Source organism: Antennarius striatus, chromosome 8, assembly GCF_040054535.1.
Source record: "Antennarius striatus isolate MH-2024 chromosome 8, ASM4005453v1, whole genome shotgun sequence".
NCBI classification, from domain to species: Eukaryota; Metazoa; Chordata; class Actinopteri; order Lophiiformes; family Antennariidae; genus Antennarius; species Antennarius striatus.
In genome coordinates, this window is record NC_090783.1 from 9,957,732 (window position 1) to 10,028,538 (window position 70,807).

At 43.5% G+C, this 70,807-nt stretch overlaps 4 protein-coding genes across 6 annotated transcripts in view; 2 read left to right on the forward strand and 2 right to left on the reverse strand.

Annotated features, from left to right (window-relative positions):
* Positions 1–11,540: 11,540 nt before the first annotated feature.
* LOC137600414 (small integral membrane protein 26-like) lies at positions 11,541–13,076 on the reverse strand. The gene is made up of 2 exons (XM_068322031.1): positions 12,869–13,076; positions 11,541–12,425 (listed from the first exon to the last, which is right to left on the reverse strand). The coding sequence occupies exons 1-2, from the start codon at positions 12,990–12,992 to the stop codon at positions 12,238–12,240; spliced, it is 312 nt and encodes a 103-aa protein (XP_068178132.1). The 5' UTR covers positions 12,993–13,076; the 3' UTR covers positions 11,541–12,237.
* Positions 13,077–14,098: 1,022 nt separating this feature from the next.
* Positions 14,099–47,472, forward strand: LOC137600725 (FERM and PDZ domain-containing protein 1). Of its 2 annotated transcripts, none has more exons than XM_068322495.1 (16): positions 14,099–14,333; positions 21,104–21,214; positions 29,387–29,509; positions 29,757–29,920; positions 31,244–31,346; positions 31,635–31,680; positions 32,450–32,554; positions 33,810–33,905; positions 34,080–34,205; positions 34,334–34,453; positions 38,400–38,536; positions 38,687–38,906; positions 38,992–39,174; positions 39,857–40,001; positions 40,126–41,430; positions 42,345–47,472. In XM_068322495.1, exons 3-16 carry the CDS (start codon positions 29,391–29,393, stop codon positions 45,722–45,724), a joined length of 6,249 nt encoding a protein of 2,082 aa, XP_068178596.1. In that variant the 5' UTR covers positions 14,099–14,333; positions 21,104–21,214; positions 29,387–29,390; the 3' UTR covers positions 45,725–47,472. The 2 variants fall into 2 exon arrangements, with proteins under 2 accessions (XP_068178596.1, XP_068178597.1); XM_068322496.1 differs by having other exon boundaries at positions 14,104–14,203.
* A 1,909-nt stretch (positions 47,473–49,381) lies between these two features.
* On the forward strand, positions 49,382–58,044 carry LOC137600839 (multidrug and toxin extrusion protein 1-like). Of its 2 annotated transcripts, XM_068322690.1 has the most exons (16): positions 49,382–49,640; positions 51,781–51,882; positions 52,318–52,386; positions 52,606–52,754; positions 53,002–53,044; positions 53,162–53,206; positions 53,297–53,394; positions 54,597–54,694; positions 55,390–55,571; positions 55,673–55,781; positions 55,903–55,978; positions 56,463–56,532; positions 56,622–56,754; positions 56,835–56,929; positions 57,016–57,076; positions 57,158–58,043. In XM_068322690.1, the coding sequence occupies exons 1-16, from the start codon at positions 49,464–49,466 to the stop codon at positions 57,373–57,375; spliced, it is 1,725 nt and encodes a 574-aa protein (XP_068178791.1). In that variant the 5' UTR covers positions 49,382–49,463; the 3' UTR covers positions 57,376–58,043. The 2 variants fall into 2 exon arrangements, with proteins under 2 accessions (XP_068178791.1, XP_068178792.1); XM_068322691.1 differs by lacking the exon at positions 52,318–52,386 and having other exon boundaries at positions 57,158–58,044.
* Positions 58,045–66,020: 7,976 nt separating this feature from the next.
* Positions 66,021–70,807, reverse strand: part of LOC137600180 (multidrug and toxin extrusion protein 1-like) — a 10,064-nt gene continuing 5,277 nt past the window's right edge. Inside the window, exons 9-16 of the mRNA XM_068321646.1 lie at positions 70,219–70,400; positions 70,019–70,127; positions 69,031–69,106; positions 67,918–67,987; positions 67,714–67,846; positions 67,526–67,620; positions 67,382–67,445; positions 66,021–67,304 (exon numbers count right to left, since the gene is read on the reverse strand). Of these exons, the coding sequence (XP_068177747.1) occupies positions 67,096–67,304; positions 67,382–67,445; positions 67,526–67,620; positions 67,714–67,846; positions 67,918–67,987; positions 69,031–69,106; positions 70,019–70,127; positions 70,219–70,400 (938 nt within the window). The 3' untranslated portion in view covers positions 66,021–67,095. The remainder of the gene's footprint in view (positions 67,305–67,381; positions 67,446–67,525; positions 67,621–67,713; positions 67,847–67,917; positions 67,988–69,030; positions 69,107–70,018; positions 70,128–70,218; positions 70,401–70,807) is intronic.

Genomic DNA, 70,807 nt, shown 5'->3' on the forward strand with positions numbered 1-70,807 from the left:
CCTGAGTGCTTTGACTCCACATAAAACTGTTCAATCACAGGGAACCATGTTCAGCTAAAAAGCCCCTCATGAGATCATTACCGAGGATGAACAAACAGGCGCTAATGAAAATGCCGTAGCACTTTCCTGGTGTGGAAGACGTGGGGGAGGAAAGTTGGAATTCGAGCAGCTCTAGTTTGAGATTTGCGTCTTCTTCCTGTCGCCACACCAATGGGTTACAGAGGCTTCCAAGATGATTACCTGCAGAGAAATATTTCAGCCGGAAGAATGAGCAAATTTCATGGATTTATTCAACGTGTGGATATTGGTAAAGGTTAGGTATGGGTTGGAACGATGTCGCAGGGATGACCGGAGAAAAAAAGCTTGGGTGACATCATTGATGTTTGTGCACACCAGTAGTTTTGACTAATACAGTAGTAGTAGAAATGCACTTCTTCACAAATGAGCCTCCACAACTCCAGAACAACACGAAATTCCTCTTGGGAACATGAAACTCAAAATGGTCCTATCAACAGTTCCTCCTGTTGGCGCATAGCTTTACCTTCATGATGCAATCCATCAAGCAGGAACAGAAACAAAGGACTGCCATATGCAAAGTGATACTACCCTGATTGAAGGCCAACCCCCCATAAAGCATCTACTTGTTCCCACAATACAAGACTATTTTTATTAGCCAATAGCATATTTAAACATTGACCCAACAGATCCCAGCTACAGTCCGGCTTTGGTCACACTCAAACCAAACGGAAGTGAGTCATAAATCAATAATCCCTGCCTGTCCAAATGGCTGCTTGGGACCTACCTTCACTACTAGAGTTCTAATTTTACCCTGCATGTTCTTAGTTTCTTAAAACAAGGATTACACAAGGATGCCTTTCATCTTTCCCACCAACATTAGGCTGGTTCAAAAATAACGGAAGAACAAACAGGATCAGAAATTATTGTAAGTCAGCTCTCAGTTGTTCCAGACAGGTGATGAAGAATTTCGCAAAGCTTGACCAACATGACAAGTCTGGAACACTTAGGGACAAACATATGTCACTGAACGTGTCACTGATGGATTAAGCAGCTATGCTGTCTGCCGACCGCATGTGTGAGCGAAGTGGGACCACATGAAACGGCAGCAGAAACCGAATCACAGGTCTGCCAGTAAAGAGTTGCTGGTCGGCGGACAGGGTGCCCTGTTTCAGAGCTGCATGCACCGATGAAAAGCTTAGGAACATTAAAGGGGTTGACCACCTGTCCCAGTCCTCTCTCTCAGGCCTGAATGGGACCACAGGGAGATCCTCTTCCTGCAGCACACCACCTGCTACCGCTACCTCTGCTTTCATGTTGGGCAACTCTTTAAAGATCCAACAATGGCACTTTGTAGCAGCGCCCAGTCCAGCATGGAGGCTACTTGCAAAACCGTGTCACGCTATGCTGTGACTTAAAATACAAAAACAGACAAAGTCTACACAAACAAATTTGTAAGTTTTTGCTTTATTCCAGGTAATCAGCTTTAGTGAGTTATTTAGCTTTGGTTAAAGTGTTCCTTGTTTGGTGAGAAATAAAACAAATGGAGACAAGAATCTGTTGCATTAGTGCAGATTCCAGATTTTGATGTTTGAAATGTATTGTGTATGTACTGTATGTATGGAACTGATTTCCCAGTTATAACTGGTAATGGGAAAAAGCTGCAACCATTCTGAGTCATTAAGAATAATTTGTTAGCAAATATCTTACAAATCCAGAGATAGAGAGCACCATTACCGTTCATTTAAATTTCCATGCTGTGAGTCTAATTCGTCGGTTTGGTCTCCGTCAACTTGGAGGAAATTATCTGGCCCTTTAGTTCCCTGGTGAGTCGCTAATTTAGTCTGCCTGCAGTTTGGTGCTTTTTTTCCTAATAATACCAACATTTGGGAACTGTAAAACCAAACTCATGTTCTGGAAGACTCTGGAAGCTTCTACAGCGCTGGTAGGGACTGTATTGTCAAGCTGCTGTCGTGTTTCTAACCACAAGTTATAGTCTGTATATTGCTAATATGAAATTATTTATTGAATCCACTTTAAACCTCCAGAAATCAGAAGGAAAGACCAACACCAGTTCTAATGCTATAATGTTCGCTCTAGCAGCAGGTATATTTCAGACCCCAGAGTTACGAAGGGGCTTCTGAACACAGATGCATCTGCTGAAGCTTGGTGTGCGTGTAGTTTGAGATGTAAAATGAAAATAAAATGCCAACTCCAGATATTAGAAGTTGGTTTTGTAGTAAAAGAAGAAGAAAAAAACCTTGAAGACTGTTCCACACAAAGATCAGCCTCCCTCTCTGTCTCATTCTGCCTCTCTGTGCTCAAGGCAAATCTTTTTATCTTTAGTAACCCACCCAGACACCCATCCATGACACTTAGGAGTCAGTTTAACTCCAATGGAATAATAAAGACCAGAGGTTGGATCTGCTCACTCCAGTAGAAGGAAATTATAGTAATGACAAGCTGCATAGATTATATAAGATGTCTGGTGCCTCGGCGTATGCCCTTTGATGGAAGTTTATCAAACCCAACGCAGTACTTAGCATGAAAACTGAGAAGCAGAAAAGAGTTTGATGCCGAGCTCCACTCGGCGCTAAATTGAATGAAAAAGAGTCGCATCAAAAGCCTCTTTAAGCAGCGGGTTGTTTTATTCCTCTCAAATAAAAAACAAACTGTCATCATTAAACTTAGCCGCAGCTTCTTTTATCTCAGTTCTGGATGAAGAAAAAAAACTTTGATCTGTCCCCCATTCCTCTCACTGTCATGTAGGTCAATGTCAGCAAATCAGATGTGACACATATCAGGAAAAGAAGTGCTGAGCTGCAGCCAGACGCCGTCCGGCCATCTGGAAGCGTTGGCTCGCGCCGAAAGACACCACCACATGACTCCATTACTCATGCATTACTATAATACTAGTGATATTTGTAAAATACTGTGTGTGTGTGTGTGTGTGAGTGTGTGTGTGTGTGTGTGCGTGCGTGCGTGCGTGCGTGCGTGCGTGTGTGTGTGTGCGTGCGTGCGTGCGTGTGCGTGTGTGTGTGTGTGTGTTTGTGTCTGTAAGCACCTCCACAGCGATGCATTGTGAAATCAAACACGGATGTGGTCAGAGCAGTCTGCTGTCTTGCATCAATTCATTATGGTGTAACTTCTCATTGCTTTTTGCAGGCACTGTTTGGAGAAGAAGAAGATTTTTTTATTTTTTTTGTAAAAACACTTTAATCGCACTCAAACATTTTACAATTTTTCATTAGATGAAAGTGCTAAAATGCTTCAAAAATACTAAAAACCAATAAAAAGAAATACAATTTAAAAATCAGTCCATTATATCAGGAAATTTGCAAGAGTGAGTTGATCATCAACTAAAGTGCATTGGACATTTTTGTAACACCAGATGTTCCTAAAGTTATTCAGGTCTTTTTTCATGTTATAGAAACCAAATTCTAGTTTAAAGCGACATCTGATGTTACAGCAAAAAACAGTAGCTGCTTCTTGAACAGTATTGTTTTCAATTCTCCTCTTTCTGATCACGTAAATTGCGAGTTTTGCCTCTCCAGAGATAAAATTTAAAATCTGCCACTATGTTTGATTCGATTTATTGTACCCAGCACCGTAGATGAATTTCCTGATACTAAAATTTTCACTGAACAGATTAAACACATTCGTTAAGAGAGTGAAGAGCACTGCAAGTCTCCCACACTCACTGAAAGCATGAAAGACTGTCTCACTAAGGGGACAGAAGGGACACTGGCTGGACAGGGTTAAAAACAGAGATAAAAGCATTGGAACCGACAGCACCATGTAAAATCCTCCACTGGAGGTCGGCTGTTTTTTTCTTGAGGGGAGGTTTGTACAGAAGTCTCCACTGTGGGTCAGGCTCATTTCCCGTCATCCTGTTGGCCCATGTAGTGGGTGCTCTGTTACACAGGCCTTTCTTGTTGATTACTTTTACACAGTATTTATACAGTATTTTTTTGTTGGCTGTGTGCAGGCTGATTTGTCGTTCATCTCCGAGGACAGGACCCTCCAGCTCACATTTCCAAAACAAGTAACATAAGCAAAAAATATGTGAATTAAACCAACCACTGACTGAACACAAGTTCTTCACTCAACGCGGAACATAAGACACTTTTGACACACCATTGGTTTGTAAAAATGTCTAAATCATTCATAGCTATTAAATAGTTAAAATCAATTCTGATTCTTGCTTGACATTCTTCTTAAGACAGCTTCTGCATTGCAGTTAGACGAACCCTCAACTTTTTTCCTTTTCCTCAGATAAATCGCCATCTTTGCTTGGCCCAGAAAAAAGTTTAGAATCTCCTTTTTTTGACTCTTCCTGCGTTTCAAACCACTAATACCTGTTTGTCAAACACGACTGAATGAGAGGTTTATTCTCTCTAAAAAAAGGAATAGATTGTCGAGTCTCTGACAGTCTAGGAAGCAGTAAAACCTGGTAAGTCTCCAGGCCTAGATGACCTGCCCATTGAGTTCTACAAAGAATTCTGGCAGGTGATTGGTGAGGACCTGCTCTCCGTCCTCAGGGAAAACATAACGACAAGTTAGCTGCCCCTCAGCTGTAGGAGGGCACTCCTCGCGCTCCTGCTAAAAAAAAGGAAACTTGCAAGATATCAGGAACTGGCAGCCGGCGTCCCTCCTCTGCACAGACTACAAGCTCCTCTCCAAGGTCTTGGCCAACAGGCCACTAAAAGTGATGGAGCAGGTTCGTGTTGACAAGACTTGGTGTGTACAGGGCAGGCTAATCACGGATAACGTACATTTAATTTGTAATGTTTTCGACCTGTCAAGTTAATTGGGCACAGGACTTGGTCTTATTGGTTTAAAAAATAAGAATTTCTATAGACGAAGAAAAGGCTTTTGGTAGAGTTGAACATTCGTACTTGTGGCACACTTCACAAGGTTTCGGTTTCAACTCTAACTTTATCGGCAACATTCAGACCCTGTATGGTGACAAGATTAACGGTGGCTTGAGTGCTCCTTTTAAGGTCCAAAGGGGCGTGAGACAGGGCTGCGCCCTGTCAGGGATGCGCAGAACATAAGATGCATAGGATGCTCTGGCACTGGAGCCTTTTTTAAACCAGCTGAGAGCAGGCCTCTGATTTTCATTTTCCTGGTTCTTCTTGTAGTTTTAAGATGTCTGCATATGCTGGTGATATTGTTGTTGATGTAAGCTTTTTGGAACGCACTGTACAGCTTTTTATTGAGATCTCCACTGTCAAAGTCAACTGGGGGAAGAGCAGGGCTCTAATGGTGGGAGGTGGGCTGGACGAGATCAGACTCCCGTGTAGACTCCAATGGAAAAGAAATGGGTTGAAGTGCCTTGGTGTGTATCTGGGAGACCAGACTATTATGGAAAAGAACTCAGAAAATGTTTAAGATTAAGTGGGAGGCAGGCTAAAAAAGTAGAAATGGATTTTATCAAAACTTTCTTTTAGAGATCAAGTTTTAATTATGAATGATTTGGTTGCATGTGGCATGGTGGTGTAGTGGGTAACGCTGCCGCCGCACAGCGAGGCGGTTCCGGGTTCGAGTCTCGCTCTGTGCGGAGTTTGTGTGTTCTCCCTGTGTCTGCATGGGTTCTCTCCAGGTTCTCCAGCTTCCTCCTACATTCAAAAACATGCGCTTCAGGTTAATTTGCCAGTCCCAAATTGACCATAGGAATGAGTGTGTGTGCATGTTTGTGTGACAGTGTGTAGCTCCATGGTGCACTGGCATTGCGTCTGGAGTTTCCCCCGCCTTACGCCCCAAGACAAGCTGGGATAAGCTCCAGCTCCCCGCAACCTGCACAAGCGGATGAAAAAATGAATGAATAATTTGGTTGCATCAATGTTGTGGCATCGGCTGTCCTGCGTTGGATCCCCACCAATGTTGCTGGCACGAATCCAGGTGGTGATGGTGGATTTTTTTGGGGGACTGTTGGTACTGGGTCCCTCAGAGCGTCATCTTCCTGCCGAAGGAGGAAGGAGGGCAGGGGCTCATCCATCTGACCAGAAGAGGTGCTGCATTCCAGTTGCAATTCATCCAGCGGTTCCTAAACTGGCCCTGAGGACCTGGTGTGGTGGACCACAACGCAGCCAGTACTGGCTCAGTGCTGGGGTCTGGGACTCGGTCACTCTTTGTTCTTAATGGATCTGAGAAATGACAGACTGAAGGATCTTCCATGTTTTTATCAGAGTGTTTTAGAATTTGGGGACTTTTGTCCAAGAGGAGACCACAGGATTTTAAATCACTTCATTGGATTTAAAGGAGCCTGTCATCAGAGGAGGACTTTTTAATGTAAGAACTATTGCAAGAGCGTCAGTGGAGTCCAAATTCATCACAGCTAAAATCTCCAATGTTGGATATGTGGTGGAGATTTGTGGACCCACCCTGCATGGCGCTGCTGCTCTATCCTCTGCTGTGGGTGTGACCTCAGTGAGGTTCACCGGAAGCCTGTTGAAGAGCTGGAGGAACCGACTCACCCCACAGCAACTGACTTCGATACATTTTTATTGTATAGGCCTTTTAAACCGGAATCATGCTGGTCCTTTCCCTGTGACAGTAATGGGAAAAACATATGAATTGATGGTCATGTTTTTAAACGATCATAAACTTAAAGATCAGGTTGACACACCATGGAGGGTTCACCTTGGCCTGGTGACGGGTGTGAGCCCCTCATGGGAGTCTTTATGCAAGCCACCGTTAACAAAAATGGTTAGGGATCTCCAATGGAGGATCATACACAGCGCTGTGGCCGTCAACGATTTTATTTCGAGTTTCAAATCAAAAATGTCAGGAAACTGTTCGTTGTGTTCTCGCAGTGAAACTAAGAAGAAGAAAAAGAAAAAGACGAAGAAGAAAAGCCTCCGGGCGAAAGCTAATGCATGTGACGTAAACGTCAGAGAAGAGTTCCATCACGGTAAAATGTGTTCCCCATGCGGGTGGAGAACAAACCAGGTAATTCTGCATTTGAATGGGTTCCCACACAACGCTGATGTGTGATAATGAAAATCTGACGTCATGTGACCAGGACACACGAGATGCACTTAAGTGATTACCCTAAAGTTTAACATCATAGCAGCTTCACCCCATCCTCCTCATCCTCCTAGAGGCGCATTCCTTAGTTCCTGCCGGTAAACATAAGTTTTCAGGTTCAGTATTCAGACGCCATTGGTGTCGGTGGCAAAGTGTTGCTCTATTGCTCAAAGGCGAGCACATTTTAACCTTTGCTATAACTGAGTGACGTTAAATCTGCAGGTAATGGAGCTCTGCCTTTCCTGTAAACACGGTGCACGGCCTTTTGACTGGGAACTAGTATGAAAGAGGATATAATGACACAAAATGCCAGCTTTTCTCACATTCTTCCAACCGCCAACAACAAAGGCACCTGTCTCTTTAATCTGCACGAAACAATACCAACAGACTTCAAACAATATCCGCCTGACACTTGCTTTTCCTGTGTGCAAAGTGTTTATCAGACCAGCATTTATCAGGCCGGGCTGGGGCATTGTGTTGCCAGTAACCCACTTCCTTCAGCCCCTGGTTAATTGTCGGGACATGTGTCCCTCCAGAACACAGCTTAGGAGCTATTAGCACCAGCTTCCTCCTGATGACTAATGTACATCCATGGTGCAGCGTGGCATTCTATGTAACAGGCGTTGAGCGCATAAATCACATATAAAAACCTTATTCTACTGTTTGAAGTTCTGTTTGTAGGTGTTAACATTTTTCCGTAGATGGTAAACAAACATAACAAACAGGAAATGGTGCAAACACACAGTCGAGTTCTTAATGAGGTTACATTCCTGACACCATGTGGGTGAAACCATCTTCAGATAGTCTTGAAGGATTTTTGGTGGGTTCTAGCCAATCTGACCTGCTCACGTCTCTCCAGCTGGTGGTGTTTGATAGCAACATTGTCCCGCTTTGCTGTACCTTTCCGCACAACAACTTCTCCATCCATCTTCATCAGATGGAAGGAGACGCTGAATGGTTTAATAAAATCATCATTTCAAAGGTGACTTTCTAGTTTTTTCAGCTCTCTTTTGCTGTGTGTTAAATATCGTTCATCTTTTGGCTTCCAGGCATCTTTTGAAACTCCACTGATCTCACTTTGAAGCAAACAAATACAACATGCGCTTCTATTATTGATAGACATTTTGTATGTTTCGCTAATCCCTCCAAGTTTGTCCTCTGAATCCCTGAAGGAGCTATGATCCATCTCTTCCTCCCTAACTACCCCTCATTCCTCTCTCTTTCTATCTAATCCCAGGCAAAAGAGAAATGGACACTCATTCCAAAAGTTGGATTTGTAAAGAGCTTGAACCACATCTAAGGGCGAGCTGGAATTAGTGGGAAAACACCAACTCAGAGCAGAGAAAGAGAGCGAGGACAACATTGAACATTCAGGCTCAGAAATCCTCTAATGCAAGTCCCATTTGAGAGGATATTGAAGACAGAAATGTGTACTTACATCACCAGTTTGTCCAAAGTAAACCTTGAAAGCACACAATTTCCCTCTGAACTTCTTTGTTTTGTCACTGGGAGGAAACAATCAATGCTAACTTGATCATTTTCAGTCTTATGAAAGGATTGATCGGCAACATGAAGCAGGTGAAAGCCTTACAGTAACCAGGTATCACTGCCATTGCAACCCATTCAGACGCCGTCTCTTTCATGTGGGTGGCGTGTCATACCCAATTCTTCAGGAGCCGCCAGCGAGGCACCACGGTCTGATTTGGGAGGTGCTGATAAATAATACCAGGGCCCAGTGCCATCTCCAGCTGTTTCCTCTCCAGTGGGCCCTTGCTGGAAGTGGATTGTACTTATTTACTCCTCTTTTATAAGGCTAATATTAAAGACATACCTTTACATGTCTGTTTATTATGACTTGGGTTTGTAGTAGGAACTTTTGGGAGGACTCCCTTGGAGAATCAAAGCGCCGGGTTGCCGGACTAGGTGGTGTGGAATGCCAGAACCGGTCGGTTAAGTTGGGTTCATTCTCTTTTGCTGGCTTGTGGGACGGATGGAGTGTGAGATGTTGGTTTCTCCCCATCAACACGTGCTCTCGCTCCATCTGTCAGGCTGAGAGTGACAACCGGCTGCTATTGTTGCACCTTCAGTTTCATTCTGGAAGCCTGGCCATATCCCATCACAGCCTGGTGGGGAATGAGAAACCTCACTTCTGCAGCCGATTAGGAGAGAGATTAAGGGCTGCCAGGAGAACCTGGGTTGGTAGAGGAGGTGCTGGTGCAGGGATAGATGGAATGAATGAACGACAAGTTAAAGCCAAATCAGGCCTACTGGATGACTGGAGCTTCCTGATCAGGTTGCAAAGAATCACACAAAGGTTGAAGGGTCAAGTTTGAGCAAGTGTCAACGTCACCAACAACTACTTGGATGCAATCTGCTCTGACCCCAGTTTGTGTTGTGATGATGTGGTTTATAATATCAGTAAAATAACATCCAAATCCTTCATTGTCTCTCGGTATGTCTCATCCCAGTCAGGCTCATTTGGAATCAGGAGTAGCTCCTCCACCTAGTGGTCCAATCGGAGACACGTGGAAGTGTACCCACCTCATTCTCAATGCAACACTAGCATAAAATAGCACTGATACTGCTTCTGCTACCACACAAATAACTCCAAGCCAATCATTTGAAGTTCATCTATACAGCGCTAATGATGCTAATAAGGCTAATGACAAAGTATATCTGCTGTTCTCCTTTCATCTCCCCTCCTTAGGACAGTGTTGAATGCAATTCAGCTTCTGAGGGTGGAGCCGTTCACTTTGAAACTGTAGGTTTTTTTATCATGAGAGAGAAGGCAACTGGAGCAAGTGAACGAAAGCAGGAAAAGGATTGTTTGGAGTCAGAAACATATTTCAAAGACTTCCCCAAAAACAGCCTAAGAAATCCAAGATGAAACCAGTTAATAAAGCGCCACACGGCAATAAATAATGCAACAAGAGGAAACAACATGAAAGATCTTTTCATCTTCATATAGAGAGGAAGCAGGAAAGAAGCCATAAGAATGTGTAACATGCACTTCTGTAGCTGATACAACATTTTGTTGGACTTTCCTTTGAAAGTTTGGTGTGTTCGGTCAGAGTAGAAAGATTTTTATTTTTGTCCTAATGTTACCCAAGAAAAAGAAAAAATACTTTTCTGTAATAAAGCTGGGAACAGGATGACTATCGGAGCTGTGACTCTTGCCGGGTGTCTCTTCTTCTACGTCCCGATCGTCACACACCTTCACTTGTGGTCTGATGTTCTCTTATGAGCTCTTCCTGTTTTCCATCAACCCATTAATTCTTTACCAAATGAATAAGTCTCTAGTTCCTCATTCAATTCTTTTGCCCAAGTATTATTAACAGGCCCCAAAAAGCCCACCCAGAATAGTTCTGTTACCATCCAATGGCCTAGGTCAGAGGTCAAACCCACCACAAAGCAGTCAGGGTGAAACAGTAGCAATAAAAAGATTTCCTTCTGAAATCTGTTAAATGAGAGAAGATATGATGGTGGGGGTTTCCTGGAGAGGAGAAAGGGGCTTGTGGCCAGATGATCACTGACAGCAGTCCGAGACCACAAATCCCCACTGGCACAGCTGGGTTTTGCCATTATATTCTATTGGGTAGATCATAAGAGCATACGGATTCTCACCTACCCGCCATTAAGTCCTCTGGGAAATCTTCAGGTTACAGAATCAACAAACAGCATCATCAAGAATCATGCATCCCTGCATTGAAATATCCAACAATTCCACAAGTCTTTAGAATTAACTTTACAGAAGGTCATACTTTAAAAGAAAACAGTCTGTGGTTTCTCTTCCAATATTTATTTATTTCAAAAAATTCCCAACACTTGTTTTAAGTTATTTGATTCTATCTTAAAGCCATTTATTTTGGGATACAAACCTTTTTAAAAAAAAAAAATCCCACAAATGCAGCTGCAGAAGCAGAGAGAACAGAGGGTTATGGGTTTGACGGCAGCATCTCTTCCTCCCCAGTTGTCTCAGCCTGACGTATGTCTGAGAGATGACCTGTAAATCGCCGCCTACATTCGTCCACTCTGTATCGCACACTATGGTACCAACCCCAAAGAAATCAGGGTGAGAATGTGACCACAGCTGTAACCTTCTTCTGTATTTTTCAATCTTATTACTCCTGTTACTTTATCTTTGTTTCATACAATCAATTTTTATTTTTAATGCTTTGTGCAATAAATTATGCACACCATTCTGTGGATGAATTTTTTAAGTTTTGACATAAAGCCATGGAAGATTTTGTTAAAAATAAAAGATAGAAAAGTGGAAAAGTAACAGTGACTTTAGAGTAAACTACAGTAATGATCTAATTCGATGAAGTCCATTAACGGTGTTGAGACATCTGCTGAACTCCACTGCCCCCATGTGGTCACAGGGAGTCACAGCATACAGAGGGCTGTTAATCTATACATCTATCATTCATTTTATAACAGCAGAAACATTTTAGGAGATGAACCCGTAACATGTCCAAAAAACAATATTCATGTAGGTCTGAATCATAAAAACATTTATTTCTTTTTGTTTTGTATTTTTTAAGAACAGCAAAGCTGAATTTGAAGAAATCATTTGAGATGTTAAATGTGGTCAAATTTACATGACTGAGCTTTCATGTATAAACAAACAACCAAGAGACATTTACAACATGTGTGGATATATTCTGTTTTAGTTTGGCAGACAGGAACTCGTTTAGGATCAGTCCAGTCATTATCTTAGGATCAGTTCCAGAGAAAAATGTGAAGCTTTTGTTTCCTGTTTAATCTGCCTTCTGTTTTAGAACCCCGGGAACATCCTCTGCACCTTCACTGAAGAAAGTTTGACTCCTTACTGAATTAATTTTAGCTCATATCTGATCTCAGGTTAGACTGGATAATAATAATCTGTTATCTTGCAGTGGCTAAATATCTGTGACACTATATAAATAACCTTCTGGATCTAGCTCAGACTCTGGTGTGTCAGCATCCCATCTTTACTGTCCAGTCACTGGACATAAGAAGACACTTTTATAGTCCCAAAAATGATGAAGATTCTTTGACGAACATTCTGGATGCAGAGGACAATCCAGATCACCAACCACCTAATGGACTGTTCCTCGGGCAGCACCAAACTTCTGGACAAACCACAGGTGACTCGGCCTTCAGAATTCATAATGAAATATGACAGAAATATTCTTCCTGATGACATCACTACTTGTCTTCAGTCCCAGGCTCTCTTCTGAACCGTGATATGAAGTTGGAGATCCTTGTGGAGTAGGGGACGAAGTCTTTCTTGTAGACAACGACGGTTTTAAAATAGCCATTATCGTGAACAGCTTGTCTTAAATTTTCCGCCTCCTTCTCCTCTTTTCTTTCTTCTATTTCTTCTTCTTTTTTCCCTATTGAAGGAGTAACAACAAAAGTTTTGATAGCTTGAACAGAAGTCAAAGTTTCAGTAGTAGTAATTTAAGCTGATCACTTATAGGGATGATTTGGTGGCAAACTGCACTACACAATCACTGATGTAATGTTTTATTTGTGTTCTCCCGCTGCTGTAACAGTAAGAATAGGATATGTTTGACCTTTGAGAATAGGTTAATGTCTCCTGTTTGTTTTTTTTACCAGAAACCGCTAAAACAATCCAATGCTAACGTTAATCTATTTCTACTACAATAGGGAATAAAACAGAGAAGTTAGACCAGGTGTTACAACTGGAGAAAAAGAACCAAGTCCATGCTAGCATGAAGTAGCCCCGGCTAAACCGCTAACAACACAGTAATAAGTCACAATTCCCGACTACGCTAATGCTAATAGCAGTTAGCTACTGAAACGCGTCACGCACCTGACGCGTCCTCCAAATGACCTGAGAATTTCATGTATCCGATCGAGCCGAGCATTGTCCAAATGCCGAAGGCGTACAGCAAGGACAACCTGGTGTTCCACCACAACACACCCTTCGACGACATCGATAAACGGCTTTAATCCACAAGCTTTTCGAATTCAGCAAATGTAAACAGAGCGGGGCCCTGGTGGCAACCCGGAAGTAAAGAGTCTCCTTGTTCTTCTTTTAATGCTGGCGGGCGGCTTTTAGCAGAATCAGTGCCTCCTACTGGGCTGGAGTGGGGAACACCAGGAAAACTGGTACAGTCTGCTGTAACGTCTATTTCCTGTTCCAGTCTTTTAAAGTCTCTATTAAACCACAAAAAAGTAATTTTTTCTATGTTGTTTCTGTTGTTTTGCCAGTTCTTGCCTTTCTCCTTACATTAGTTGTTTTCCCACAGTGCGTGATTAACTGTTTCTGGCTCCTCTTTAATGGTGTGTATGGTTTAGTCCAGACTGCCCGATCCTTTTGTTACTGTCGTCCAACTATTCTTGCAAGATTTTTTTAAAATCTCAACTTAATTGGATAAAATTTCCATATTTACTTTGTTTGATTTTATTCCTTACTTGGTCAAAAGGTCATCATTTGTATATAACAATCTGTATGCGATTTCATATTCCCATAAGAATATCCTGTCTGTATGATTTTCCAGACTGAATGGTTGTGAAAACTGATACCGTCTCAAGCTATTGTGATCCTGGTTTAATCGCCTCCCACCATGACAAAGCTCTACTTTCAGGGTCTTTGGCACCATCTGTGGTATGAATATTTTATTGGAAAAGCGCTGATTGAAACTTTTTTTCTTGTGTTGGTCTGGCCGCTACCGCTCCGAGTTTGTATTTGATTTGCTGTAATAAATTTATTCATTTTCGGTTGTCCACGTTACGACCAGGACATTTAAGTCACAAAATGTCCTGGACGTCACATTCGTCACATTTAGGTACGTTGGTTCTTTACCTTTTCCGGTCCTCACGTGCGTGCACACACGCGACTTGTCGAAATGGAGTAAGAAAGCAGGTGTGTCAACATCAGTGAGCTCGCGGCCCGTGCTCGGGCGCGCGTGTGCGTGCGTGCGTGCGTGTGTGTGTGTGTGTGTGTGTGTGTGTGTGTAGGGGAGAGAGAGAGAGACTCCAGTGATTGACTGTTTACCGCGGCTCGAGGCGCGTGCACCTGACCCGTGCGCGTACCCGCCACCGGCACTTTGCGGGACGCAGCTACCGGGGGTCTCGAGCGCCGCTCCTCGTGCCGCCGCAGCGACATGGATTAATTTAACGCACTTCTCGCTACGGGAGGAAGGTGCGGCTGTTTTCTCTCTTTCTTTCTTTTCTTTGTTTTCTTGCGGTGCTTTTGGAAGTTCCGTTCAAAGCGGTCGGGACGGCTGGATTTGCGCTCGGGAGGGGATTAGAGAGGAGACACCCGCTGCCCGGTAAGGACCTTAAACCCGTCACCGTACAGCCGCTCAAACTCCACCGCGACCGGATGGAATGAGTCCAAACTGATTTCCAGCGCCGGCACGCCTCTACAAACGATATATTTATATGTGCAGTCTAATAATAATATTAATAATAATATTGATAATAATAATAACGATAATAATAATAATAATAATAATAATAAATTACATCCAGAGGTGTGTTGGAAGTCTGTGTTCTGTCAGAAACCAGCGTCGCGCTTCGTTTATCGAGATAAAATGAAATCCTGGAAGTTTTTGCGTCTTGATTTCTGCCGGATTCCAGCTTTAAACTACACTGCAGTCCGTGAACACATCACACCGACTGTCCCGACCGGGGGGTGAGGGTTCCTCTCATTCCACAGCCGACCTGCCCCACGGGAGTTGTACCCGTTAAAGGTGGGGTGTGCATTTAGATAGGGGGCGTGTGTATGTCGAACCCACCCAGGATGGTACGGGGTTCTGATGGGTTCCCACACACACACAAACAATGTGAGTGAAGCCATTAAGGGAATGGGAGTGGGTGAACCCACAGACAACCCCACACTCTCCTGCCCACTTAGTGCCGATATGTGCCACACGAACACACACTGAGGGGTTTTTCAGTTTATCCTCAGAGGTGGATTGGGTTTTGGACGGGGCAGCGTTAGGAGGGCGGAGCTAACCCTCTCACATAAGATCCAAACAGCTGGAAGATCGGTGTGTTCTACACCCAATTACCGATGAAGAATGAATGACAGCACTAACAGAGTGTGTCATACATACAACCACACACACACACACACACACACACACACACACACACACACACACACACACACACACACACACACACACACACACACACACACACACACACACACACACACACACACACTGCGTTTTAGAGCGAAATGTTGCTCCAGATCATTTTGCTGAATCATGCCTCAACCTCCTGAAACACAATTCTGTGTGTAGATGCTAAAAGATGCAAAACCAGCCACGTGTGTAGAAAATACATGTGCTGTGTGGGTGTTGTGTGCTAGGTATTACCTAAAGAGTGTTGTGTACAGGGTGTTGTTTGCAGGGTGTTTTGTACAGGGTGTTGTGTGTTAGGTGTTGTGTACTGAGTGTTGTGTACAGGGTGTTGTGTTCAGGGTGTTGTGTGCTAGGTATTGTGTACAGGGTGTTGTTTGCAGGATGTTGTGTACAGGGTGTTGTGTACAGGGTGTTGTTTACAGGGTGTTGTGTACAGGGTGTTGTTTACAGGGTGTTGTTTACAGGGTGTTGTGTACAGGGTGTTGTTTACAGGGTGTTGTTTACAGGGTGTTGTGTACAGGGTGTTGTGTACAGGGTGTTTGTTGTTTACATGGTGTTGTGTACAGGGTGTTGTGTGCTAGGTATTGTGTACAGGGTGTTGTGTACAGGGTGTTGTTTACAGGGTGTTGTGTGATAGGTATTGTGTACAGGGTGTTGTGTACAGGGTGTTGTTTACAGGGTGTTGTGAACAGGGTGTTGTTTACAGGGTGTTATGTTCAGGGTGTTGTGTGCTAGGTATTTTGTACAGGGTGTTGTTTACATGGTGTTGTTTACAGGGTGTTGTATACAGGGTGTTGTTTACAGGGTGTTGTGTGCAGGGTGTTGTTTACAGGGTGTTGTGTACAGGGTGTTGTTTACAGGGTGTTGTTTACAGGGTGTTGTGTACAGGGTGTTGTGTACAGGGTGTTTGTTGTTTACATGGTGTTGTGTACAGGGCGTTGTGTGCTAGGTATTGTGTACAGGGTGTTGTGTACAGGGTGTTGTTTACAGGGTGTTGTGTGATAGGTATTGTGTACAGGGTGTTGTGTACAGGGTGTTGTTTACAGGGTGTTGTGAACAGGGTGTTGTTTACAGGGTGTTATGTTCAGGGTGTTGTGTGCTAGGTATTTTGTACAGGGTGTTGTTTACATGGTGTTGTTTACAGGGTGTTGTGTTCAGGGTGTTGTGTGCTAGGTATTGTGTACAGGGTGTTGTTTACAGGGTGTTGTGTACAGGGTGTTGTTTACAGGGTGTTATGTTCAGGTGTTTTGTGCTAGGTATTTTGTACAGGGTGTTGTTTACATGGTGTTGTTTACAGGGTGTTGTGTTCAGGGTGTTGTGTGCTAGGTATTGTGTACATGGTGTTGTTTACAGGGTGTTGTGTACATGGTGTTGTGTACAGGGTGTTTGTTGTTTACATGGTGTTGTGTACAGGGTGTTGTGTTCAGGGTGTTGTTTACAGGGTGTTATGTTCAGGGTGTTTGGTGCTAGGTATTTTGTACAGGGTGTTGTTTACATTGTGTTGTTTACAGGGTGTTGTGTACAGGGTGTTGTGTACAGGGTGTTTGTTGTTTACATGGTGTTGTGTACAGGGTGTTGTGTGCTAGGTATTGTGTACAGGGTGTTGTTTACATGGTGTTGTGTACAGGGTGTTGTGTTCAGGGTGTTGTGTGCTAGGTATTGTGTACAGGGTGTTGTGTACAGGGTGTTGTGTACAGGGTGTTGTGTACAGGGTGTTGTGTGCTGGGTGTTGCGTACAGGGTGTTGCATACATGGTGTTGTGTGCTGGGTGTTGTGTGCTGGTTGTTGTGTATAGGGTGTTGCATACTGGGTGTTGTGTGCCGGGTGTTGCATACTGGGTGATGTGCATATAGAGACACTGCCTGCGATTGAAGTGGAAGCCGAGAAACACGGAGTGACTGTGTTCTGAAGACCATCCCACACTTTACTAATTTATGATGTTATATTTAGACGTGGCTCCATTTTTGATGCTATGTATTTGTCAAGTTTCATACTGAGGGAAACACAGAGCGGGATCGTCAACAGCTTTGTACCATCCGTCAAGCTGAACATGTCTACACTCCTTCAGACGCGCATACGATGAAGATGAGAAATTAATGATGTGTATGTGACTCTATACATCACAGGCTGTAAGTCAATGAAAGCCTACAGAGCATTGGAGGATGTGGAACATCAACCAGATGCTCTGGAAGGTGATATGTCGGTCCCAACCAGTTGTTTATATCTTAAACTCTATTTTAAGCCGTTTTGGCATTTTGCCATCTTTTTAAATTATCCAACAAAACAGTAAAACCAGTGTGCTTGTGTGTTCATCAAGAAGTGACATTTTAAGTGTGACCCTGGATTCCTATGCGATGTGATTCTATTGGCAGCCCACCTCAGGATAGAGTAGAACTCACTTAGTCATGATCGTTAATTATTCAAACAAGGCGTTTGTGAATTAAATAAACAAAAACAGGCTTTGCGACATTTGATATGCATGAATAAATCTGATTTGCTGGCATTAGCTCATGCCCTATTTTCGTGTTTTACAAGAAAGACCCATTCACTTAATCGAATGATTGGAGACGTAAAATGAATGTGTTCCCTAAATCAAAACAACCCTCAGCTGCCTGACACCAAAGTCTCACTAGAAATTACAATGAAATCTGAATCGACTGGTTCCAGAAGGCAACAGTTCATCTGAAAAACAGCTCATCTATAAAACCACGCCCTCCTGAAGGAATCAAGTGAAGAAGGTCAAACGTGACCTGAGAAACGTGTCTGTGTAAGGTTAAGTATGTCTACCCGAGAAGGTCATTGGGTTAAACAGTCGAGTTTGTTTGTGTGTGTGTGTGTGTGTGTGTGTGTGTGCTTGTGCGTGTGTGCGTGTGTGTGTGTGTGCGCCTGAGAGACTTTGATTTGAGCTTCTAATTGGATTGTGTTCCCTCCCTGCCACCTTTAGAGGAGGTTGGGTCAAGAGGGGCGGGGCAGACGAAGTCATATTGAGCCAGTGACGTGATAATTCATCATGGGCCACCAGGTTGTGAAATTGTATTCAGTTCCAGATCATATTCCTGATTTATAGTTTGTATTGGATCAAAATAGGACTTATTATATAATTGAATGTCCACGTACAGGACACTGCTAACAGAATGTCGCAAAGATGATTCAGGAAATTGTTGAAATTGATTTCATGTACCAGTGACACAGTTACGTGATGAAAATAAATAAACAGTTCTAGATTCAGCCAAATGGATTTATTGGGATTCCAAGTGACAACACTGGGTTTCCAGAATATGTAACTGCGATATTTCAGACGTTAAAGATGCAAGAACTGGTTGTGATAACTTCTTTGAGACTTCAACACGTGTTTCATTAAAAATCAGCTCAACCTGAAGCAGAAGTCTGCAAAGACGACTAGTTGGTGATTCAGCTCTCATCTGTGGAATGTGGGGAGAGGGTTTGTCACTTGTGTTCTCAGTTGCCCCAATTCAAAAGCAAATCACACATACCTTGCTGAACAAATTAAAGTTCAACACATCAAGTTTCTATAAGGCAGTGGTCCCCAACCCCTGTGAAGTTACTGGTACCGGTCTGTGGGTCAATTCTGGAAAAAATCCAGAATTGACATTATTTCTGTTTTAGTTCTGATCTGATCCTGAACGATGTTTTGTTTTAAATGAGTGGATTCCCTCCTCCGCATCTGTCTATGAGTCCCTCTTGAGGCTTATCAAGACACTTGCCTCGGTCACATGACAACCTTCTTCAAGGAGCCGCTCCAGCCGCTAACACAGAATACTTTACTGCTTAACTGAAACTCCCAAGCTAGCAAAACCAACAAGAAACAAACATATTTGCATAAAACAGTCAATGAGGAGACAAAATAAGAACCTACAACTTCACAGAGAAAGAAAGCAGAAAAATACCAATTTTTATGCTTTTATTTTGTCAAATTTGTCTGCCAAACCTTGAAGGCCGGTTTGTAAAAATATTGTCTGACGTTAAACCAGTTCCTGGCGCTAAATAGGTTGAGAACCACTGACATAAGGAATGTCTAAATGTCAAAATCCATGATAATAATTTCATCTAAATCCCCAGCTTTTCCTTAACGGATGACTTAAAAATCAGTTGAGTTAATACGCAGAGAATAAGTTACCCCAACCTGACACTGCAGGATTATGCTTCAAAAACTTACAACAGTGAGTCCAGAATCCAAAATCTGACTGAATGCTTTCAGTTAAAGAGAAGTGGACGAAACTAAATGGATCTTTCATGTTTTACAGTGCATGTCATAAAGAAACTAAACGATTCACCCCATAGTTTGATTGGCTTTTCTTATCATATAATCAACCAGTCCACCGAGTCGAATAAAAGTCCATCAAGCTCTGTTTTTGCAATACTGTTATGTAAGTTGGGACATATATAATATCTATTTGTGAACATTTTCTCCTCAAAGTTGATGCTAGAAGCAGGAAAATGGTTGGGCGCAAGGATTTGAGTCTGACAAGCCGACCGGGTTGGTGGGTCAGGCTGTTCCCAGTCGGCTTTGGTCAGTGTCTTTCAGGAAAGGTCAGGGAAGGGACGGGGAGTGGACTGGGACTCAGACATGCTCGCCCCGCCGGCGGTCATTGATGCTTGTGGGAAGGGAAGGCCGGCCGATGTGGTCGGATCCAGCAGACTGCAGCGCTGCTTCCGACAGGAAGCTGTCACAGATTGTGTCCTGGGCTGAGTCTATCGATCAGTCTTTATCGATCTGTCTGTCAATGACATCAAAATTAGATATCATAAAATAAAACTGTCTGGACTGTGGAAAGGAGGAACGTCAGGTGCGTCGTACCAAAGGAGAACGATGTGACGCCTTCAAACTGAGCATCAAATGATTGATCCAGAATTAAATTGACACCCAGATGTGACACATCGTGGACGTTCTTTAATGTTCTCTGGGTTTCCCTCCCATCACGGTCCATTTTGTTATCACTCACATTTCCCTTTCTCGTCTTTCCCCTCTGCTACCTCATGTGTTTCCTCTCTCTCTGCTCTTTATTCCCCGTCTCACGTCTGCTTGTCTGTTAGTTGTTCCTGGTAGAGTGAAGCGGTTGCATTATCCAGATACATTATTGATGCACACACCACTCTGACTAACGCACACACAAACACGGGGCGCACATACACAAACTCCAGCCACTCGTTCACATATTAAAAACATGCGTGCACTCTTAAATCAAACATATTGTTGCACATGGGTTCAAACACAGTTGCTAAGAGCTTGTGCTTCCGTTTGCTTTTGAAAGCCAATGGATGCAATATAAAAAGTGGATGACATCACATTTGCCTGTTGTTTTTCCTCACAGCTGATGATGCTCACTTTTTTTTTTTTCTAAGTTTAGATGAAGCAGTCATCTCTATTGAAAGGAGCAGATATAAAATTAAGAACTTCACAGGTAGCCACATGCTGGGCTAATAGCTTAGCATGGCATGCTTGTAGAACACCCTGTAGTGCTTTTGAAGGAGCTGCAAGAAACACTTACAAAAATAGCGAAAGAGCAGTTAGAGGAGAGATATTTTTCACAGCGGGAGAGGAGGGAGAAATATAAAAGTGAACAGTACTGATGGGTGACAATTTGAATAGTAGGGAAGACGTAGGTGGAGGCGTGGAAGACTTTCCAGCATCTCTTTTCCCAGGGCTTTGTAAGGGCCTCATTAAATATGGATGGTGTTTGGAGCAGAGCAGGGGCGAGAAGGACTCCACCAGCAGCCCGGGTAGGCCCATCCTGCCGCGATGGAGACCTGCCCTCTTTTGCACCTCGTCCGTCTCCCTCCTCGTGTCTTTTGGTCCTGCTTTCACCTGTTTAATCCATCTATATATATATCTGTCTTTATGTTTACTTATTTCATGAATATGAGAAGTGATTCAGAGGAAAACAATGTGAAATCTCCTAACCTTTAATTCTGGTGTTTACCCCCAGGAGATGGAGACCCGTCACTCTGGTCCTCTACTGCAGAACAATGGATGGAGAGAAACGGGAGCTGGGCTGTAGGTGCCTTAATGAAGCCCTGATACACGAGGCAGAGAGCCGGTATGTGCATCTGTCAGTGTTTCTAAATCTGCTTGATAAAAACATGAAAAAGATCTTTTATGTATGTCTACACAGAAGGAGGGATCAGGCACTTGAGAGATGTAAGGAGAGAGTGAAACAGACTTAACAGAGAATGTGTGTTTTATGGATGTAACCGTTGCTTACCCAAAATGGACCTGGAAGGTGGAGGTGAAGCTCAGTCTAATCTGGCTCAGCGGGCATGACGCACACACACTCTGTCACAGCCTGCAGACACACTCTCTAATCCCATTTGTCTTCTCTGTGCGTATGCATGTGCATTCAGAGCATTATACACACAGTGTGTATCACACTGTAAGTAATGCATACTGCACTCAATACAATTTGGAGGAAACACACTTCCTGTTTGGAACGTGCTCGCTGCAGAGGACGGAATAGGAACGCTCTCTTTCCGGGCATTGCGTTGGTTCCTGGGCTCCCCCAGCAGTCATCCAGACCTGGACACGGCTGACAAGATGTTCCTCTTTCTGAAGGAACACAGCAGGCTATGGATAGAATAGAAGGAAGCTTGCAAACATGCAACACATTTTAAATGTGTCATAAATTGAATGAGAAATGATTTTTTTTATTTTTTTTTTATTTTGAAAAGCCATGCAGAGTTGGCACAGCCCAAATATCAAAGGAGAAAAAACACTTGACACAAACACTTAATGGAGCTAAATCTATGAGCAGACTTTGACTTTGTGATATTTATAACGGGGCTGGTCATGTGACCTGAGGGCCATTAGCTCGAACAGGCTTTGATCACATCTTCCAAGCCCCAATTCATACTCACATGAGCAGAGAAAAATATTTTTAAAGCATTCTTTAACAGTGAGACAGTTTTCATCTTTTAATGTCTTACTTTTATACGAGCCAGCCTTCCTGACGTCAGCGCTTCGGTGGAGGTTTCTGCTCTTCTTCATCATTTGATGGTCCAGTGAAACACTTCCTCCACATTTATACAGCGTGACATCACTGGGATGGCTCCCCAAGTCTCACATGTCAAATAAATTTCTGTTTGGTACAAATCACTGCTAAAATAGATGTTTTAACAAAAACTTTATTAAAGTGCATGTTTATTTTGTCTGAGTCATATACTTCCATACATATGTGACAAATTTAATGTGTGTAAAAACTTGATCAGAAATAAGATATTTCATGAATATTTATTAAATATTCAAACTTGAAGTAGCCTTTTAGTCATTCATTAAATGTCGTATGAAATGAAAATGAAGTTTTTGTGCATTTGAAAGGCTTGTGCACCAAACTGAAGTCACAAAGCAAAGCATCTCAAATATTGTGTTCACTGTCAGCGTATGGATGGAGTGAACAAAGAATGAACTTGAATGAGCGAGTGCACAGAAACCTTAATGCAGGTGGGGGTAGGGGATGGGGGTGGGGGGTGGGGGTAAAGTGCTGATGCAGGCCTATCATTCAGCTTCTGTCGGTTTTTGTTTCTCTGCTCAATCATAGCCTCAGCATTAAAGGACCCCCCGCCCCCACCAACCCACCTACTGAAATAGAAAAAAAAAACACCTCAAAATTTACTTTCTGTCCGTGCTTCTGAGCAGAGCAGAGGCACGGATAGTGTCAAAAATCAGAGATGACGCAGGGGAAGTTAAATTAGGTGTGACAGTCGGTGAGGGAGGACTTCCTCTGAGCTCCATTCATGCAGCTTTGTTACAGAACTGAATTAACACATGTAAGAAATGTGATTCCTCCCACAGCCAAACAGTAACCTAATAAAAACAGGAGGAGATACAGACGTGAAGAGGAGGGTCAGATTCAGCAGAACTGAAATGATGATGCACACTGTCTCCTACTATGGGGCTGCAGATGCTCCAAGTTCTAAAGGGAGTCACCAGTCAACTTGTTCAAGCTTAAAGGAGTGGAAACGCTGAATTTAATCTCAACATGTGTTTAAAACTGCAGCACAATAAAGAAACAACTAGGATGCACCACATGGGGTGTTTGCACATTTATCCATATTAGTTCTGACAGGTTGTCCAGGAGACTCTCCAAGGAACCATCACCTTATCGTGGTGGAGAGGTTTGTGTGCCCCAAGGATCCTGGGAGCTATGTTGTCGGGAGTCTTGTACTCTTGGTAGGGTCACCCAAGGCAAACAGGTCTCAGGTGAAGGGCCAGACAAAGAATGGTTCATAAGATCCCATGACAAACCGGAAAGGGAAAAATGTGACCCTGCCCGGAGGAAGCCCGGGGCCCACGTCTGGAGCCAGGCCTGGACAGAGGGCCCGTCAGCGAGCGCCTGGTGGCCAGGTCTTCCACGGGGCCCGGCCGGGCTCAGCCCGAAAAGGCAACGTGAATTCTTCCCACCCCTGTGTACCCACCACCCGCAGGGCAGACCGATGGGGTCAGGTGCGCTGCCATATGGGTGGCAGTGACGACAGGGGGTCACGACGGACCAGACCCGGGCGGCAGAAGCTGGCTTTGGGGACGTGGAATGTCACCTCTCTGGCGGGGAAGGAGCCGGAGCTTGTGTTGGAGGTGGAGCGTTACCAGTTGGATCTGGTGGGGCTTGCCTCCACGCATAGCCTCGGTTCTGGATCCAAACTCCTGGATAGGGGTTGGACCTTGTTTTACTCCGGAGTTGTGTCAGGCGGGTGTGGGGATACTCACAAGCCCCAGGCTGAGCACCGCTGTGTTGGAGTTTACCCCGGTGGATGAGAGGGTTGCTTCCCTACGCCTTAAGGCTGTGGGGGGGGGGGGGGGGGGGGGATTCTGACTGTTATATGTGCATATGCACCAAATATCAGTTGAGTATTCCGCCTTCTTGGGGTCCCTAAATGGGGTCCTTGAAGGGATCCCTGCAGGGGACTCCATTGTTCTCCTGGGGGACTTCAATGCACACGTCGGCAATGATGGAGACACTTGGAGGGGCCTGATTGGGAGGAATGGCCTCCCTGATCTGAACCTGAGCGGTGTTATGTTGTTGGACTTCTGTGCTAGTCACGGATTGTTCATAACTAACACCATGTTCGAACACAAGGATGCTCATAAGTGTACCTGGTACCAGAGCACCCTGGGTCGGAGGTCAGTGATTGATCTTGTGATCGTATCATCCTTCGACCGTGTGTTTTGGACACTCGGGTGAAGAGAGGGGCAGAGCTGTCAACTGATCACCACCTGGTGGTGAGTTGGGTCCGTTGGGGGAGGAAACCTTTGGATAGACCTGGTAAGCCCAAACGAGTAGTGCGGGTGAACTGGGAATGTCTGGAGGAGGACTCGGTCCGCGAGGCCTTCAATTCGCACCTCCGAAGGAGCTTCTCGTGCATCCCTGTGGAGGCTGGGGGCATTGAACCTGAATGGTCGATGTTCAAAGCTTCCATTGCTGAAGCTGCAGCTATGAGCTGTGGTCTCAAGGTCTTAGGTGCCTCAAGGGGCGGTAGCCCTCGAACACCGTGGTGGAACCCGGTGCTCAGGGAAGCCGTCCGACTGAAGAAGGAGGCCTTCAGGGACATGTTGTCCCTGGGGACTCCTGAAGCAGTTGCAGGGTACCGACAGGCCAAAAGGACTGCAGCCTCGGCTGTGATGGAGGCAAAAAAGAGGGTGTTGGAGGAGTTCGGAGAGGCCATGGAGAAGGACTATCGGACGGCACCAAAGAGTTCTGGAGGACTGTCCGACACCTGAGGAGGGGGAAACGGGGGACCATCCAAGCTGTATACATCAAAGATGGGACACTGTTGACTTCGACTGAGCAGGTTGTTGGTCGGTGGAAGGAACACTTTGAGGAACTCCTGAATCCAATCCTGTTGGTTCCTCTTTTTAAAAGGGGGACCAGAGGGTGTGTGCCAACTACAGGGGCATCACACTCCTCAGCCTCCCTGGGAAAGTTTACTCCAAGGTGCTGGAAAGGAGGGTCCGGCCGATTGTCGAGCCTCAGATTGAGGAGGAACAATGTGGGTTCCGTCCTGGTCGTGGAACAACGGACCAGCTTTTTACTCTCACAGGGATCCTAGAGGGGGCTTGGGAGTATGCCCATCCAGTCTATATGTGTTTTGTAGACTTGGAGAAGGCGTATGATCGAGTCCCCAGGGATATACTGCGGGAGTATGGGGTGAGGGGGCCTCTCCTCAGGGCCATCCAATCCCTGTACGCCCAAAGTGAGAGCTGCGTTCGGGTTCTCGGCAGTAAGTCGGACTTGTTCCGAGTAGCTGTTGGCCTTCGCCAGGGCTGCGCTTTGTCACCAATTCTGTTTGTGATTTACATGGACAGGATATCAAGTCGTAGTCGTGGTGAGGAGGCTTTACAGTTTGGTGGCCTGAGGATTGCATCGCTGCTTTTTGCAGATGATGTGGTCCTGTTTGCGTCATCAGCCTGTGACCTGCAGCGCTCACTGGTCCGGTTTGCAGCCGATTGTGAAGCGGCGGGGGTGAGGATTAGCACCTGCAAATCTGAGGCCATGGTCCTCAGCAGGAAACCGGTAGACTGCCTTCTCCGAGTGGGGAATGAGGTCCTTCCACAAGTGAAGGAGTTTAAGTATCTTGGGGTCCTGTTCACGAGTGAGGGAACAATGGAGCGTGAGATTGGACGGAGAATTGGGGCAGCAGGAGCGGTATTGCAGTCGCTTTACCGCACTGTTGTCACAAAGAGGGAGCTAAGCCGAGAGGCAAAGCTCTCCATCTACCATTCAATCATCGTTCCTACCCTCACCTATGGTCATGAGCGATGGGTCATGACCGAAAGAACGAGATCGCGGATACAAGCGGCTGAAATGGGCTTTCTCAGGCGGATAGCTGGTGTCTCCCTTAGAGATAAGGTGAGAAACACTGCTGTTCATGAGGGGCTCAGAGTAGAGCCTCTGCTCCTTGGAAAGGAGCGTGGAAAGGAGTCAGTTGAGGTGGTTTGGGCATCTGGTGTGGATGCCTCTGGGACTCCTCCCTAGGGAGGTGTTTCTGGCACGTCTAGCTGGGAGGAGACCTCGGGGCAGACCCAGGACCAGGTGGAGGGATTATATCTCAATAACGCCTTGGGATCCCCCAGTCAGAGCTGGTGGATGTGCCCGTGGAAAGGGAAGTTTGGGGCTCCCTGTTGAAGCTGCTGCCCCCGCGACCCGACTACGGATAAGCGGTGGAAGATGGATGGATGGATGGATGGAGGTTGTCCTGGAGCTTCCTGTTTTGTCTGGTTTGTTTGGGTTTTTTTAGGTTGAAATGTCATGTAGGCGAGGTTGAGACGGCTTCAAAAACATATGGTCAATTCTACCTGAGTCATGTTAGATTTCTATTTCTATTTCTATTTCTGTGTGTGTGTGTGTGTGTGTGTGTGTGTGTGTGTGTGCGTCGTAGGGCTCCTTTGTTTTTGCATCACTTCCCCTCATGTTGTTGAGTAGGTTGTCTTCTTCTGACCTGAACCTCAGCATGCCGCTTTGTTGTGCGTCTGGTCACACTGTGAACACACACCCTGGGAACACACACAGTGAACACACACAGTGTGAAGAAACACAGGAAGAGACGGAGGTGTAGGATGCAGCAGAGGGGTATATCCCCAGACAGATGGATGGGTAATGTACTTATGACTGTAGATCCCCAAAGATCCTCCTCCTCTCCTCTCTGCTCTATCTGCTCCTCCTCTCCAACCTGTTCCTTCTCTCCTCTGATGGATGGTACTAATACCCCCCATTTATGGGAAGAGGTTGAGGGGCCAGCTGAGACCCACTTATGTGTTCATTAAATTACTCATTTTTCATCTGCTCCTTCAATTATTGATTGATTGATCAGATTTATCCCCTGACATGAAAGTGATGGGGGTGAACATCCATCCATTCAGGCCCCAAATGTTACCCATGATCCCAAGCTCTCCAAAGTGAAGGAGGACACATGGGGTAATCTTCCTGTCTGTCCTTCAGGTGAAGGTCGTTCTATCAGTGTCAATTATGTCATTTTTGGTGATTTGTGGTCACAAGATCAGAGGTGACATCACACGGATGACAAGAGATTCTAGGACAGTGGTTCCTAACCTGGGTTTGATCGAACCCTAGGGGTTCGGCGGAGACGGAGGTCAAGACAAAACACCCGACACATCGTGTCGGTGTTTTTGCCGAACATACGCAAGTCACTGTGTACGTTTGACACATCGTGTCAATTTGTGATGACACGCCCCCCTTAGCCATCACTGGCTGCAGGTGATCACGCTATATCGATTAGCCTACCTGTGCTACAGGGGATTTTGCGCACTCAGTAGTCGATTTATGCCTGTCATGATGGTACGTCATCTGACTGCTTTCTTAATATTTTAATTCATTGTAACTATGTTGAGCAAAAAAAGAAAGTGGTCAGAGAAGTATGTGCAACGTGAATTTACATGTACTGTATAACGGAACGTGATGGGAGTCAGCGTTCTGCATGATTTGCAATGTCAAGTTGAGCAACTCTAGTCTCGCACTGGCAAAAATAAAGGAACACTTCCTTAAGCTGTATGGAAAAGAAAAACAGACTTTGTTGTGAAAATGACATAAGAGTAGTATTTGCCAAGGTGAAGCCACGCATATCTGAACTGGTCTCTCAGTAAAAACAGCAGAAGTCACACTGATTTGCAGGTAGGTCATTTCATGTGAGTTCATGCACTGTCTTGGTTTTGTTCATTGAAAAAGGTGACAGTAATCCACAATTTATTAAATACACCAGTAAACCATATACTTATGTCTTAAATTTGAAAAAAAGAAATTTTTTTTTTTTACTTAAGAAGGGTTTGGTAAGTGAGCATATGAAACAGCAGGGTTCGGTACCTCCAACAAGGTTAAGAACCACTGTTCTCGGATGAACGAACAGACCTGAATGTGTCATGATGGTCTGTGACACGGTCGCCCAGTACTGGGTCGCGAAACACACTATGTCCGGAACACACTACCCCCGGATTCGGTTAACCGCGGGCCATTAGATACTGAGTGGCACAGAAGGTTTGAATTTTTCTTTTTTATCATTATCAGTCTGAAGATGTTTTATTTTGAAAAGTGACTTCTTTGCGGAATGACGCAAGAACCCAGACAAATGCATGTGTCTGTCTCGCTTGACAGGGCTTGGTCACGTGACAGGTTACCAGCTGTTACCCCAAAATTAAGCACCCACAACTGCGCCAGTGTTCTGGATTAAATCAAACAGATTATCCTGAGATCACCCGAAAAGCATTGAAAACCCTGCTTCCATTTCCAACCTTCTATCTTTGTGGAACTGTATTTTCTGCAGTGGCTGCAACCAAAACTAAACTACGGAGTAGGACGGACATCCAGAATGCACTTCGGGTGTCTTTGTCTCCCATTACCCCTAGATGGGACCAGCTTGTTGCAGAGAAACAACTTCAGGATTCCCATTAATTCTCATTTTTATTATGATTGGAATTAATTATATTATGTGGAAATGATCAGTATTTCTCCTACATTGAATGCACTGATTAGTCGTCGCTATATTTCAAAATAAACCTCATCGGCGCAGTCACTTGAGTCGAGTTTTTTAATATAATTATTTGTTATTAAAAAGGACTTTGGTTCTAAAATGAATAATTACATCTACAGAGATGTTCATTATCAGTTTATTAAAAAAGGTTGTTTATTGTCTGTTGATCTGCATTTGACATCAGAACACTGTGGTGATTTATTATTGGATTACAGCCATCCTGTCGTCATTAAGGATTCTCGAGCAAATGAAGGCTGGTCCGTGGAAATATTTTCTTAGATGAAACCGGTCTGTGGCGCAAAAAAGGTTGGAGACTGCTGCATTAGCACACAGCTGCTGTTCAGATCCATGTGTTAGCCTGATGACACCCCACACACATGTCCATCACACCGACCAACTGCAGACATCAACAACTGTTTATGGCAACTGACACAACACGGACAAATTATCGGTTCTGTCGTGATCAATGATTAGGAATGAATGACACTGATGTTTACTGAGAGTTCTGGCTTGTAGCACTTTGAGAGCTAAGAGTTCATTAAGCTAACAGGAGTCATCAGTGACATCATCGCTGGCCCCAAGCCCAAAGGTCCCAATCCTTGTGGGTGTGTGGGTGTGTGTCTGTGTGTGAGTACTGTGTTGTTTTCATGGTCTCTTTTCACTGTTCATTTTGTTTGCTTCTGTTTTCTGATTGAATTGATCAGAAACATTAGACAGGTTTAACCTCTGCCCCTTCGTAGGTAAATGGAGGTGCAGGACAGAAGTCGCTCCCCGTCCCGTAGGACCAGTCGGGTGGAGCAGGTAGTGGGACGATGGCTGAGGCGGTCCAGAGACCTCGGCAGTAGGTCTCACTCTCTGAGCAGGTAAACCCACTGAATGGACTTCTGATTATTGTTCTGCACTAGTCCTACTGCTATGGTATTTCTGTGTTCTGGACTAGTGCTACTGCTTCAGTACCGCTCTTTTCTGGACTAGTCCTACCGCTGTGGTACCTCTATGTTCTGGACTAGTCCTCCTGCTGTGTTCTGGACTCTGGATTTACAGTCTAGAATGTAATCTCACGCTATCTTGACCTACGTTGGCTCTGAACTAACACCTGCTGCTCTGCAGAGACCGGGTGGAGGTGGACGGGAAACCAGCAGAACCGAGTTACTCCGATCAGAAGAACTACCCCTTCCGCTTCAACGTTCAGATCCAACGGGACCCAACCCTGGGCTCTCATGGTCTCACGCTGACCTCTCAGACCCCCATCCTGGTGCAGGAGGTCACTCCAGGTATGTTAACAAAAGGTCACTCCAGGTAGGTTAACAAAAGGTCACTCCAGGTAGATTAACTGGAGGTCACTCCAGGTAGGTCAACAGGAGCTCACTCCAGGTAGGTTAACTGGAGGTCACTCCATGTAGGGTTAACAGGAGGGCACTCCAGGTAGGGTTAATAGGAAGTCACTGCAGGTAGGATTAACAGGAAGTCACTCCAGGTAGGGTTAGCAGGAGATCACTGCAGGTAGGATTAGCAGGAAGTCACTCCAGGTAGGGTTAACAGGAGATCACTCCAGGTAGGATTAACAGGAAGTCATTCCAGGTAGGGTTAACAGGAGATCACTCCAGGTAAGGTTAACAGGAAATCTGGGTTCTCGTGATACACAGAGGACCTGCGTTAGGTCTACAGCGTGATGACCTACTGATGCATGCATGTCACAAGAATAAAGGAACTGCAATGAGGCGTTGATGATGATGAGAGAGAGGGAAAGAGATTTTTGATTTTTAACATCATGTTTATTCATAAAAGTCAAATTAAAAAATAATCACGTTGACAACAAATCCAAAAGAGATTCACATAAAGTGGCTTTTCAATAGTACTGTGCGTTTTCTGAACAAAGAAACATCTAACCTTTCAACATTTATCAAACTAAAAAAAACAGACAAGATTAAGAAAAAAAAAACAATTATCCGTTCGCTACAATCATCTCTTATACAATCATGTCTTATACTTTTTTCCTTAGTTTTTTGATAAATATAAAACTCTTGGTCTGCAAAAACGGGTTCACCACTTTTTGTTTTACTTTTCATATAAAAGCTGACGCTATCCAGAAATATGTTGAGGTTAAGAAAAAATGTTCCACTTTTGAGAGAGAGAGAGAGAGAGAGAGAGAGAGAGAAAGGAGTGTGTTCTTTGTGTGATGCCGTCTGGTTTAGGACTGTGATCAGTCACAGGACACAGGACACAGGACAGACATGTAGGCCTACCTGGGTAGGTTAACTCAGGCTGAATGAGGGCGTGTCAGCACCTGTAGGCAGATGCCTCAACTAACATCTCATCAGCCATTACATATATGACGCTGATCCAGGGACAGTGAAGGCAGCGGGACACTGAAGACACACTGATTGGATGCAGACTGGACACACACTGGGCACACACATATTGGACACACATGGATTGGACACACACAGATTGGACACACACACTGATGGGGCACACACTAATTGAACACACACTGATTGGACAAATACGCTGATGGGACACACACTGATTGGGCACACACTGATGGGACACACACTGACTAATGGAAGCCCCCTGAGGACACTGTGTTTGTCCAGGTGGTCCAGCAGATGGACGCCTTCTCCCTGGAGACCGGCTGGTGAAGATCAATAAAGTGGCCGTCGATGACCTGACCCCGGAGCAGGCTGCTGAAGTCATCAGGTCTGCAGCTGCTGCCACCAGGACACACACGACACACATCACACACGACACACATCACACAAGACACACATCACACACGACACACATCACACACGACACACATCACACACGACACACATTACACACGACACACATCACACACGACACACATTACACACGACACACATTACACACGACACACATTACACACGACACACATCACACACGACACACATTACACACGACACACATCACACACGACACACACATGTGCAATCACTCACCCTAACAGTGTTTTTTTTTTCTCAGGGAGTGTCAAGAGTCGCTGACAATGACTGTCCTCAGGACAATCCTTGTAAGTCTCACACACACACCTACACACACACACACACACACACACACACACACACACACACACACACACACACACACACACACAATAACGACATACATGATTTCTAAATGTCCGTCAGCGTGTCGATGAAGCTCACAGCTGGTGTCATACCACAGTCACCAACACGATCACCCCACCTGTCTGCGTGTGTGTGTGTGTGTGTGTGTGTGTGTTTGTGGATAAATGGCTGCTTCTCCGTGGTTTCCCATCAGGCTTCTGCTGACAGTAGCATCTTAACATCTGATTCACTGCCCCCAGCCGCCGGAAGAAACCATCGTGTGGGTTTAAGGGATTGTTTAGCATTTCCAGAAAGTGGTCTGTCAGGTTAACAGTCATTAAACTTCATGGTGTCAGAGCTGGACGACTCGTTCACCTCACACAGGAGTCTGGGCTGCATCCACGAACAACACCTTTTTCCTGAATAATGGATCGCTCCTCAGTGTCAGTCCAGTGATAGAACATTAATACGGACGCATGTATGGTGCTGAAGATTAAATATTAATTAAGTATTAATGCATTTTTAATACTGGTGATGATATTTAACTGCTTTAGAGTCTAGCCGACTGTTGCTGTCAAATTATTTAGTTTCATTCCACCTTTAACTTTGAAAACACATAGAAAATGAAACAACATGCTTTTTGTTCCACAACCTCATCCAGAGCTCAGCTCATTAGAATCCTAGTCAGAGCAAACTGGAAGCCTGTGATAGATCGGTTTGCCTTCCCAATAGGGTCCCAAGTCCTCGTTCATCACCCCAGAGAAGAGGGCAAAGCTCAGATCCAACCCCGTCAAGGTTCACTTCGCTGAGGAGGTAGAAGTCAACGGACAGTCTCAGGTGAGGATCTTCTTATTCTGCGTCAGCCCTCCCCACCTCCGGCTTCAGTCTTGGCACTGGTTGGTTCTCATCCCGCTAGCGGATGTGAACTCAGTTGAATGAGGAAAGCCGTAGGCTGGAGTGCCCATCATTAATCAGGAAAAAGACCCTGATCGATATCTGCCTCATCCACGAGGCCTAATGTCTGTAATTACTGGGCAATGAGATCAGATTAGGGAGATAAGTAGAGACGGAGATAAAGGGAGACAGGAAAACAAGAGGAACAAAAGGCAGAAAGAAAACTGCTTGTTAAGTTTCTTCATATTGTGCTGAAACTTAAATGATAAAACCAGATGGATTTCCGTCTGTTCTTTTTGATGTGGATTTGTTACAGGAGATGCAACGTAAGTCGGAAAAAAACAAAGATAACCATACCCAGTTATGTACTATACTTCATTTATTAATGCATTTTAATAATATATGTTTAATCCACATATATTTTCAATTTATAATTAAATACTGTACATTTTCTTTTTTAATATAATACAGAAAAAAATCTAAATGTACAATTACAAGTTGGCAATCTTTACTATGCATCACAGACCCTTTTTTTATCAATCAATGATGAACTAAAATTCAGAAATTATTATTTTGCAATAGTACAAAAACTAAATTAAGTTACGAATGACAATAATAAGAGACTAAACTAATCAGAATTCAAAAGGAATCCTAAGTGACACCTTATGGTACATATTGGAACTATAAGTACAGCTTTTAATATATTGTGTTTTAATTCTTATTAATTGTACAGTAACATGACATTGTGTGCTTTTAATGGTTTACTAGTGATTTTAGGAGTCCAGTATTTGCAGGAAAGTCAATTAAAATGATGTAACCTTGATTTTGTTTGTCCTTTTTTTTTAAATGACATATAATCAAGAAAAACTTCAAAATACCATAAGCCGAGTTATATCTACTGTATATTTGTGTATTAATTAGTATAAATAGAAAGGATGGACATAGTGGCCTTGTACAACAAATTGTACAAGGCCACTAAACCTCACAAAGACTGACGCCTGCCTATAAACACAAAATCCACTGGAGTCAAGTCTGTCAGACAGCCTTTAATGAAGCCTTTATTGACTTAGATGAACATGCTTTGTGTGTTTCTGTGATGTGTTGTGTACACATGTACTCGTGTGTGCATTGATCTTTCATGTGAAGGCCGTAGGTTTCCATCGGCACCTCAATCTTCTGACAACGCCTCTGCTTTCAGGGCAACTCACTGCTCTTCTTGCCGAACGTCCTGAAGGTGTATCTGGAGAACGGGCAGACCAAGGCCTTTAAATTTGAACCCAGCACCACAGTCAAGGTATTTAATCCCAACAAACCCCTTCAGTTTTACTCAATGCATGACACGCTGGACGTCAGCTGTGTAGATCTTCCATCTCCTTTAGCTTTTGTGTCACAGACACCTGAAACCTCAGCTTTCATTCCCTGTTGTTGTAAAATATTATTGTCAAGCTGTGCTCCTATTGTGCATCAGGATATCGTGATGACGCTGAAGGAAAAGCTTTCTCTGAGCCGAATTGAACACTTCTCCCTCGTGCTGGAGCAGCAGCACAGCATCACCAAACTGCTGCTGCTGCACGATGAGGAGAGGATCCAGCAGGTACCGACCACAGCCGTCACAGGAGGATCATCCTCATTGGGAGGACCCTGAATCTGTGGTGAAACCGTGTGTGTGTGTGTGTGTGTGTGTGCGCGCGTGCACATGTGCGTGCGTGTGTGTGTATCTAGGTGGTGCAGAAAAAAGAGGCCCACAACTACAGGTGTCTGTTCCGTGTTGCCTTCATGCCCAGGAACCTCCAGACGCTGCTGCAGGATGATCCCGTCACCTTCCTGTACCTCTACCTGCAGGTAGTTTCCTGAACCTCCATCCTCCGACTACAAACCTGATTCAAACTTAAATGTCCTGTGAGGTGAGAAGCTGCAGATCATATAGAACAGTATATAAATATGACCAACCTCTCATGTAGTATGAAAATCTGTTGGTTACTTTTTGTGTAATCCCACTGACGTATAAGTGAACTGGTCTGGTATGGTCCAATCACAGGCTAGGATCAGGCCCAGAAAGGCTCTACAGATGGAGCTGCTGGAGATGATGGACAGAAACTGATGAATATTTCATGCCTGATTTTCAGAAACAGACTTCTTTTGACTCATCATGACCAGAATCAGTCACCAGAATCACATATTTGATTTCAGGCATTCATCTCCCGAATATAAATACAACAAATACCATTAATATGAAGTGAGAATAAAGTATTTAAATATGCAAAAACTTACCTTTCCTCAGGTAGATATGGTATCCCAGTTCCCTCCTGTTGCTGCAGTGTTCGTAAACGCCTGAATGACCTACGCTGTAAGGCGGTACCTGAATGGGGCGTAACTGCAGTGAACAAATGATTTTTTTAGTGTTCTCCTTGTGGCCCAGTTGTTGTGTGTGCGTCATCACACACTCGCCCCATTCAGCTGATGTTTCCAGTCTTTGTCACCACCGTACGTCTCGGATGAGATTTCTCTCCAAGTGTAGCATCGAGGCACTCATCCTTTGGAACAAGCCAATCATGTGCCTTGCTGTGTCATCGCCGTACCGAGAACTTCAGAATCTCACTATGGCTATCCCATAGTGCTGCAGTTCCCAACCTTTTTTGCACCACAGACCAGTTTAACATGAGACAATATTTTCATGGACACTTTAACCCTTGGATGCACTTGTGGAGTCAGGCATGACCCCATTGGTTGCTTTTCTTCAGCAGGTTCAACATAAAAGCTTGTAATATAGTCATATCCCAGGTGGTCCTCATTAAGTATGTCTGTGACATGAGGCCATTTTAATTTTTAAAACAAAATTAATTAATTTCAAGAAATTACAAGTTTTTGTATCACTAACCCACTCATCCACGAGCGGGGTCACATATGACCCTGAATAGGTTTGATGGATTTTCGGATGAACCTTTACTTTTTAGCCGCTTTTAGTGTCCCACTCAGACACCTGTTGTCATCTGCTGCAACTTTCCAATCAACACACCCGGCGTCAGCAGGCTCTCCACCCGGGAGCCGACTTCAGCAACCCCATGAACCACCTCCAGACACACAACCCGAGGCAGGATGGCGGTCATTTGCAACCCCGTTCCCAGCCCCCAGCAGCCCGGCAGGCGTTTGAACATCCAGCAAGCCCTCAACACACACAACTGGGGCCGTCAACAAACCAAACAACCTCTGCTGCACTGTGCACATCCTCCACATCCACGGCCGGCTCGTACGACTTGTTCTCTATGAACTTAATTTTTAGTGATACATTCTAAAGTGAGATCACTTTACCGGTTAAATGTGTTTATTTTATCCATAGTAAAAAGGCTAATAGGAGGACCATGGACCGTGTCCTGCAAATGATCCAAGACGAATGGGATGTCGAGCCAGACGCAGTCATTGACTCCAATTCTTAGACATCGAAGACCCAGCCTATTGTCCTTCCACTGAACAAGGGCTGTCAGACACACAAAGTCCCCTGATGAGTCGTCTGAGGAGGCCGTGGATGTTGTGCCGGACCGACGGACCCACAAGGGCTCATACTGGGCAGAGTTACCCCCAGACAGGCTGCAACACTAAGTCACAGTTCGATACGTATTCGGCCAGGACCTGTACCTGGGCTTAGGACTGTCTCCCCAATAGATGCATGGAAGGGGTTCATGTCTGATAATATAATAGAAGAGGTGCTGACATGCACAAACAAGTAGGGAGAAAGAGCAGCCTCAGACACCAAAAGAGAGTGGAGAACTGTAACCAAAGATGACCTGGTGGCCTTCATTGGATTGACCATTCATGCAAGAATATTAATTTCCCTGATGGAACCTCCTGAAGGGATGAATAAAGTCCTAGTCTACTCTCTCTACTCTACGCTTATCGGGAGTCCTCTGCACAGCCCGTTGTACAAGGCCACTATGTCAATTTCGAAGATTCGAAGACATTCTTTCGCCGGTGCGTTGATGACAAGTGGACCAGGGCCGGCCGACTTGGCACCTGGCACCCTTCCGCCATATATGGGATCTGTTGCTGATCAACTGCCAGTTCAAATTCATCCCCAGTGATTGCGTGGCAGTGGATGAACAACTCGTGCTTCCAGAGGGAGCACCCAGCTTCTGCAGTACATGCCGAACAAGCCCGCCAAATACGACATAAAGATCTTCTGGTTTTGTGATGCACCTAGCCCATATGCAATTGATGGGATTGTGTCCCTAGGGAGACAACCAGGGGAAAATGTCCAGAATAAAGCATTGTCCGTCAGTTATGCAGTGGATCGAGACACACAGGTCGAAACATCCCTGACAATTTCTTCACCAGCATCCTTCTTGCAGAACTTTTCCTGGAGGAGGGTCTGACAATTGTGGGAACTTTGCGACACAACAAGCTGGACATTACTCTAGTCATGAAGGCTTCTAGGTCCAGAGAGGTCAACAGCACCAAATTTAGGTTCAATGGCAACATGACCATGATCAGCTATGTAAGAAACAAGTGGAAGGCTGTTCTGCTTCTTAGCACAATGCACCACAGAATGACGGTGGATGAAACCAGCCGAAAGAAAAAGCCAGAAGCGAACCTCTTCTACAATCAGACCAAAGGAGGAGTGGATATAATGGACCTGATGGTTGGCAACTACACCTGCAAACACCACACCCAGAGATTGCCCATGATGCTCTGATATAACATGATTGACGTCGCTGCTCTGAATGCCTATACACTTTACAGGGCTCAGCACCCTGAAGTTTACACAGGCATCACCCATGGAAGACGACAATTCCCCTCAGAGCTCTCAACGGGGTTCGTGATACCTCACATGAGAAGTCGACTGGAAGTTACTCCGAACCTACCTGCCTACTTCACAGCTGCAATGGAAAGGGTCGGAGTGACAAAGACTGTTGCAACCCGTCTGGAGAGAACGGACACACATTGCCAGCAGAAGAGGTGCAGGTGTTGTCCCAGAAAGAAAGATCGCAAAACCGCTGATTACCGCGTCAAATGCAGTACCCCTGTGTGCAACGGTCACAGCCAGAAGCAAGTAGTTTGAGACAGAGAGATCTGTCTTTTTATGCTGCAAATTCTTCAAGTAAATGAACGAATAAATAAATAATTCAATTGTTTTCATGTCACAAACTTGATTCATTGTGAATACCTTGAATATGAATGTATTGCCACTTTTCATTTCAAGGCTGTGGAAAAAAATCGGTCTGAGGGGTCATGTTTGACCTCCCCTGTGGAAGTGCGGATGTATTGGTAACTTGTGCATCCAAGGGTTAAAGTATGAAAGGACAACAAAATACTTGACCAGCAGAAAAAACAGTTTTTGTCTAAATATAATAATGAACGTGAATCCAATGTGTATCAACTTTACTATCAGCGTCCTTGTAACATCACATAGTTTCTTTTTTGTTGGTTCTGCTATCTCGGAGGTTCAGTTTAGCGGTAATGTATGTTAATGTATGTATGTCTGTGTTAGCGGCCCCAGCGGCCCCTTAAGCGGCCCCTTTAAGAAGGTAGTCATGTGACCGAGGCAAGCATATCGAAATTATCAAGAGTGACTCACAGACAGATGTGGAGGAGAGAATCCACTCATTTAAAACAAAACCTCGTTCAGAATCAGATCAGAAATGAAACGGAAATTGTGTGTGTGTGTGTGTGTGTGTGTGTGTGTGTGTGTGTGTGTGTGTGTGTGTGTGTGTGTGTGTGTGTGTGTGTGTGTGTGTGTGTGTGTGTGTGTGTGTGTGTGTGTGTGTGTGTGTGTGTGTGTGTGTGTGTCTGTTAGGGGGTGAATGATGTGCTGCAGGAGCGTTTTGCCGTAGAGATGAGGTGCAACACTGCGCTGCGATTGGCTGCACTGCACATCCAGGAGAGGCTGGCGAGTTGTGGACAGTCAACAAAGACCAACTTGAAGATTGTCACGTGAGCCAGACAATGAATTCAATTAGTCATCATTGATCCCCCCTTCGAGAGAGAAAAATCCATATCTACTGACATGTTTTTGAATTCACATCCTCCATGCTGTTAGGTTCTCTGAAGCAGCCACTCGGTCTGGTTGTGTGTTTTCTCCAGGAAGACGTGGGGCATTGAGAACTTTGTGTCGTCCACCTTGTTGAGGAACATGCGAGAGAAAGACTTGAGGAAGGCCATCGCCTACCACATGAAGAAGAGCCAATCGCAGCACGATCCCAAGCAGAAGGGCTTGTCTGTGGATCAGGCTCGGATCAACTACCTGGAGGAGTTGAGCGACCTCAAGTCGTTTGGAGGGAAATCCTTCAGCGCCACCATGATGGTGCGACTTGAACGTTCGCTGCATTTCTGTTCATTGACATTTGTTAGGTTTCACAGTGTTTGTCCTCTGCTGCCACGCCTTTTAGCTCCAGGACAGGGAGTCGATGGTGACCTTGCTGGTGGGGGCGAGTTACGGGGTTAGTCAGGTGGTCAACCACAAACTGGGCATCTTGTCAAACCTCACAGAGTTCACCAGCATCACACGCATCGAGCTGCTGCCTGAGTCCGACAAGGTCAGCCTCGTCAAGATATACCTGCATGACATCAAGGTGAGAACAAGAAGTGACACACGAGAACTTCACATGACAAAATTCATTGATGCTTTTAGGTTAAAGTCACCAAATCCATTTGTATGTGCAGTAGTACCTGGAGATACGAGTTATTTGAGATATGAGACGTTGCTCTGTCCATATTTTTGTTTGACATACGAGAAAAATCTGAGATACGAGCTGTACTTCAAGACACCACAACTAGTCAGTGGATTGATACAATATCAGTGAGACCGGATCTGATTCTTTAGTATGTGTTGACGGATGGATACGTCAGCTGAGACCGGATCTCGTTCCTTACCACGTGTTGGTGGATGGATACATCAATGAGACCAAATCTCATTCTGGTTGTTGTAGTAAAGATGTAGCTTGTGTGTTCTCCTGACTTTTGCATTTCTTTTAATTCTTTGTCATTGTTTAGGTAACTTGTAAAAAATTAATTATACACAGTTGGTTGCTAAATGTCAGTTGGTTGATAAAGTTTTTTTTTAATATAATTTAGTGGGTTTGGGGCTTTCTTACAATGCTGGAATGGAATAAAATGATTTTAGTTATTTTAAATGGTGAAATGTTGTTTAACTTATGGGTACAGTCACTAAATGGATTAAACTTGTATCTCAAGGTTCTACTGTACCTTTTCTTTCCTCATCTCACACGGTCTTCTCTCCCCCTTCAATCGAAGCCCATCACATTGCTGTTGGAGTCGGTGGCAGCTAAGGACATGTCCTGCCTGATTGCGGGCTACTGTCGAGTGTTTGTTGATCCCAACCTCAACGTCTTTCCCTGGACAGATGAGTCCAAGAAGCATAGAGTTTCTGCTGAGGAAGGTGCAAAAAATAAAAAAAGCACACATTCAATTTACAGCAGAGCTGTAAAATGATCCACGCGTTAAAATCATAACATGCTAAGATGTTCTAACTACTAAAAAGTCCTGTTTTCGCGTTCCAAAAGGTTACGTGTCAAGATGTGGCAGCGACTCAGACAACTCCTCAGACCTGGACACGGACCGGCCAGGGGCTCAGGTGACTCACGATAACAAGCCCCGCCCTCGAGTCAGATCGTCATCGGACCCAGAGGGAAGGAAAAAAAAAGAAAGAGACAGAAAGAGAAGCGAGGATGGAAAAGAAGATGGACATCAACCTTGTGGAGATAAGAAACAAAAGGAAAAAAAGGACGTTGACACTGAAAACCGTCTGCAGGATCTGAATAGGAATGGTAAGAATGAAAACACAGAGCGCAAGGAAGAAGCAGTAAGCGCTCTGATTGGTCAGCAGGTACAGGTTGAGATAAGAAACAGTCATTTGGGGGAAGGCCGAGCTAAAGATGGAGAAGAAGGTAAAACAGGAAGTACAGAGAAGCTGCAAGCTGCGGAGGAGCATCCGTCGATGTCGGAAGCATCAGACTCTCTTCAGTCGGACTCACGTGTCCTCACCAGCCCATCCAGCGACTCCCTCGACGCTTTGGAGGAGGACGACCTGATGTCATGCTCTTCATCTTCCATCCAGGGCCGGCTCCATATCCACTCTCCCCTTCAGCTTCATCCTCACCCTGAGAGGCACATTCACCCCCACCTCCTTACCCCTCCACCAACTCACTCTCATCCCCTTATCCACCTCATAACGCAGGACAGAAAAGGGCGGAGCCGCCGGGGGTCGGGCGACGGAGCTGACCCCCAACTCCTCACACCTGTTTCACCCCAACAGGGCCTTCAACAGGGCCAGAAGCCTTTAGGTGACCCCTGCTCTGATGACAGCTCTATGTGTTTTGCTGAGCTTTCCCGCCTTGTGGACTTCCTACCAAGCCCCCCAGAGGCCAGCGAAGATGATGAAGATGAAGAAGTGCTTTTAAGGAGGAGGACTATATTGAAAGAATTGGATGGGTCTGTAAGAAGAGTAGGCGAAGGTGGAACTGGAAGTGGGGAGGGTAGTGTTAAACAACTCCGACCATCCCCTTCTCCGTCGTCTCCCTTGTCCCACATGGACTTTGTGTTCAACTTCAACCAAGACGACGCCCGCTGCTACTACAAACTGTGCTCCAACATCACCCCTGACAGCGCCCATAGCCTTCCCTGCCCCACACAACCTGTCAATGGTGAGAACCGGAAGGGAGGTGAGGGGGAGGTGGTTGACTTGGACCTGATTCCCATCCTTCAGCCGCCACCCGGCTTTGGGGACAGCAGCTCTGACGAGGAGTTTTTTGATGCCAGAGATCGCTTCACCTCACCTGAAGAAACGACCTCAGGGTCCAATGCAAAAGGTGATTTGTTTTTCATTTTGATGCTAATCACATGCATTTCCTATCAGTTTCAAGCCCATCAGGTCGATAAGCGTGAAGGCTGTTCTTCTGATTCTGCTGCCATCTAGGGTTGAAGAGTTTACTTCACTAGAACGTCTCATCAGCACCAGAACCTCAGGAGACCACGCCAGAGATCTCAACAGCATAAAGTCCACCCTCAGAACATCTCAACCTTTCAGTCTAAAATACTCAACCATCCAGCATTCTTCAGCAAAATGCTCACAGTTTAAGGCCAATATCTATTTAAAAAATAAATAAAGACATTTGTCTATTTTCAATTAATTGCTGATATAAAGCAACACAATATTTTCACTTACTAAAATACAACGTAGATTTTTCTCCATAAGTAGGTGAAAATAATTATTTTACTGTTGCCTTACATTCATTTCCATTGATGTAGGATGTCTTCGTGAGCGCCCTCTAGCTGTGTGTAGAAGGATCACACCTACTGTACCAATGACAGATTGAGGTTTTGAAGCGTTCGGACCTCAGTGCCACCCTTAAAAATTAAGATTAAACCAGTTGTTCCCCAATACAGGATCTGGATTTAAGAAATGGTGAAAATCTAAAGATATTTCACCAAAAAAGTAAAAATGAGGGAAAATCTCACAACCCCTAAGATTTTAGAGATAATAAATTGGAATTAGAAAAAAAATTTCAATCACTTTAACTATGAATATTTATTGACAGACCGTCAATCAAACTTAACATGACAAAGAAAACTACTGATTAATTCATCACTGAGTGAAACTTGCTTGCGGTATGTCTATTACATGCTTCTGTTGGACAAAATACAGTTGGACGTATTTAAGTTTTGGTGTGCATTCTAGTTTTTGCACCTGTTTTTTTTGGTGATGTGTTTTATTTTCTTTCAGGTCTTGGCACAGAGGTGAAACTGGACCACCTTAGCATCCTCAGCCTCAGTGACATCAGAGTCTCTGTGATGGATGCAGACAAAGATGGCAAAACAGAGGAGGACAGAAAAGAAGAAGACAAAATAGGCATGAGAGAAACGTTGTTCCAGCTCAGGAAAAGATCCCGTAAGCGCCGTTCCTTCATGGAAACGGATTACACCTCTTTGGTGTCATACCCAGAGCCAGATCCAGAATCACAACAGGACCCGGTCTTCAGTAGGTCTCATAAGACAATTTTAGCAGGAGTCAGTGATGCACAGATGCTGAGTTCAGATCCTGAACCTTCAGAGCAAACAGAGAATCCCAGTCCGACTGTTTCCTCCCTGACCCACGCTGAAGGAGAACCAGCTCAGCTTGAGACAAAACCCATCCTGTCTAAGACCTGCTTGCATGGACTGGCACCTCATTGTGGATTTGGGTCCCACGAACCACCTAAAGACCCAGAGCTCCCCTGCAGGACCAGGAACCAAGAAATGGAAATGGAGCCTGACTCAATGGAATCCAAATCGGTCACAGACCTGGTGAAGTCACCGTCTTCTATCACCATCGTCCGTTGCCGGGTGGATCCAGATGGGAAGGAGTGCACTGATCGAAGGGGTGACGGAAAGGAAGAAGAGGGACATGGAGAGATTAGTGAAGGGAAAGAAGATGGAGAAATGGAGGACTCAATAGGTATACCAGGGAAAGGGTTTTTCACTAGTTGTATGTTTTTACCAGAAATCACAGAAGAAGATGTGGGGAAGGAAGACAAGGAAGATGAAGGGAAAGGAACATCAGTCAAGTCAACGAGGCCACTTGTTGGTTCTGAAAGGCAGCCAAAGGCCCAAGTTCCCCAATATGCCTGTTTGATTGATGGGAGTAAAACAAGTGGCAATGGCCTTTTGGAAGCCCATCAGATTGCCCCAGAGGAAATCTCACACATGAAAGGCGCGTATGTGATGTCCAACCCACTGGCATACCCAACACCACCTCCACCCTCATCTCCTCTACCTCCAATACCAGATCACAAAACCCAAAGGGACTGTTTGCTGATAGAAAGAGCCAAGGAAAACTTGAGAAGTTCAACCCAAATATCTTCACATAATTCAAAGAAGATGTCACCAAGCCAGCAAGCGCTACCCAACAAATCAGGGATATATTTAGAAGTTACCACTGGCATTAATGAGGATGAAGCCATCAGCACTGTCAGTTCAACAATGACTTACAGCGACAAAGTCACAGACAGCACCAATTCAGACAATGTTTTCTATGACGATGATGTGAGCAATTCCTTAAATTATAGTTTGAGTGACAACAAATATGACAGGTCTGCTGTTATGAAACATAGCACCAATGCTAATTCAGCTACTGCAGACAAAGGTGATGCTGAACCTCAGACAGGTAAGTCTGTTAATACTGACTACTCTATGAACTCCACTGATGCAAAGCTTGGACTTGCAATAAGTGTCACTCCTTCTTCATTTCATTCATGTAGTCAATCAAGAAGTGAGGTTACATCTCAAAATGCTTCATTTTCGAATCAAACCAAAGACAAACCCAGAAGCAAACCCACCATGCCCAGCACCAAAGATAATGATGATTTACCTTGTCCCCCTTCAGCAAAAGCTGATGAAGACACAATCCACAGTCTTCCCAAGGACCCTCCACCTCCTACTACGACTCATTTTCTCTTCCAGCCCTATTCCCCAAGCTTTATGGGTCTCTTATCTGCCTCCACACTGAGGGGAAAGATTCAAAAGTTGCCCCTGTATTTATCCAGATCCCAGGAAACCCTCAGCCAAGCTGGGGTAGGAAATGTGGCTCAGAGTCCCGCCGAGGACAACAATCAGACCAATGTTGAGATCATCATTTCAGACGTTCATGAAGTCACACAAGCAAAAGACTTTGAAATGAGCACAACTGCAGAATCAGTGGAGTCTGACAACTCAGATACAACCGTTACAGGATCAGAGGTGGATGAGGAGTTCTTTAACGAGACAACCTTGGAACCGAGTATTCATTCAGTGCCAGAGGGGAAGGAACTATCCTCTTCTTTATCTGTTCAAACGGAGCCCAAAGCCCAACAGATTATTCCTCTGTACACTGGACCTATGGAGAACACGCCAGGACCAATAACGAAACCCCCAGCCTCCATAAACAGCTTCCAAAGAGACAATCTAGACCTGAAAGACAGACCAGGCCCTGTAAAAGATGCTTCACCCTCTGTCTCGTCTCAAATAGTGGTGACAACACAGAATCTAAACGGGCCAGGACTTCCTTTTCATAGTCAGCCACAGAAAGTGAGGCAAAGCAGTAGCAGTAGGCCTTTAGTAGATCTTTGTAGGCCTATTGAGCCTGTCTCATCAGGTTGCAAAGTGTTCTCCATCTGCCAGGATCCATCTCAGACAAAGACTCCAGCTGAGATTGGAAACAGTCCTTCCTTGAAATCTGAGTTCGGCTGTAGTGCAGTGCTTACATCCCAGTGTGAGACGGTTATGGAGGGGATGCAGTTGCCCCTGGACGCCTGTGGTTGCCCCCCGGTCTATGCCAACTGTTTCGGCGAAGGCGACAGCTTCGATGACGAGCTGACGGTGTACGAGTTCTCCTGCCGGACACAGAGCAGCAGCTTGACTCAGACTTCTGGAGCAGGTCTTCCTCTCATGGCCTCCCCACCTGTTCCCTCTTTTCTCTCCACCTCTTCTACCAACTCTTCTACCTTCCCACACTCCATCCTTTTCTCCTCCACCTCTGAACTCAGCCCTCTCCTCTCGCCTCTTTCTGATGCCTCAGATTGTTTCCTGTCCCAAACACCCAAGGATACCATTGGTCGACTTGGTCAGCACTGCTACCCAGAACCGCCTGCAGGGTTCCAAGTACTCCGTCTTGACGTAGACCAGCTCTTATCCACTTTAGAAAGTAGTGGTGTTGACCGATCTGTGACAAGGCAAGCAGGTCGCCACCCAAGAGACACATGCCCAGCCCACTTTACGGAAAACAAACGGTTGCTCCAGCTAGAGGCGCGACGGCTAATGTCCGACTGCCAGAAGGTAGCGGGGATTGGACAGAGCCCAGACGAGATGCTTCACTCACTAGCTGAAAGTTTCCGTACCCTGGTTGAGTTGGCAGGTATTTGCCTCTGGTTCTCAGGTTGTGACAGGTGTGACCGTAGGAACGCTGAGGCCGTTGCAGGTCTGGCAGATGTGGCCCGTTCGTTCAGGGACTTCTGTCTGGCAGCAGAGCGAGCTAGCAGCAAGCGCAGCTGCCAGGACTTGAGCGCCAAGCTGTTAGCCAAACAGTGTACTGCGCTCACCGCCTCCGTGTTCTGCCTCACCCAGCTGTTCCGTACCCTCACCGCATTATGAGCAGACCAAAAATCACCAAGAGGATCTTCAAACAACCTTTGATGTGTGACCTGCGACACCTGAGGTCGCCGGTGAGTCCACATCGGCCGCAGACGGAGGCAGGGACAGACCCGGGTCCTGTGTTTGAGACAGACTATGACCATTAGTGTCTCTGAGTTCCATGACAAAATAGATCTCAACATCATAGAACCGGTTTGAGATAGTTGAAGTGCATGTGGTTACGGACTTTTTCCTGTGCACGTAGAGCCCACAGCAACCAAACTGAAGGAGTGGTGCAAGCTGCAAAAGCAGAACCTGCTTTGTTACTGAGGAACTTCTGTATTTGAATGTATTCTCTGTTATTTATTACATTTATTTATTTGGTTATTCAATGGAAGAGTTGCTACAGTGAGAAAGGAATGTAAAGATGAGGACGGGAGACGTTTGTTTACAGACAAAGCTTGGGATCAGACCAGCCCTTTTGCACATAGACAGAAGCACACAACCTCGAAACCAGTCACCATCTAATTCTTTTCATTCACAGGCCTTTTGTTTGGCTGGCCTCTCTCATTCATTCACACACACACACACACACACACACACACACACACACACACACACACACACACACACACACACACACACACACACACACACACACACTCTCTCTCTCTCTCTCTCTCTCTCTCTCTCTCTCTCTCTCTCTCTCTCTCTCTCTCTCTCACTCTTCTCTCTCTGTATTAGGTACATCTATTACGTTGCTTATTAACACAAATTTCGAACCATCCAATCACACTGTGTGTGTGTAAGAGAGAAGAAATTTTTGAATGTTTACAAAACCAAATACTAGTGGGACAAAAAGCTTGATGATTGTGTTTTCAGTTTTATAAATCCAGTTGCAGAATGCAGACGACTTTACAAAGCAGACCAATTAGTCCTTTATGCAATCAATCCGTGGTCATTTTGCACAGACAGTTACTTCAGATGGAAGCCTTCCTCTTGTTCGTTGGCTCACTCTCTTCACAGCTTCTGTTTAAACGGTGAATCCTGGAGTAGAACGTGACGTGGCTGTCAACCAACACTGGAATCATTCTCTCATTTCTGCGGATTACAACGTGTTCATGATACAATGACTTAAAGCATCATAGGTGTCTAATGATAGCCTACACCTTTTGTCCATGTCGCTTACACGAAGTGCATTCCGACACCCAGTCCCCTACAGATAGTAGATATTGTCTACATGTGCTTTTTAGCTCCTGAAGCGACTCATTCATTGGCTGACAACCTCCCATCGGTGGTCCATGAATGCAACACATTCTTAACACAGATTTATGCCGAGTTCAGCGTTGTTAATAAGCTGTTGTACAGCATTTTTACTCGGAATGTTCCTAAAATCCAAACAACCAATGCACACTGGACTTGCATGTTCACCAGAGATTTAATTTCACCACTGCAGTGCGAGGAACACAACTTACTCACAAGCAGTGTTTCTGTGCTTATGTGTCATCATGCCAAATGAAACATACTGTATAACGCATGTTTTGTGTGTGGAGGTTGCAAAATAAAAGAAAGTATTTTCTTCCCCAAAGGAAGTGAATGACCAGACAAATTCAATCCCTTTTCTAAATCATGCATCTGTGCTCACACAGCATGCATAAGGCATAACATGCATTGTTGTTTCATCAGGGATTTTATTGTTTAATGACTGAATGGTGATGTCTGCTCTTGCTTTGTAATGTTCAACTCCCAGTATGTATTAAAAACAATGTCAAGACTTTCTCTCTGCCGTTCCTTTTCTTGTTCGATTAGACACGTTTCCAGATGGACTTGTGATAAATTTTCATTCCTGTCTTTAGTTTCCACAAAGAAAGTTTCTGAAAAGTTTCTTGTACAACAAGTGATGCTTCTGAAGTAGGAACTATTTTTTAATTCTGTGTTCACACAAAAATGCAATTTTATTGTTAATTTGTTTGTCAAATTTAGACAACCATTAAAGTTTTTTTTGGAGGGGGGAATAGGTCACACCATCATATCAATGTGAAGGACTTTTACCACATTGTTTTTGTGTAATCCTTAAATGAAGTACCTTACATAAATCAAAGATAAGCATTTCTGTTGAACTTTGACCCTGGATTAAAAATATTTGACCCTTAAGCGTCAATCAAACTAATATTTTTAGACTTTGCACTTCCTACTCTGTGTGCAACCATCGTATGATGGACTTTTACAGTGTGGTTTTGGACTAATCCTTTACTGAAGTACACTGTGCACATCAAATACGGTAACAACTGCTGTACGGAGGTGACTGATTGTCATAACACACACGTGTGTATGTTCACCAACCAATGCATAGAGTACATGACACCTCGTCAGCACATGAACTGTTCACTGTTCAACTTTATTAACAGCAGTTTTCATCCCACCCTCGTCATTGGAAGTTTCGTTGGTCTCCAAAAACGTCAGTGGGTTCAAGAGGCTTCACCTCCCTGCTCTGATGGAAACAGTCCAGGTCCTTCAACGTGCTGATGCATAAGCCCTGAGCTTTTCTTAATGATACCTGTTTACAATTAACCGGTTTTTCCTTTTCTTTTATCATTAACCGGAATTAAATAAACACTTTGATGAACGCTGCTTATGACTCCAGTTACACAATAGACGGATGAAAATAACTTATTTGCATGCACTTTAAGCTTCAACAATAGTCCTTCTATTACGCTCATCAGTTGCCACCTGGTTAATTATAAAGCAGACACTTCGCTTAAGAAAACATTACTCTCCTGTCCACCCTCACGTGTTGTTTCTGTCACCTTCTGTTTTAGTGACACTACTCAAAGTCCTATTTACGTCACGCTCCTGTTCTGTTCCATACATGTAGGAACACGGCAATCAATGCAGTTTTTTTTTCAGAGATCATTTGATGTAGAAGCCTGACATTGTTAATCATGATCTTAACCCTGACTACTGCACATGTAACCAGTAACTTGCAAGTTAAAATGTTCAGATCATCTCGAAAGGGTCAGACATTTTTACCTCATAAGAATGTTTTTGTAAACATTAACAAGGTTTCTAAAACTTTATTTTTGTATGCAAGTTCATGGAACTTCCTTCTGTAATGCTTTAATACTACTATTAATGTAGTAACTACCAAGACACTGAATCAGTTAAAGTGATGATTCAAAGACGTTTCTCTTAAACCTGGGATAAATTTCAGGAAAACATTTGGCCTAAAGCGGGGACAAACCCTTTTTTTCAGCAGCCACCTGACTTCAACTCTCTCTCCTTGCATGCCACTATTGTGCTCTTTAAACAAAATTTTCCCTCTGGGATGATGAAGTTTAATTGTGCTGTCCATAAAAACACAATAAGTTTGTGTAGTTTAGTGTGTCCTGTTTGTTGCCTTGTGTTAACTCATCACTAATACATCAGACTCCTGAGTTTCCTCCTTCTGTCTCTGGATTTCATTTTAACTCTTCAATAACTGGACATGAAAGCACAAGCAGACTCCCAGTAGTAATGAATTAAATATTCAGAGTGTACTGGGTACTATGACACACTGGATGATGTATGAATTGCTGTGTTTGCATCACGTCCAAAGTAAACACGACCTGATGATGCACTTGTGATGCTCCTCTCGGAGCACGTGGATGAACCCTCCTCCCAGTCCTGCTGTGGGTCCCATCACATAAACCTCCAACCATTGGTGCCTCCTGGAGGAACGCACCGACTCCTCTCAGTCTCCTGTGGAGGACTTGTTCCCGTCATGGCTGCTGCCGGTAAAGAAGCGGTTAATCACACGGAGGGGGTGAAGAACGGATTGGAAGCCGGTCCTTCTCCTCAGGGCTCCGGTGAAGGTTCCTGCCTGGGGCGCATGAAGCGCCTCATCCCGGAGATTTACCGGAATGAGCTCGTGGAACTGTTCAAACTAGCGGGACCAGTGGTAAGACGCACCTGTGCGCCATTTAGGAGGGATTGTGTGCGTGGAGGTTTACATGGAATTTTGTTTCTAAGTTCAACCACACTGTTAGATAGTGATGCCACCCTAATGACCCTCAGACGGATTTTATTTTCTACATCGTTCCATGATTGGGGGGGGGGGGGGGTCAGTGAATTTACTCAATTACTGGATCCGCAGCGGGATGCGTCAATGTTGCATTTTGGAAAAGGTCTGCTTGTTATCCATGCAGACGTCTTGTAAATTGCAGTGTGTGTGTGTGTGTGTGTGTGTGTGTGTGTGTGTGTGTGTGTTTGTGTGTGTGTGTGTGTGTGTGTGTGTGTGTGTGTGTGTGTGTGTGTGTGTGTGTGTGTGTGTGTGTGTGTTGTGTGTGTGTGTGTGTTAGTATAATATTACTATTTCATGTTGGCATTGGATCGATCCTGTGGAAACTTTGGCCGAGGGTTCAAGTCACGTTCATTTCCCACATGTCCTGCCATTTCTCCTTAAAAAATCTGTGTGTCCTTTAAAATATATCTAATTTTCATGGGGTTAATGTTTAGGTGTTGTTTGTGTTTTTCATTGTTCACTTAACCATTATTTAACCAGGTAAGTCAATTAAGAACCAATTCTCATTGATAATGATCCCCTGATCATATCCCATATTGAAAGACAGCAGATCCACTCTCACCCTCATTTACACCTGTGGTCACATTAGAATCTCCAGTTCACCTGTTGCAGTTTTTTTTAACGGGAGACTATCCAAGGACACAGTTCGTCCCTTCCAACACTGGAAAGGACAGAAGCTCGGGTGTGAAGCAAGTCGAGTTGGGTTAAGGTTTAACTTAATGAAGGATGCTGCTACACACACACATACACACACATACACACACACACACACACAGACACACACACACAATGCCCATCAACTTAATTAATTGTTTGGATTATTCTTTATTTCATACTTAAGTGCGTTGGGTCCTCAAACAACCTCTACAAAAAAACGGGCAGTAACTCAGATGAGGACAGCGTGTAGAATTAACACCATAGCTACATATTATGTAAATACTGCAATTGTATGTTTATACAATAATGACACACCTTGCTAATAGCAACCTGAATAAACACAAAATGCAAGACTTGCATAATAATTTTATTCAGAGATAATCCAGTACAGCAGTTTGAACGGGAACCAGGAACCGGGATTCCGGGGCAGAACTGTTTCAGGTTCCATCACAGCTTCTAAAAAGGATTCTGGTCTGCATTCAAACCATTTCCATCTAAAATCCAACCATTCAGAGTGGAGTTACTCTTCTGTCTCGTCACATGACAAAAATTCACCTTCTTTTTGTCCAACGCTGTTGGTTTCCACCAGATGTCACATGACCTCTGTCTCACAAACAGTTGGACTTCATTCTCTTAAAGCTTCGAGGGTTATCGGGGTGTGTTATGTCGAAATTCAGAAGACTCTTAATGTTTCTTAGACTGATCTCTGTTGGGTGACAGACACCTGTGATTCATCAAATGCCTTCTTTGTATTTTTTTGGAGTTCCTGAATTATCCCTTGTTGTGCCTTTACACAAATTTTCATTCAGCACCCACTGACATTACCTTCCTTGTGCAATACTTAATGACCAGTAGTTAACAGTCAATATTTATTTTTCATGCCTATTTTGTGTTTTGTTGTTTTCATTGTGTTGCTGTTATTGTTACTGTATTCTATTCTGCTCAGTGCATTTATCTATATTTATGTTTTTGATTGTCCTTTTTCTTTTTTCTTTGGAGTAACCTGGGACCAGATATTCCCTCAGGATTAATAAAGTTCTATCTTACCTCTTATGTTATTTTGGAAGGTCTGCTACTACTCACTATTGTTCAGTGAATATTAGCAGACAGGTTGAACAGGTTGAATAGTAAAACAATTTCAACCTGTTTTACTAGTAGTGCAATGACTTTTAACGGTTTTTACTGCAGCTGGCTGAAGTACTACCATGTTTTAAATGATTTCTTCACCATTGTGAGTTTGGGGAAGTTAGATGTAAATAGTGATTTACAATTACATGCCCTGGATTTTTACATGTATTTATCTAGAATTTGCATGAAAAGTAGATGGAGTGACGTGTATCCTGTATGTTTGATCTTCCAGATCATTTCCCAGTCCATGAGCTTCATGATCAGTTTTGTGAGCACCGTCTTCTGTGGTCACCTGGGGAAAACCGAGCTGGCAGCTGTGTCCTTGTCGATTGCGGTGAGAAGACTTGATGTACCTGTACTCGTAGCCTACCTTCTTTATATACGTGATTAGTCCCATCCAGAACCATTATGTCTCTTACCACGTTATGCAGATGATCTACAGCTTTATGTCCCTGTCACATCACATAAACATTAGAAATTTTTCTGTCTCAATGATGATAAATGTTGGACTTCTCACAAGTTCTAAAACCCAATGATCAAAGGAGGCCACAGACACACATTTAAATCTTTGTTTTATAAAGATGTTCTTATGAATTCTTCGATGTAGATCACTGGTTTCATTGTTCCACTCCTTCAAAATAGCATCTTTATCTTAATTTTATTCCCCATTGTTTTATAATTTTTATGTTCTCCTCTTTAACTCTCAAATAGTCAAACAATGCCCCTTTTGCTATAAATGTCATTTGCTAAATTGCATTCTTTATTTCAGGTGATTAATGTCACTGGTGTCACCATCGGTACGGGTCTGTCTTTAACTTGTGATACCCTGATATCTCAGGTAACCCTCACCAGACCTTACTTCACCTCATTTGATATTAATCTGACCTAAGATCAGGGTCAACCACTCTACTGCTGGGTTTCCAGGTCGTCCCAGGTCTCCATTAAAACAAATCATGCATGAGCTTTAGTATCAAGTTGGTTTTCTTTGAGCAGTTATAGCTTGCTGTCGGTGTGATGCTTGTTTTCCAAACCGGTTGCTTCATCTGTCTACCTGCAGACGTATGGGAGTGGTAACTTGAAGCGTGTGGGGGTCATTCTTCAGAGGGGGATTCTGATCCTGCTGCTGGCTTGTTTCCCCTGCTGGGCCGTCCTCATCAACACAGAACCCCTCCTGCTTGGCGTTAGACAGAGCCCAGAGGTCGCCAGGTCAGAACACTTTCAGAACAATCCACATTTTCAGGAACTCATTTGTTGACAGTGCTGAAAAACTGGTTTGTATCTACATTGGAAGTCTGTTGTGAGAGTTTAGAGATGATAGAAAAAAGAAGGCAGCAACTGTGCCAGGGAACATTCCTGTCATGGAAACATTCCTGTGGAATCATTCATTTATCCATCCCAATGTTTTTGTTTGTGTCACACATTTTAATTTAAATTGTTGTGTTTCTGCATGAAGTCTGACGCAGCTGTACGTGAAGATCTTCATGCCTTCCCTGCCGGTGAGTTTGGTGCATTCTATCATGAAGATAATCACATCATACATGAGCCTTTCACAGAACTGGTTCAGTTGGGTCTGGATCCTGAGCTTCACCTTCATCGATTGTTTCCTTTTTCAGGCAGCGTTTATGTACCAACTGCAAGGGAGGTACCTTCAAAATCAGGTAAATCTATTTATGCATTTTAGTCTGGGTTATTGGCTGGATTGTCTTTATCAAAATATTATTGACTAAAGGTTGTGTTGTGGTTCACAGGGAATTATATGGCCTCAGGTTATTGCTGGAGCAGTTGGGAATATCTTCAATGCAATCTTCAATTACATTCTTCTGTTCCAACTGCAGTTGGGTGTGGCGTGAGTTTTCCCTTTTAATTTTGTAGCAAAGATTATTCGTAGCGCACTCAATTATCTCAGAAGTTATCACACATTTTTACAGTGATCAACATGTTACTGAATTGAACTGAGGTGAAGATTGTTAAATATATCATCAGAGGCTAAACAACATCCAAATCTGTCTGCCGAAATCCAAGGGTTTGCACAACCATAGGTTTTGAGCAATAGAAAAGTGGGGGGGGGGGGAGTAAATCAGCATTTCATTAGTTAACACAGCAATCCACATGCATGGAGAACAGCAGGTGTCCTACCATACAACCCTGGGGAACACCTTATGACACAGGTAGGGAAGGAGAGGAGTCCTCAGCAAAGTGGATGCACTTTATTCTAGTAGTTAATCTATTTGGAAACCAACAAGTTGTCCCCTCTAACAAGGAGCTATGGTCCAAAGCCTTTGGCAAATCATTTCTTAATATTAACATGTCACAGTAGATGGACTTCAGTAGATGGACTTTCTGTGCAGTCACACAATACAGCTGTTCCAATACAAAATTATGTAAGCAAACTTCCAATTTAATAATAATAATCAGTCCTTTATTCGTCCCTCTTGGGGAAATTCTTTTTCACTTCACCCACACATGTACATATATGTGTTAATTACACACGGGGGTTACAGGTTACAGGCCCCTGAACACAGCACACACTAGGGGCCTGTAGGCATGCAATTAGTATACAGAGAGAGGACATACAGAGGTACAAGGGAGGTGGAGTGACGGGTCGGAGACGAGGGTGGCACCCCAATGAGCATCTTGTAGGGGGGACGGCGCCTTGCTCAAGGGTGCCTCGGCAGTGGCTGGGAGGTGAGCCGACACCTCCCACCGTCAACTCACACTCTGATGTTCTGGCAGGAGCAGGATTCGAACCCCCGATGGCTGGGTGATCCTGTCTTCAAGACGAATGCTCTACCGCTGAGCCACTGCCACCCCAATAATCAATATTTCACGAATGCAGACTTTATTTTTTGTGGTTGCACTGGGGACATTTATTCAGTCTTGTTGGTCAACATGATTTAGCTTCTATTATTGGAGCCTGAACTGCCATCAGGTTTTAGGAATGGTGAAAACTTAGACTAGTTTCTTAGCTGTGAACGTCTGTTGTAAACATACTTTTAGTTATTTCTCCTTTTGCTTCTTGATCTAACGTCTCCATTCCTTCCCTTTAAGTGGATCTGCAGCAGCCAATGCCATCTCACAGTATCTGCTGGCTACGGTCTTATACATCTACATCTGCGTGAGGGGTCTACATAAGGCCACTTGGGGAGGTCAGTTGTTTACTCATGGCAATCATTATGCTTAGTATTTTCCTATGGTGTAGACTTAATAACTATTTCTGTCCATGGATTTTACTTGCTTTTACCACATCTTTTAAAATTTTACACAGTTTGATATCTAATGTTTTAATAAAATGGCTTCATTCTGTTTCTACATGATGTAGAAAAATATAAAGTCATGGCAACAATGGCGGTGCGGCAGTGGCTCAGTGGCAGAGCGCGCGGTAGAGCGGGTCGTCCAATGTTCTGAGATTGGCGGTAGGATTCCCGCTCTTGCCCAAAAAAACACCTGGAGGTGAACTGATAATGGGAGCTGTCAGCTCACCTCTGGAGCACTGCCGAGGCGCCCTTGAGCAAGCCACCTTACAAGTTGCTCATTTGGGGTGCATCATGCAGGAGCTGTCGCCAATCTACCTCCGTCTGCATGCATACAGGCCCCCTGTGTGTGTTTGTTTGTCCAGGGCCTGTACACACTAACATATGCATGTGATTTGATTTGATTAACTAGAGTGTGCCACTAATTTCCCATCGGGGATTAAATGAGTACATGAAATTTAAAAAAACCCACATCGTTATGGATTGTTTGTATAGGATAGCACACAGTCAAGAGAGTCTGGCATTGGACTGGACCATGTCCAAAGTTTGGACCCTGGCCAAACTCACGACCCTTAATCTCTGACCGACAGGTTGGTCCCTGGACTGCCTGCAGGAATGGGGCCCCTTCATCCAGCTGGCCATCCCCTGTATGCTGATGCTTTGCTTGGAGTGGTGGATGTTTGAAATAGCAGCATTCCTGGCTGGAGTCATCAGCAAGACTGAGCTGGGGGCTCAGACGATACTGTATGAGCTGACAGTGGTAGCCTACATGGTAACTCCTTTAAATGTTGTTATTACGATGACACATTGATCAAAGATATAAAGAAGTAGTTTTAATTGACCTTTGATGAAGACTTCTCTGTTTTTCAATAGATCCCACTGGGACTCTCTGCTGCCGCCAGCGTACGAGTTGGGAACGCTCTTGGTGCAGGAAACCCTGAGCAGGCTAAGCTGTCCTGCAGAGTCCTCCTTATCTGTGCATGTAAGAACCAACTCTGACTCACATATTTTTATGCTCACTTCCTTCCTGGTGATTATCACATCATTATAAATTGTTTCAAATACACTGGTTTGTTTGATTGTTTTCCTTTTTCTAACGGCAGTCATCATCGCTTGTTTGGTCGGAGGCAGTCTTTGCATTGCCAGAAATTTCATTGGATATATTTTCACCTCAGAGCAGTGAGTAAAGATGTTCATACTGTAGTTCATTCCCATATCTTTAAACCACATTTCTTTTGCCGTCTTTGAAAATTGTTTGTCAGACCTATAATTGTACCTAAAAATCTCTCACCGTGAAAATTTTGACTTTCAATTAATTGTTGCATAAATGATAATAGTGAAGAATAATATTGAATTAACAAACTTCCTTTGATATACATAGCCCCATTTATCATAAGCACATCTAAGCACAATTTAAAATGAAATTACATGTTATGAAGAGGAGTCATTGATTATAACATGAATATTTACGTTGTGTACCTGTGGCTGTGGCCAGCCGGTTGGCTGAGGTGATGGGCAGGTGTTTTCATAGATTTGGAGTTCTTAAAGTTAGACAGCAATAAAATCAACATTGCTCATCATGTTATCTTTGACCACCTTCTTATGCAGTGCCTTCATTTCTTTGTGTGTACTGACATTGTTACTTAACTGCCCTGTTCTTCAGAGACATTGTGCGAAGGGTAGCTGATGTGATGATCATCTTTTGTTTCACACATATGGCTGACGCTCTTTCGGTGAGAAAGACCTTTTTCAAAAGTTCCAAAGTTTTCAGAGCAAGACGGACAAAGAAAGAATATGACTCTAGTGTGGTTGACGTCATCAGGGCGTGAATGGAGGTGTTCTTAGGGGCGCAGGTAAACCGACCGTTGGTGCTGTGGGTAGCCTGTTGGGGTACTACGTCATTGGTACTCCTATTGGAGTGTCCCTGATGTTTGCAACAGACATGGGCATTGTTGGTAAGAGCACACCATCAATGTACAATTACTCATCATCTGCTGGCCTTCAAGAAAACCAATGAGCTCTTGTCTTTGAAAAGGACTCTGGATCGGCCTCTGCATCTGTGTGTTAATGCAGTCCAGCTTCTTCCTCACATTTGTTTGCAGAATGAACTGGAAGAAGGCTGCTGAAGAGGTGAGGTTCTATTTTACACAAAAACGTCGAGGCATATTTGAAACTAAAAGCTGATGTTAACAAGTGTCTCGAATGACGCTGATCAGGCTCTTGTGAGGGCTGGAGTTCAGAAGGAAGAAAATGAAATGGACAGGATGGAAACTACAGGTAAGCTTAGTCAAACATGAAATACTTAAACATCCTGACACAACACATTCTTGAATTAAAAATTACTCTTCAAACCTCCAGATGCCAATCAGAACCAGAATTCAGTCAATGTCGAGAGTGCTGAGGAGGTTTGTATTCCAGACCAGAATAAATCTGGAGTCGTTACGGTAGGAGAGACCCTCCCGCTCCGACAGCTGGTTTTACGGCGTGGCCTCACTTTGCTGCTCATGATTGGCATCCTAATCGCTGGAATCGTGATCAGTGACATCCTGGTGATGCTACTGAAAGGAACCCTCTGAAGATGCAAAGCCACCAGTCGGGTCAGCACTCGTCAAGATTCATGGCATAAACAATATTTTCACACTGATGCAAAGTCCCTTTGGAGTGTGACTCCAAAGGGACTTTGGTGACTCATTCTGTCAGCCTTACCGCAGATCCCGAGTCAGCATTTTTACCCTACATATACTGTAGAAGTGAAGAACCAGTCAGCGACAGAGAGCTGAAGTAAACACAGCAATAAAGGTGGAATAACCAAGAATCTATAAGGTGATTTGATGAGAACATTTTGTTTACACAAAGTATTTTGGGTTCAGATATATCTGAAGATAAAGATATAAAGTGCAGTCACTTTAAAGAGAAGTGGTATTAGGTATTAGTGATATTAGGTATTATTTTAGTACAGACATGATACGCTGTACAGTAATTTTAGCTCTAGATCCAGTAGTGGTAATGATAATGTAATGTAAACATTGATTTCTTCCACCCTTCTTATGTCTTTTGTCTCTTGTCAGCATTGGTGAGTGTTTGTCTGCCAAATACAAAGATTTGTGTGAAAGCAATACATTAAAAGTATTGCCCATAATGAGTACTATTCTTGTCAAAGTCAACTTTCATCTGTATAAAAAGTAAAATGATAAACCTGTTTCATTGATGTTTAATTATAAGTCATATTTCAGAATCAAAAATATTCCTTTGTCACTTGTCTACTTCTTTCAGATTGTTTTTGCTAGACAGATTGAAACCACTTTCGAGAAGTAGTTGCAAATCGTAATTAGACAGATTTTCCTTTCATTTGGAGGTTTGGTTCTTATCAGGCTTCCAAAGATACCAGTAGGCTTTCTCAAGTTCGATGAAGCACACCAGAGGCCTGTACCATAAAGCTTGATCAACCTAGCCGGGCTTCCTCCTACTTATCTGGCTTCACTTAACGAGACATCCACCTTCCAGATTTTAACCATGTAGTGATTTGCAGGATAGTATTTATGAATAATTCTGAAGGAAACTTCCTTCACCTTATTGTAGATGAGATATTTATGTGGAATCATCCAGACCTTGTTCCAATCAATGTTATTCACAAAACGATTCCAATAAGAAACAACATAAGAAACAGAAACAACATCTTTCTGGAATAGAGCACGTATATGTCTGTTGTTATTACGGGGAAAGGTCGAAAAACAAATTTTCCCTATGTGAGAATCAATTGGATTAGGTACGGAGATTGAGGGGGGTGGGTTGGGAAGATTTCTGAAAAGCATTAAAGTACCTGATGGGATAGCGTCAAACACTATGGCGAATTCCCTGGGAGTAACAGGAAAATCATACTTGGATAAAAATTCCCTATAAGAAAGCAAAAGTCCCTCTCCATTAAACAGCTGACTTACCAGAAGAATTTTGTTCTGAACCCATCTGTCCATAAAAAGTGATTTATTCTTGAAAAGAACGTCTCTATTATTCCATATTAAGTACCTGTGAGGAGAGAAGTTATGTTTATATATTAGAGACCACGATAGAAGAACTTGCCTGTGAAAAGCTGAGAATTTTACAGGAAGTTTGTCTACATTATAATTACAACTGAGAATAAAGTGTAAACCACCAAAGTGAGAGAAGATGTACTGAGGAATGAAGTTCCAAATTGAGACAGGATTTTTGAGAAAGTGTCGAGCCCAATTTATTTTAAATGTATTATTAAGAGTAGCAAAATCTAGGAAGTTAAGCCCCCCATGTTCATAGTCGTTCATAACAACTCCTTTCTTAATATAATGCGTACGATTTTTCCAAATAAAATCAAAAAGTAAACGGTCAATATTTTTGATAGTTTTATTATCCAGATGTATGGGGAGAGCTGCATAGGTGAGCCGAGAAATACCTTCAGCTTTAGTGAGAAGGACTCTGCCTTTAAGGGACAGGTCCCTCTGCAACCACTGATTTAGTTTAACTTTTGTTTTTGAATGATCGGGTCAAAGTTCAAAATACATCTCAAGTTCTGGTTTTTAGAGATCAAGAGCCCTAAATAAGTGACTTCTTCTTTGACAGGAATATTACAAATGGAATTTGCGTTACTATTTTTAACAGCTAATAGCTCACATTTATTCAGATTAAGGCATAGGCCAGAGGCCTTAGAGAAATCAGTGATTACATGAAGAGCAACAGGGACTTGGTTAGCATTTTTTAGGAAGAGAGTAGTGTCATCAGCCAGTTGGCTTATAATAACATTTTTGTCAGCTATAGAGATTCCTTGCACTGCACTGTTAGTGATCTGGTTTGTGAGAATCTGAGTACAGAGTAAGAAGAGGTAGGGGGAGATGGGGCATCCCTGGCGGATGCCTCATTTCAAGTTAAACCTTGGAGTCGTGCCATTTTTCATTTTGATTGAACTATTGCCGTTGGCATACAGAGTCTTAATAGCCGTGCAAAAAAATTCACCAAAACCTAGTTTCTTTAAGCAGCGAAAGATGAATTGGTGTTCAATTGTGTCGAAGGCCTTATAGAAATCAAGAAAGAGGACAAAACTTTCATCAGAAATCAACTCAGAATAGTCAAGGATGTCTAGGACAAGTCTAACATTGTTAGATATATGTCTATTTCTCATAAAGCCCGACTGAGTCTCATCTATTATTGTATCTAAGACCTCTTTAATTCTTTTGGCGAGAATAAGGGCCACAATTTTGTAGTCATTGTTGAGTAAACATATGGGTCTCCAATTATCGAGAGACAGCACATCTTTTTTAGATTTTGGAATTAAGGTTATAAGACCTTGTGTGAGACTAGGAGGAAGGGCATTTTTTCCTATGCTTTCTAAGAAAACCTGTAGAAGAAAAGGGGCTAAATGTGTTGAAAAGGCTTTATAAAATTCTGCGGTTAAACCATCGCTACCTGGTGATTTGTTCTTCTTAAGAGCAGCGATGGCATCAGAGACTTCTTCTACAGTAAGAGAGGTGTCACAAAAGTCCTTATCCACAGTACTGAGGATGCGTAAGTCTTTAATTGAGTCTAATAATAAAGAGGCATGCTCTTGGTTGTATTGTGAGCTGTAAAGGTTGCTATAAAAATTACAGCAATAGTTTGAGATTAGTTTAGCATCGTCAGTTATGACGCCATTTATATTTAATTGATGGAGTTGGTTTTAGCACGCAGTTTTTCAAGCCTAAAAAAATACGCTGAATTTTGTTCCCCTTCTTCTAACCATCTCTTCCTGGACCTAATAAATGCACCTTCCGCCTTGCGACGATAAATGTCATCTAATTTTTTTTGCAGGTCTAAAAAATTAAGTCTATCCTCTTCAGTGATTTAATCAGGGGGTCTTTGAAAGAATGAGGTGATTTTTGTTATAACTTCTTCTTCCTCTGCTCTTTTAGATTTAGAAATTGACGACCCATATCTTCTTAAAAACTTACCTGCTTCAAATTTGAACAGTTCCCAATTGGTGTTGTACAATTTTTCTCTTTCAGCCTTGTTCCAGAAATGTGAAATCAATTTACAGATTTCAGATTTAACTGCATCATGCTCTAACAAAGAGTAGTTTAATTTCCAGTAGGAAGATCTGAGTGGTACATCGTCTGTAGTAGAAAGTTGGATATTAATATGAATTGCTCTATGATCAGTTAAGGGTGTAGCAAGGAATTTAACTGTGATTTTCTCTTTTTCAACAAAGCTGGATAATAACCAGAAATCAATACGTGATTGTCTTGAGCCTGACCTGTTGCTCCATGAAAAGGTTCTTTCGTCTGGAAATTTCTCTCTCCATACATCTATAACATCAAATTTCTGCATGAATGCCTTAAGATTCAAATTAACGGGGGAGGGCTGTCTAGGGAGCCATCTATCAGCAGCATTATCCAAGGCAATATTGAAATCACCACCAATTAAAAGGATAGAATTTGGGAATCTCGATAACAAAAAGTCAAGTCGCCTCTCTATGGAATGAAGAAGTTTGTCGTTCTCAGGTTTGGTGTTATATCCATATATGTTAACAGTAATTAAGGTAACATCAAGGTACTTAAGCACAAGGCAAACATAGTGACCTAAAGAATCGCTGTTTGAGTGTAGTACAGATCCACTGAAAGACTTTTTAAGAGTGCTGACTCCAGCAGAGTGCTCTGTGCCGTGAGAAAACCAGATATCATTACCCCATTGTGATTTCCAGAAACTGTGCTCTGCAGTAGTTGAGTGGCTCTCTTGAAAGTAACAAAAGTCAGTATTAAGATGCTTGGCAAACAAAAAAAGTGCTTTGCGTTTACAGGTCTGTCTTAGACCCCTGGCATTAAGAGAAACAAAAGAAAGCGACAAAGTTAAGTGTTAAACAAGAACAAATAAGGAAATAATAAAGTCTCTGACCACTTAGAGTGTATCAAAAGGGGACCGAAATCTGCATTATTAACATGAATTATAACGGTAAACGAAGACTTGGAAAGGAAGCAGCTGGCTTTATTTATAACAGTCTTCAGTAGCTGCCTGAACCAGGAATAAGTCTATGAAGGCATCAGAAGGGCAGAGAAGTTGCTCCTTAACTAGGGAGAGAAAGTTCTGATCCATTAATGAAGCCACGACCTCCGATGAAGTAGGCCGTCTTACCATCCTCACGGGCTTTCTTTATGTCAGGCCACAGCTTACTCCTGCGCTCTCTGTCGTCTTTGGAGAGATCCTCCGCGAATTTTAGGCTGTTGCTCATCAGGTAGGGAGAAGATTTAGCAGCTCTCCAGATGGCATCTCTGCTGAGTCGCGAGGTGAACTGAATGATGATGCCTCTGGGTCTGTTTCCATTCTGACGTTTAGGGCCAAGGCGGTGCACAGTGTCAACAGTGTCAGACATCCTGTTCTTTTGCTCTGGAAGGATAGCTTGACATATTTCAATGACTTTCTTGCGTGGTTCCTCTTTCTCATCTTCTGCAACCCCGTAGAGTCTCAGGTTCCATCTCCGAGTGTTTCTCTCCAGCTCTGAGATCCGCTGCTGACACATGTCCACTCTTTTCTCCTCAGTTACCGCTTTTTTCTCGAGTGTACTCACTTTCCCTTTAACAGCCTTTACTTCCTCGCAGACATAATCAATAGTCTTTTTAAGACCCTCAATTTTAAGTGCATTAGCACTTACCATGCTCTCAATGTTGTCGCTTCTGGCGTTGATCAGCGCAGAGAGGGCGGCAATTACATCGTTTTGGCCAGCTAGCCCCTGGGTGTTGGGAGAAAGCGTCGCCTTTTTCGGAGCTGGAGATTTGCTGGGGGTGATGGGAAGAGGTGGAAACTCATCCATACCGTCGTCTGAGACTGGGAGAGTGACGGGGGGGTTGACGTAGTCGTGGCAGTCGTCAATTAAGACGTTGCCAGCCTTAGATACAGTGTGGTATGCTACCGTCAGCCTCTGCTTGACGTTGTCCGGGGGTCTTTTTCTTTCACTCCGGGCCGACATGAAGTCACCACTGTCTTAAAAGTAGCTGAGTAATCTTGGAGAGACGGAGTAGGTGATTGGCGTCAAAAAAGCTTCGTTTTTAACCGTTTACTTAACTTACTTAGCAGAGCTCGGCAGAAAGCGTCCACTCACTCGGCCATCTTGGCCCTACGCAACGTGCGTTGTGTGCGTTAGCCAAAATCCGTCACTGGCCTGCTGCATCCTCCGGACAGAGACAATGTGCTCTGGCAGAGGCTTTTCAGCCAGAAAATCAACAATACCCACGTAATCTGTTTTTCACAATGTAATTGGGTATCAACTTTAGGAGATTGGTTCAATGGTTATATGTTCACCCAGTTGAAAAAAAATCTTGTTTTACTAAGGGCTACAGCTATCCATTACTCAATGAATCGACTAATCTATTGATTAATTATATTACTCAAATAATCAGATAAAAATACAAGGTTCACAATATGTTATTGATATTATTATTTATGTGACTGCTTTCCTATTTGGTCTGAATTGTACTGACATAAATAAAAGTTATATAGTGAATGAGAAGAAATACCATTTCCATTAGTGTAATATTTATTACCCCAAAAATGAGTCTCTCATAATCTCTAACTTATTGTGAACCATGTAAATTAAAGTGCTAAACAAACTTTAATTCCTGAAATAACATTACGTTACATTGCTGCTTTTTTTTTTTGGTTTCTTGTTCTGAAACAGTTGTTGTAGTAGAAGTATTTTTTTTATGCTGTTAAAGTTTGCATTGTAGTTAATTATTAAAAAATGAAACATTTTTATTGGCTAAAATATTTGCTGTGTAATAAAATATTGTGCTTTGTTTATCACAATTATAATAACCTAACTCGGAGGGGGGGGGTCAATTATTTAATGATCATGACATTTCCAATTAAAAAGTATCGGTATCGTATCGGTATCAGCCGATACTACCCTGTATTTACTTGGTATCGGATCGATACCAAAATTCCCAGTATCTCCCACCCCTACTGTGCACCAAGATCCACCGGGTTCCCATAAAACGGACAGGCCATTTTCCAAGAGAACTGATTGGTCAGTAGGTGGGGCTTTTATACCTGCTGAGCTCTTATCCTGAACTTATCCTGCTCCGGAGCAGGTTAGGTGTTCAGCATAGGTTACCACGACAACGTAGCCCGATAAAAAGTAAGCCACCTTTATGGTAAAAAAAAGCCAGGGTTAAACCTGAAGTTATCTCGCTAAGCCGTAATCCAGTTTTATGGTACAGGCCTCAGGCCCTCTAGGTCCAGGTCCACAGTTAGACCAACAGATAGACCTTTGTGGGCTTTTTCATCCACGTACACTATGTAGGGGAGCATACCTTCAGAATTAGTTGGCCAGCTTACACTCATCCTTCAGCCAGGAATGACCTCAGGTGATCGCAAGAAATTCAACTTTCTGTCATTTTCAAATCCTCTGGATATGATGAAAGCAAATATTGCTCATTCTAATTCTGCTGCCATCTAGTGGTCAGAGTGTTGACCTCATCTTTGCTATTTCTTAACTATGTTAAAATCGTTTCACAGAAATAAAACTGCACTTCCTCAGCAGAACTGCTATGTTCACGTTCAAGCGGCACTTTTACATGACCAGCAGGGCGTTCAAGCGCCTCAGCTTCAGTATGCACACCTGGATGTTAACGACACTCGGCATTTAGAGGGACATTTGTGACTCTACCTGTTTGTCCACAATGTGGCAGTAGATGGCACCTCTTCTGTTACTGCATCAAGTGAGCACTAAACTATGCAAATCATGAAGGTCCCATATTAAACTCTTTTTAATCAATATCACACAGATGTCTGATGTCTGTCCAACAACATTGTGTGTGAAATGTTTTGCCTCGAACTCATCCGTGTTACTGAATTTCAGTTGCTCAGATCATCTCTACTCATAACAGGCAGTTTCAGTCTTCCTGTTGAAGACATAACATTTTGGCCAGAGGGCATGATCGCCAGTGCTTTGAGCTGTGGGCATCCCTGACAGACACTTCTCAGCATTGAGTGGTCTGGTTTCTTCTCTCTGGGCCTGGTAATTGGACTGGACCAGACCAGGATTTGCATGGAGTGGCATCTTTTCAGGAGGCGATACCTTAAGGTCCCTCAACTTAACTGCATAACCTGTCCTTCCAGGTCCTGATTTGTGGCTCTAAAATAACTCCATCCTCCATTAAACTTGGTGCAACGTTGTAAAAAAACGTGTATGTGTGTATGTTCTAAACAGTTCATTTGGTTCTTGGACACAAAACTCCTCTGGACTTAAGTTTGACTTGGAGTGAGTTATTTAATTCAATTTTTAATCTTACATCAGTCTTCAAATCAGAGACAATTCTGACATGGCGGACATGTGATGTACCATTTAACACACATCCACTACATGGAATAAATGTATATCAACTCGCTTAACAATTTATTTATATTGGCAGATGACAATGATACTAAACAATTTTCATTTTAGAAAAAAACTATCAAATATATTAGTGGGGACCCGTGGAAATTCCACGATAAAACAAAATCAGACTTCATACCATAAATAGGAAAGCAAATGTATGGGTATTATAAACTAAGCGCACCCAAAGTAGTCAAAAATCAACGTGGTGACATAAAGACTTTGTGTTGGCAAATCACGGATTGCGCTGGGTGGGCATTGTGATGCCGTAGATGAATGTTAGCAGGTTAACTGGAGAAAGATAATTAATCGTGAGATTAGGAAAGGAGTTAACGTTAAAGGAAAAGGCCCCTGTCAAAAGAGCAAGTAGAAAAGAAATTTTAGAGAAGTGATAGTTCTGTTAGCTGACTACATGAACAGAACTGTATGTAGTTACTTAAAGAGTATTTTTGTCAGATGCCCGGGGAGCATTTTTGATACTACATCGATTGTCCCATTCCAAGCCATAGCTGGACAGGCTGTTGGTGCTAACCAGCTAGTTCCACTCTGAATTTGTTGCGTTTTCTGTGTCGTTCCTGCTGTTTGGACTTTCTGCTCAAAAACATGAAAATTGTTTGAACAGTTATGACACTCTAAAATTATGTTAACTGGGAAGTCCATGTATAGTTAGTGATGGGCAGATGAAGCCCCATGAAGCTTTGAAGCTTTTAGTGATGGCAGTACACTGTGTGTGTGTGTGTGTGTGTGTGTGTGTGTGTGTGTGTGTGTGTGTGTGTGCGTGTGTGTGTGTAAAAAATAAAATAAATCTATTAATAATTCCCATAGGGAAATCACTTAACACACACACACACACACACACACACACACACACACACACACACACACACACTGGCAGTATGCAAAATGATCACTTGAACATGACGAAAATGAAAATAAAGTAAACATGTACAGTGAGGGGAGGGTGGTTGGGGTTGGGGTATGGACAATGATTGTGCTTATGTGACGTTGAGGTATAGCCAGTGATTATGCTTGGGTCATATCATTGGTTTTTATTTCAAAACAACAATTTTGTCCAATGTATAAACTTAATGACTCATAAGGAAACAGACAAACAAATATCCAACCCTCAAGCATGTTTATCAACACATTTTCGACGTGGAGTTGTTATATGTCAGAAAATACCCGGTTTTAACTCCATCCATTCTGTGTGTACATGTAGAGACAGGTCACACACACTAACGTCACAGCTGTTTTCGTTGCAGGGAGACGCCCCTCGATAGAAAAAGTTTCGGTTACAGCGTCCACGCGACAACGCATATCCGGCCTTTTCAAAGACCTTCACTTTGGCCAGTGTTTTCGTCCCGGATATCTGCGTTGTCTTGTGGACGAAAGGCGTAACCGCAACAAAAAGCCTCGCTGCCCGATTCCTTTCGCCATAAACTTCACATGATTTTCTTCCGGCAGATGAGCCGTGATTGGTTGGGCGCTTGATTGGTTCGGCGCTCGATTGACAGGTAGTGGGTGTAGTTAAAGCGTGACAGTGTGAGGATTTCAAGTGAGCTTATTCAAATATATGGGCAGGGAGATTGCAGAAAATCAACCTCCAATGTTAAAAGACTCAAGGCTTGTGATGTCACTATTCAAAATTAAAAGTGTTTTAAAAGTTTTATCCCATCTTTACAAATATATGTGAACACAAACACAAGATTGTAAACAAGTCCATAAAGTTTCTCGAATCAAATCACTTATATAGTTCCTGAATATTCCACCTTCATCAGTTTATTTCAGCTCTATGTCAGAGTGACTCTTAATTCATGAGCGCTCAAACCCTGCTGACTTGGCACAAGTCACCCTTTCCACACCAAGTGACAACTTTGTGCCAGGCATGACGACCATCAGTCCAACTGTAGGCATTACATCCTAGGAGGATTTATTTCTGTATCCTCAACAGGAAGTCGCTGAGGAAGACTCCGGCAACGACGATGGCAACCATGAATAGCAACGTGAAGCCACGCCGTAAAACCAGCTGACGGACCGAGTAGGACTCTCCCACCGTAACGACTACAGATTTGCTCTGGTCTGGAACACAAACCTCCTCAGCGCTCTCAACACTGACCTGAGTCCGGTTCTGATTGGCGTCTGGAGGTTTGAAGAACAGTCTTTAATTAAAAACGTATCAGGTAGTTTAAGCACCTGACACGTTTGATGAAGCTTACCTGTAGTTTCCATCCTGTCCATTTCATTTTCTTCCTTTTCCTGGACTCCTGCCCTCACAAGAGCCTGATCAGAGTCAATGAAGACATTTTTAACATCAGGTTTTACTTTCAAATATCTCAACAAAGCAAAAGGAACCGTTATACCTCTGCAGCGGCCTTTTTCCAATCGAGTCGGGTCAAAAATGTGATGAAGACACTGGCCTGCACGAACACACAGACGGCGAGTCCTATCCACATTCCTTTTCAAAGGGTCAGAGAAGACTTTAATGGCTTTCCTGGATCCTACAGGACTCCATGACTTGCAGATCTGTACACTAATTGTCTCATCATACCTTCTACTCCCATATCAGCAGCAAACATAAGGGACACTCCAATAGGAGCACCAATGACGTAGTATCCTATCAGGTTGACCAGAGCACCTATTAACTGTTTCCCTGCGCCTCGAACTGCACCTCCAGACACACCCTGAAGACACCAAGCACACATTCGTATTCCACAGGAGTTCACACCGGATAATCTGAAGAAATGTTTCTCACCGAGATGGAATCACCGATGTGAGTGACACAAAATACGATCGCAATACGAGAAACCCTCCGGATGATGTCTCTAGAAACACACAGAGAGTAGGTTACCAATGTCAGTACATGAAAATACCACATCAAATCTGACATGAAACTGTTACGTAGTCTGAGATTTTCTGAGTCATTTTGACATGACTCGTGAAATCTGAATCTATGGGGTGTTCATGTTACGTTATACTGACCTTTAGCACTAGGCTAAATCGGGATGGGCAAATGATTTGACTGGTAGGCCACACAGTCCTAAAATTTGACAAGCGGGCCAGCTGAAGAGCAGATGGATGGAGTGTTTATTTGTTCTATTGCAAAATTAAATTGTGTAAACCATCGTATAAAAGGTTTTGGCCTTTAAGAAGCAGAAAAACATACATATATACAACGCTTACTGTAAAAATTATTTAACAACTGTGTTTATTTCATAAAATATACTTTAAACAAGTTTGGTGAGCCGCATTATTGAGGTGTTTTTTTGACAAATTGCACCCTGGTGATTTAAACTGTGACAAAGTGTACCCAACTTTTTAAAATATTGTTTATCTGAAATAGTAAATGATATAACCAGATTAACACCTGGTTAAGTAGTAAATCATTACCAACAGGGAGTTCAAGTAGGAACATGACAACCTTCCAGCAGGACAACCGGCTCAGGCTGGATCAGCAAGTTTCTCTGTCAAACTTTTCTTTTAATGACATCATCAAACACTCTGACTTAAAACACTTGCTGGTCAATCCATTACTGCGCTCTGATGTAAGGTTACCTGGCAGTCTTGTGTTAGCATCATGTAAACACTCTCATCCGAATTTATTGTCATTAGACGACAACACACTGCCAAGAAAAAATCATCAACAGTTTGTGTCCCATTAAAACCCCACTGAGGTTCCGTTAACACAGTGTCACAGTGTGTTTTAGAAATACATTCCCGTCAAGATTCCAACATCATTATCCCTCGTCTTGTTTTTCACAAGTGGTTTCCCAAGTCCACAGATACCAAAAGAACTCAGGTGGAAACACAGATACACAAAATCACCCGTGAAATAAAAGAAAGTGAAACATTCTCTCTCTTTACTCACTGATCTGAGGTGAAAATATATCCAATGACTTTTCTGGAAAAGAAAAGGCCGCCACCAATAAAACATGATGTGATGACTGCCACCAGAAAGAGAAACAAACCAGGAGTTAAACATTAAACACAGCTTGAAAGTCGTTCTTAATTCATCCAAACATCATTCATTTTGCATGTGAGGCATTAGCACTGATGCTAAAATCATTTGTGGATATTTGGTCAGTCATGTCAAGTCAACTCAGTCAACTGTTGTTTCCTTTTGTTTGGCCTATTGCTCTCCTTGATCGGATCTCTTTGCTGGATTACAAAGTTCACAGAGGAAATGCTTCAGGAAAGAAAAGAAGACCACAGGAAGTCTGACATCAGAACAAACTGTTCACTGAGTCTGAGATTTGATGAATCATGTTAACATGACACGTGAAATCTGAATCTATGGGATGTTGGCGTTAGGTTTTAGATTGTTAGCATTACGCTAAATCCTCTAGCCCTGTTGGCGTGATCTGCCCTCATCCATGGTCCTGAAGCCTAATTACATCTTCATCTTCACCTTCGTCATCATGGCTGCACAGAAAACTAAATGTTTCATGTATTTTTAAGTTTGTATGAAATATTAATGTTCAGCTCTTTGGAATTTAGGCTGACAGGGCCTACCGTTAACCTACAGTTAATTTTTTAAAAATGTAGGCCTGTTGGTCGTCTGTCTTTGTGTGTGGCTCCGCGGTGCACTGACGTCGTGCCTGGGGTGTCCCCCGCCTCACGCCCTATGCCAGCTGAGATAGGCTCCAGCTCCCGCTACGGCGGATGAAGCGGCAGAAAAAGAATGAATGCATGAATGAATGCTTATTTTTACTCCTCCGGGTTTTTTTTCTCTCAGAAGCATCCAATTACAGCACTTCAAAAGACCCTCCACCTGGGCTTTTCTGCAGACATTCAGACCAAGTGAAAAGGTGTTGCAGGTAACTTGGACACAGTGTGCTGTGCGTGTTGGTTCTTACATCCACAGATGATGGGGACTCTGCAGGACAGCTTGGCCTGCTGTATATTACCTGCACCGAGAGCATTTCCAACACGAACGCTGGTGGCAGCAGCGATTCCCGATGGGATCTAATAAAATTGGATAAGCTGTAATATAATTGGAACAATATCAAACGAATAAGAAGAATGGTAGCATTCATCATTATGTAATGGGAGTTACCATAAAACTCATGAGCGACAGCTGATAGGTTACAGCTTGAGCCCCCAGCTCAGTCTCACTAATGATACCTGCCAGGATTCCTCCCACCTCAAACATCCACCACTCCAGACAAAGCATCAGCAAGCTGGGGATGGCCAGCCGGACAAAGGGACCCCACTCCTGTAGGCAGTCCAGGGACCAACCTACGAGCCAGAGGTCGAGGGTTAAAGGAACTCATCCAATTGGTTCATAAGTTCAATCCAATGTCGGTTTAATGTCAGTCCACGTCATGGTCCAGGGTTCTAAGTGTGATTGATTGCAAATTTGTGAAGCGATCGCTTATGTAACCGGCTTTGCCTTGTGCTGTGTTCTTTGTCAATTATTTTCCTTGGGAACCTTATTAATTCATGCACCTTTGGACGTTGCTTAGTTTTTTGGACTTTGCTCCAGGAACTCATCATTTCAGCACTTTGTTTTTCTTGTGGGAACGGGTTGGGTTACCTCATCGTCCTCTTACATTAATTGGAATTGGGTCCAGCTAATGGCTAGTGCTAATGTAGCCATCTGCAGGTTGGCAAACCTTTTGAGTCATGACTTTCATTAGTTATCT

Coding starts and splice junctions, on each gene's coding strand:
- LOC137600725 (XM_068322495.1), top strand. CDS start 29,391: ATGGAGGTGCAGGACAGAAGTCGCTCCCCGTCCCGTAGGACCAGTCGG. Junction 31,347..31,634: donor CAGGCTGCTGAAGTCATCAG/GTCTGCAGCTGC, acceptor TTTTTTTCTCAG/GGAGTGTCAAGAGTCGCTGA. Junction 38,537..38,686: donor ACCAACTTGAAGATTGTCAC/GTGAGCCAGACA, acceptor TGTTTTCTCCAG/GAAGACGTGGGGCATTGAGA.
- LOC137600839 (XM_068322690.1), top strand. CDS start 49,464: ATGGCTGCTGCCGGTAAAGAAGCGGTTAATCACACGGAGGGGGTGAAG. Junction 52,755..53,001: donor CAGAGCCCAGAGGTCGCCAG/GTCAGAACACTT, acceptor TTCTGCATGAAG/TCTGACGCAGCTGTACGTGA. Junction 53,395..54,596: donor CAACTGCAGTTGGGTGTGGC/GTGAGTTTTCCC, acceptor CTTCCCTTTAAG/TGGATCTGCAGCAGCCAATG.
- LOC137600414 (XM_068322031.1), bottom strand. CDS start 12,992: ATGTCGTCGAAGGGTGTGTTGTGGTGGAACACCAGGTTGTCCTTGCTG. Junction 12,426..12,868: donor TCATTTGGAGGACGCGTCAG/GTGCGTGACGCG, acceptor CTCCTTCAATAG/GGAAAAAAGAAGAAGAAATA.